The sequence below is a fragment of the Salvia hispanica genome, chromosome 6, assembly GCF_029641045.1.
Source record: "Salvia hispanica isolate PSC_SH4W2 chromosome 6, Shi_PSC_v1, whole genome shotgun sequence".
NCBI classification, from domain to species: domain Eukaryota; kingdom Viridiplantae; phylum Streptophyta; class Magnoliopsida; order Lamiales; family Lamiaceae; genus Salvia; species Salvia hispanica.
Genome location: NC_142697.1, coordinates 26078922 through 26133237, shown reverse-complemented (window position 1 = coordinate 26133237; position 54316 = coordinate 26078922). Strand labels below are relative to the sequence as shown.

Genomic DNA, 54316 nt, shown 5'->3' with positions numbered 1-54316 from the left:
CTTGGAAAGCCTCCCTCTTCCTAATGTAAGCACATAATCATTGTATCTCTTCTAAGGCTTTATGTTTCTTACCAAACATTGTCCTAACTTTTAAATTTTGAACTTTATGATGAAGATAAAATGGATATGCCCCACTGCTCCAACTCGCCCCGTTACTTTACTAGGTGGATTTCCTTGCACAGCATGTAAGGGCAAAAAACAGATCAAATTAATCAATTTTATATCATATTATGCAGCTTAAACTGACAATCTAGCATGGTTTATGGTGTGTCAGGGTTCGATATGGGAGAGCTGTCTGAAGAAAGTTCGGATGACTTGGAAGGCTTAGATGCCTCAGCAGCACACGTAGCTAACTTGCTCTCAACTGAGCCTGCTGGCAGTAAGAGTCTCTACTAATCTAGTTTTCTTCATGTGATTTTGACATCCAAAAACGCGTGTTTTGAGATGATCTTTGCCTTGTTATGTCTGTTTGCAGTCAAGCTTGGTGTTGGAGGCTTTAGCATGGGAGCTGCAACAGCTCTCTACTCTGCAACTTGCTTTGCTCGTGGCACATATGAGAACGGCCGCGCTTACCCTATCACTTTGAGGGCCGTTCTCGGCCTCAGTGGTTGGCTTCCCGGAGCTAGGTTTGGTTTCTATGATCAAGAAAGAAATGACTCAATAAGATTTCTACCTTGTCCAAACTATTTGTATGTGTTACTAAAATGTTGACCATTTTGCCCTTGCAGGAGCATGGCTAGCAAGATTGATAGATCGGGCGAGGCAGCTAGGCGAGCTGCCTCTCTCCCGATCTTCCTATCTCACGGACTTTGTACATAAGTCTACTTTATCTTTTTCTTCCAAAATCATTTTATCAAGAAAAAATTTTATTCACTAATTTGTTCTTTTGAATAGGTGATGAAGTTGTTCCTCACAAACATGGCGACATATCATACCAATCTCTTCGCATGTCCGGTTTTCGAAATCTATCTTACAAGACATATGAAGGGTACTTCTAAATTTATTACTACTATATTTTTCATAAAAATAGAAGTAATGATATCTCTCAAGGGCTTTTGAGTCATTTTGCTCGTCTTGATGTTGTAGGATTGGACACTATACTGTGCCTAGAGAGATGGAAGATGTTAGCAACTGGCTAAATATGGCCATGAGGTTTTAGGATTTAGGGTGCTATTGGTTTGTGAGGGTTACTCGATTCGACTTGACTTCACTCGACTCGACTCAACTCTAACTCATTAAAATTGGGAAAATAAAAGGATAGTGCTGTAGATTTGTAGCAAGAGATGTGGCTTGCAAATGTGCAATGTAATTAGTGGTTTATCTTCTACTATATGCTTTTATTGGCTTTGATATGAGTATTTGGGTACACAATAATATTAAAGATTTTCTCAAAAAATATTCGGTTCTTACTTTATTAGTATTTGAATACAATTATTAAAAGTTAGATATAAATTTCGTTTTGATAAAATTAATAAAGCAACTAAAATTCATAATAGATTCAACCATGTGTACAATGTTTATCAACATAATTATTATGGGAAATTTACAGTTTTTTTCTTACTTCCTTAATTTTTCTCCACTCTCCATTCAACTCACCCCGTCCCAAGTATAAACACCAATAACAAAGCCACAATTTGATCGAGAAAAATCTCCATCTCCACTCCACTCCACTCCCTTCCACGAAATAACTCAAATAATTTAGATTTATATTTGATGTTAGGACTGGACACGACGTCCCGCCAGTTTCTATCTTTTAGGTTGTTCACGAAAGGACGTCGAACATCTAGCCAAATTGTTTTCTTTGCCGATTAAAGGAGTATTGGACGTTTTCTAGATGATCAAGAAAAGGTTCGATTTTACGTTTGGTATTTAGAATAGCAAAATGTTAAAGAATTAACGTTAAATCAACGAAGTACTCCCTTCATCCGCGAATAAGAGTCTCATTTATTTCCGACACGAGTTTTAAGAAATGTTAAGAAAAGTGGGTGAAAGAAAGTTAGTGGAATATGAGTCTCACTTATATATATTAATTTTAAATGATATGTGAGTGAATTGAGTTAGTGGAATGTGAGACTTCTTTGTCACTTAGAGTAATTATGAATCGAAACTCCTATTTGCGGACGACCAAAATAAAAAAAAACATGACTCCTATTTGCAAACGGAGAGAGTATAAAGCAAGATGAATTAAAAATATATTTGAGCTTTATCTATTATTTAAATGGTCACTATACAATTGCATTTGGACTTTTGCAATACCTAGTAAATTTTATTAGCACCAATAGTATCTTGACAACGAGGGTGATCGCATTTTTAGTCCTTTTGGATATTTTTAGGACATTTCTACCCTTTTTAAAAAAATTTAAAATCTAAGGCTATTTATGTCCATTTAATAAACTAGTTTCTTGAAAAAAAATTTATTAATAAAAAACTGAATCGTTTAGAAAATCCTAGGGACCCAAAAAAAACTAAAACAAAACTTATAAAATTAAAATTAAACTCGAATAAACAGTAAGTCTTTTGTCCTGTAAACGATGTCAGATGGTCAGAAACTATTGCACATCATCGCAGTCGTGTCGATTCGCAAGCATCGTGCAAATTTCAAGTCATTCAACACACAATGTTTTTGGCTCGTTTTCGCCAGTCATCGTCAAAAACTAGGGACACACATTGTATCTTCAAGTTGGATATTAGTTAAGTTATGTTTGTAAGAAATGGCTGTCTATGGAGATTTAGTTTCTATTATGTAAATTATTGATCAACTTCAAACACATCCACACCCTCTTATTTCCATCTGCCAAAAACAGCTTGAATATCTCATTAAACTAATTGTTTCCCTTCAAAAATTTCTGGAAAGCTATTCTCCCCACCGTGGCTATACTAAAGCAGATGTTGGGTGAGTCGCATTCCAGAAGCAGCTTACGATGCTGAAGATGTGATTGAGTCCTATATCGTTAATCAAATTCATGTTCGATCAAGAGATGGAGTAGAAACCATACTCCATTCAATTTTATCAAGGTCTTTTACAATTTATAACAAACAATAAAATTGTTTATTACTTGTTAAATACCGGTCTGCATAAGGCTCAGCTTGATTCGCACGCACCGTGCGACTTTCAAGTCATTCTGATATATAACGTTTTGATGATCATTGGAGGAGAACCCCATCTCCAAATTTTCCAGATTGTTGGAATGGGTGGGATAGGCAATACTACTCTCGCTAGAAATAACTATGTAAGTCCACTCGTCCACCATCATTTTGTTGTTTGTGCATATAGTCAGTGACGGATCTACATAGGCACCGAACCCCTATTTCCCCTTATACCGCCGCTCTCCGACCGGCCTCCGCCCCAGAACGAGCCTTGCACACCAACCGTCCATACTCAGGGAGTTCCACTGCAAGCGCCGCTGATTCTGCAAAATTGAATTAGGTTGGAGAACAAAAGACTCGGGCTTATTAATCTTGGGCCATATATTTATTTGTTGGACTGCTTTTACATTCAGATTATAAAAAACTGATCATGTTTTTTACATAATTACCCCAAATCAGTTTTCACTCGATAAGACTTGCAGCCGCGCCGTCACCAATAATTTAGGTAAGAATTTGATGGGTATGAATATATTAATAATTTATCAACTAAAATAATCTTATTTGAATCAATAGTGCAATACGTCCCATGCTTTTTATAAAAATTTTGGCCCCAACACCTCTTGTAGAACTAGAATTTGTGCAAAATTATATGTATTAGTGCGAGTATTAGAATATTAATAACTAAATTTATTAGTATGTGAATATATATTTCATCTTCCTTTTTATGTCACATTAAAAATAAAATATTTTTCTTTTTGAATTATTCCAACAAAAAAGAAATCTTTTTTATGATAGAAACAACACTTTTTCTACTTTTCATCTCTCTTACTTTACTCTTTCTTTGTTAATTCACAAAACAATACTACAAAAATTCATATGTCAAAAACCAAATATTTTAATTTAATGGGCCAGAGGGAGTATTATCTAAGAATTTTACTCTTATTAATTATATTCAACTGCAAGTGCTCCAACTAATAGTATTAATTCAAAACCGAATTCAATTGTGAACCAACAAATAATTAATGTTGCAAGTGTTAAATCTAATGCGAAAAACATAAATAGTGACAAGGACTACGAGAACAGTTATCATCTTATGTGTCGTAAAAGTTATGCAGTCATTACATTTACAATTAAATATTTTAATATTAATAATAGTATAGAGTAATTGTTTTTAATATTTTCAGCCCCGGCTTGTTTGATTTTCTGGATCCGTCACTGCATATAGTCTACAATTTCTCAAGAGTATATTGCACGAGCAATTCTTATATAAGATCTTGTTCAAGTAGGCAAGGGGAAGATATATGATTTGAGTAAAGATGAATTAGGATTACAGTAATATTTGATAGGAATGAGGTATATTATTGTGATGGAAGATGATACGTGGGATATTAAAGTATGGGATGGGGTTAGGAGATTCTTCCCCGATAATAGAGATGGCAGTAGAATAGTGGTGACTATAATACTATTGAACTTAACATCTCTATTTAACTATTTGAGTGGTCTTGATATGTAATTATTGGATGAGTATGCTAGTTGGAATCTATTTTCCAAGACCGTGTTCGGGGAAGAAAGTTGCCGTCTTGAGTTGGAAGCTTGGTAAAGGACTTCAATTGGCAATTGTTGTAATAGGTGGACTCTTATCAAATTCTGAACGAATAAGAGAAAGTTGAGAATTGTATAAAAAAGATTTAAAGTTCAATTGTGAATTTAGATGATAACAAAGATGCTTGCAAATATTATACCTGAGTTATAATAATCTGTCAGTGCACTTCAAATTATGTTTTCTCTGTAAGAGAAATCATGATGAAGACGGTTTGATTCGAATCTCTTACCTTATCAATTAATGGGAAGTGTTTGGAAAAGACTAGCAGAGTATATAGATGTACTTGTTGATAAAAATATGCCTATATATATAGTTGAAGAACGCAGACATTGTGGGAAGCTTAAATCATGCAAAATGCATGAAATGTTGAGTGATGTAGGTTTGAGAGAAGCTCGAAAATCGAAGTTTTTATGTATAGAGGAAAAACAGAGCATTCCAGAAGTCATTAATTCTCAACGTCGTATTGTAAGCTATGGAGTACTAGATGAATATCAAACTCCACTCCTTCAATCCTTGGAATTTGCATTCCTTATCATGTCTTTTATAGGGGCATGTCCAACGAGTTTATCAAATCATTTAATGTTAGTATGTCTTGAATCTGTATAGTTTGCCGCTGAGCACATAACTCTGTAATCTGAATAACATCTATTCTCTGTTTCCTTTATGTGGATGTAGTCAACACAACATCTGTGATTGATCCTATAGGAGAGCATAAGGCCAAAATAGTTTGGCTTCATGGTCTCGACGAAGACGGGTCCATGTAAAGATTAAAAGATTACATTATACATAGAGGGAAAAACAAATTATCATATCATAAATTAAAGATATGATACGAGGGAAAAGAAATATGTGGTCATATAAAATTGCAATATGCATTATCTAAATTTAAGTATTTTTTTTATGTGTATTTTCATAACAATACACAAAACCTCATGCATACATCTCATCTAATCTACACTAGTATTTGGTTGTACAAAAATCTATTTAATTTCCTTCTTAATTTTTCTTAGGTTAACACAACAAATCTTGCATGTGTTCTTCATCCACAAATGCATTCTGAACTCTAGCTCTAACACAAACCTTTGTTTCCTTTTTTTTTTTTTTTTTTATTGGAAAAGAGTGAGCATTAGTAGTTTGACCATTCAATAATGCATTGTTTCTTTCTTGAAAGTAAACATAAGGTAAGTATATCTAATTTTGCAGTTGGAAATCAAACTTGCTACGACTCAATCTTCCTAATGTAAGCACATAACATAATACCGCTATTTGTTCTAAGGCTACATGTTCCCTGCCAAACATTTTCTATAAAAATTTAACTTTATGATGAAGAGAAAATGGATATGCCCAACAGTCTCTTAACTCGTCCGGTTTTCAATATATATTTTACCAGAATACCAGACATATGAAGGGTACTTCTAAATTTATCAAAATATATGTTCCTAAATACAAGTAATGATATCTTAAGGACTTTTGAGTCATTTTGCTCGTCTTCGTGTTGTAGGATCGGACACCTATCTTTCGCCTTACGATGAGAGTGCACATATCATATACTGGCTAAATACGGTTTTTCAGTTTTAGGATTTACGATTAGAGCATCCCCATCTGTGCTCTTAAATAAGAGTATGAAGGTGGACCCGAACCCACTTTTATTCCCTGTCCTTAGGCAAGAGCACAACACACATAGTCGTGCTCTTTCGCAAGGATAAACTTAAGGGTCCCACCATTCTATTATTCAATTTAAATACTTCAATTACTAAAAACATTTCTACATTATAAAAATATATTAAAAAATAAAAATTACATAATTAAAATCCTAAAAAATAAAAATTACATAATTAAAATCCTAAAAAATAAAAATACATAATTAAAATTCTAGAAAATAAAAAAATACATAATTAAAATCCTACAAATTAAAAACTACATAATTAAAGACTTAAAAATACCCCCGTGGAAGACTAGTCCTCTATCCCCAATGTTCTCTTGACACCCCGTATCAATGCCACATGTGTTGCAAGTTGGTTGGGAGTCATGTTAGGCTTATCGGTCGTATTGAGTTGACCCAAGAGGGTCCACAACGAGTTGGTCGGGGGTTGAGGTGGCACAAAGGGAGCGGGAGCGGGGGCTGATGGAGTCGTGACGCGACGGCGGTTGGTCGTCGCCTTCTTCCTTCCTTGCGGCCGGCGGAAACGGCTCAGGCCAGCGTCGGAGCTACCCAAGTTAGTTCCGGCAAGCTAGGTAGCCACATCATCGAGGCGCCGTAGGATAGGGCTACCGACCTTGACCGTTTGCTGGAAAAGGATGCTACTACGCCACCCCTACCTATACTTTTCATGATTGTGCGCCTCCTACCATGAGCTGAGGTACTTGAACGGTTTCAACTCCAAGGTTTGGTAGGTCGCCAAGGCGGCACTAATGATGTCGAGCTCACTCTTGCCGTTCCCCGCCGACCGCTCTTCCTGGAGGTAATATCCCTGGAACTTACCAATTCCGTCGTTGGCTCTGAAGATGGCATTGCGCACCATACAATCATTGCGATAGATGGTTCCCCCTGGCCGGGTTTCATTGTACAGCCGAGTGATGCGAAACCAAAACGTTTCCCGCTTTGGTTCGTGCCAACTTCCGGATCTTCAGAGACTGCCAAGTAGGCTTTGAACATCTGCATCATCTCATCCGGAGTGTACGGGGTGCGGGTACCACGAGTAGGAGGAGTAGGAGTAGAGCTCCCTCCCGATTCGGGTTCGGGTGCCCACCCGCCCATCGTGGGCATCTTGGTCGTCCACCGGGTAAGGCCGGAAGCCACCCAGAACTTGAGAACCTTGGGTTTGAGGAGGGGCCGAAAATTGCGTTTCCGGACTAGGAAATGGCTTGGAGCCTAACCAATCGTGGTTCTAACCGCGGGAGCCGGAGGGGTGATCGCCGGAGTCGGACATTGTGTAGTGTGGTGGGAATTTAGATGAGAGCATAAGAGAAAAAAGATGAGAAAATAGATGAGAATTGATGAGAAAAAAGATGAGAAAATTGATGATAGAATAGATGAGAATTGTGTAGTATGGTGGGATTTTTTTTGTGTTGAAGTGAGGGTATTTATAGATGATCAAAATGTGAATTTTGGGGAAAAAAATTTAAAAATAAATTAAAAGTGTGTAGAAAACGGATATAATTTATTGGGAAGTGGAAAAATATTTTTTTTATTTAAAAACATTTTTTTAATTAATTTTGATTATTTTTTTTTTTAAAAAAAAGAAAAAAATCAATTTGCCAACGGCATCAGGAGCTGCCACGTAAGGCTGCTCAGCGGCACGGACGTGCTCTTGTTTAAGAGCAGCGCCGTGCCGCTGGCACGAACAGACGGGCTGCATTGGCGGACGGCGGGGGTCCGTGCCGCTGGCACGGACGGACAACATCCCGCTGCGGATGCTCTTACGTAGTTCTCGACCCATTAAAATCATCATGTTGCTACATAGTCATTATTAATTTTCTATATAAATATTTATGTTTTAGATTACTACTATTTCTTTAATGTAATCTCCAAGTAGAGAGTAACTTACTAGTTATACCTTTGGAATATTCTAGTTCCCAGTTTGATGATAAATTATTCTAATAGTTTACTATTACTATTCAGTCCATTCCTCATACTCCTCTTTCATAAAATTCTACAAAATATTTCATCGAAATAATATAGGATTATAATTAATTGCTCTCTACTGCTTAAACACTCTGAGATACGTGGAAAAGGCCACGTTGAGGCCTGAGGCGTATGACCTCGGCCCAGCAATTTAATTTCAACATTTCCTCCATAAAATGTCAATAGAATTAATGTAATATTGTAATAGACTATATATTTATTTCTGCATAAATTTATTCGATTTAAGATCATAAATTAAAGATAACTGCAATATAACAATAGATGTATAAATATAATATCATAAAATATCAAAGAATTAATGTAATATTGTAATTTAATTTTTTGTTGTTCACTTGTTTAACTCTAGTTTTTATTTTTATTGCTTTCATGTTTACCACAAATTAACGTAATATTGTAATTTATCACATATTTATGTAATTAAGATCGTAAAATAATGATGATTGCAATCTAACAATAAATTTATTCACATAATATTATATCAATGATTTCCACCAGTATTTTTAGTAGTATGTATAAATAGGGGTGTGGTGCTTCACCTTCATTACATATCACAAGGGAATTCTTCAATTGTTGAGAAGTGAGTTAGATCTCCAAAATGGCAACAGCAGTGCTTGCCCCTACAGGAGAGCACAAGGCCACGATAGTTTGGCTTCACTGTTGCGGCGAAACTGGTGGAAGGTAAAGATTACATAGAAGGAACAGCATATTCTCATTTCTCTGTGTTATGTTCATAAAGGAAATAGTATGTATTCATATATATATAGTATATTTCTTGTCTGAAAATTGGAATATGCATTATCTAAAAGTTGTTTTAATTTACTTGGAAGAGAGTGATCATTCAATACATTGTTTCTTTCTTGAAAGTAAACACAAGGAAAGAAACTTGCTACTCTTTTTGATCATGCAAGTATATCTTATTTTGCAGCTGGCCATCAATTTTGGAACAACTCAATCTTCCTAATGTAAGTACATAATTAATTAACACTGCTAATTATATTAAGGTTTCATATTTCCTGCCAATTAAACTTTTCTAAATATAAATGAAGATAAAATGGATATGCCCAACTGCTCCACGTCGGCCCGTTACTGCGTATGGTGGACGTTCATTCAGATCATGTAAGGACGAAAAATCGATCAATTTTACATCAATCATATTATGCAACTTAAACTGAAAAATCAAGCATATGGTGTGTCAGGGTTTGATGTGGACTGTCTTTCTACTGAAGATACTCCACGCGACGACTTGGATGGCTTAGATGCCTCAGCAGCAGTCGTAGCTAACTTGCTCTCATCCGAGCCTCCTGGCAGTAAGAGTCTCTATTGATTAATGTAGCTACTTTCCAATACTCTTTTTGATTTGATTTGATTTGTTTGCAGTAAAACTTGGTGTTGGGGGCTTAGGCATGGGAGCTGCAGTAGCTCTCTACTCCGCTATTTGCTTAGCTCGCAGGCGATATAATAATGCCGCTGCTTACCCTAATATACGTTTGACAGCCGTTCTCGCCCTCAATGGCTGGCTTCCCCAAGCTAGGTTCGAATTTTAATTATGATCAAGATAGCAAACAATTTGGTTGTGTTAGTGTTACTAAAATAATTGTTGACCATTTTACCCCTGCAGCACCATGAGCAGCATCATTCCCTCATCGCGCAATCCAGCTGCCCATCTCCCGATCTTCCTAGCTCACGGACTTAGTACGTATCTCTATTCTTTCAAAATCATGCAAAACCAATTATTCACTAGTTAGTTTTTGGAACAGGTGATGAAATAGTTTATCCGAGCCATAGCCACACAGCCTGTCACGTTCTTACCTCGTCCGGTTTTCAAAACATAGCGTTCGACACATATGGATGGTACTTCTAAATTTATTACTCCTATGATATCTCTAAGGGCTTTTGAGTCATTTTGATGTTGCAGGGTCGGACACTTTCTTGGGGCTGATGAGAGGGAAGATATCAGAAACTGGCTAAATGCAGTTATGCAGTTCTAAGATTTATGGTTTATGCACTTCCTATTGTCATATCGTGATTATTAATTTCCTATTTAAATACTTAATTATGTTTTGGATTACAAGTATTTCTATTATACTCCTACAGTAGTAATTTCCAAGCAGCTGTACCTTTGGAATATTAATAGTTTCCAGTTTGATGATAAATCATTCTACTAGTCTACTACTACTATTCATCCCATTCCTCATATTTTACAAAATAATATTTTATCGAGATTATGCATGTAATAAGAATCTACAATAAGATGGCATGCATTCCTCATATTGAAATTTAAACAAAACATCGTATGCTCAAGTTGGATATTATGCTATGTTTGTGAGGAACTCTGGAAATATCGATCTTTATGGGAATCGCATCAACAAAAAAAATAAAAACGACCATAAATAAAAATAAATAAATAATTTCCAGAGTTAAAGAAAGCAAAAAATACAAAAATAAGTACATTCTTAATCTCCTCAACCATGACTTTCACTAGGCGTCTGGAAAACTCCTTGTACCAGACCTTACTCGAGGTGGAACTTCCCTCGACCTAGAATAACGCTGTTCGCTTTCCCTACCATAGCTTGATCTCCGACTTGAACTTCCACGATCGATTTCTCTGTGATACCTTGATCCCGATCTTGAAGCGTTTGAATTGCTTGCCCTTGAACTCGCAGGATCATCTGCCCTGCTATGACTCGATCTTGACCGTGAATTCGACAGACCTTCTTGCATTTGATAGCTTGGTCTTGAGCTTGAAACATTTGCATCATCTCCACTATGATTAGTTGGTCCGGACCCTGAACTTGGCGCAGCGTTTCCCAAATGAAGATTCAAGCTTGGACCAGATACAGTGGCCCACTGTGGCCCATCTCCTCCGCTTCTCGAGCTGCCATAATCGGTAATGTCAAGAACTCCGTTTCTTGAGCTGTCAGAATCCACCATGTCATCACCCGGGTAAACAACGAAGGGGCTAAAATATGGCATTGCGAGACCGTTTAACGTTGATAGATCGTCCTCAACATCGGATATACCACTCGGGAGGTCAAACAAGCTTCCTGTACTCCAGAGTTCGTCTTCCAGCAACTCATCCAAGGGAAACAATGTATCCCAGCCAGGCCATGTGTTTGAGTCGTATTCGATATCCGACTGGTATGCATGTGCATCCATGAAGTCCCCTTGTTGCTGCAGCGTGGTCCAGTTCGCCTGCCGATTGGGACTGGCCTCTGATGGGCGTCCACATGGGTGCTCGAGCCTAGCATGCTTCCTCAGCTCTGCATAGTTTCCACTGAAGCTACAAGTTTCTAAAGAACAATTTCTCGTCTTAGAGTTCAAGAATTTTCTCGCAAGGTATACAACATCCCAACCTGTGACTGCCCCTCGACAGAGGGGGCATACGAGATCAGATTGAAGTTCCTCCGATAAAGCATGTAAATTTGCTTTCCCAGATGTTGACTTCCTGAACTGATCGAAACAATTGGAGTGTCGGTAGCTCGTGTCACAGATAAAAGGACGACAACCTTTCTCATGGGAAGAACAGAGTAACAAGACAGCATTGTGGGGCTGCTCCATACAAATTGGGCATTGAACTTCATCCCATTCCTTTTCATCCCCGACAAGAGGCAAAGAGCTGTTGCTATTCTTGCTATCTGAAATCTTCGGGCTGCAAGAATAAGGGGAGACCATAGAATGGTCAAAAGACGAGGAACTCACCCTCCTATCTTTTGGCATTCTGAGAAATCTAAAAAACTACTATACAAATCTGTTCCTCTGCGCGCCGAAACTGCTTCCTATTCAATTCAAAGGTTTTTGCGTTCGTCAATAGTATTTTTTTTATGAACGGAAAGCACGAAAGGTCACTACATAACATATTTCTTCATCAATAGTCCGTGACCAATATGAAACTTATTAGATAACTTTGAATAAACGCATGAAACAATATAACCTCCATTAAACCCTAAACATCGAAGAAAATTCACCAAAATTTTAATTAGTACCATCGAGATCACTCAAAATCTATGACAAATTACCCCTTGATTTATTGAAAGCTCCACGCATTACAAAACAAAATCACAGAAAAAAAGATAATTAATCACCGAGATCCAACAAATTAAATCGGTTTTACCTTCAACAAAAGCAAACACCATATAAACCTCGGATTAAAAGCTGTTATGCTTCGAGCTTAAAAAATTCTCGTACGAACATTAAAGAGTATAAAAATGATGGAAAAAAGGATAGGCAAACCGTAGATAATTCACGGATTCTACTTCCAGAGAGAGAAAAAAAAGGTAAAAAGAATCACCTTTAATATTAAAGCAATCATACAATTTACAGAAAATAATAAAATACAAGCAAATCAAGCATTTAAATCCATAAACCCTCCGTGATTAGCCTCCATCAACAATAACCCCGCCAAAATTCTGGATTTTATTTCCAAATCTCACAAATTTCACGCAATTAAACCAAACAAATTGCAGAAAATTCCATCCGACGCAGAAGCGCAACATATGAAGGAATACAACGTACCAGAGCCCGATCCGGCGCTGATTCAGGTAGGGATTTCGCCTGAGGAAGCGGCGAAGATTTCAGAACTGCAACAGCTGCTGGTTGAATTGGAGAAAATATGTTCAGGTAGAAGAAGAGCCTATTTATAGGAAACGTCTCCTCGAAATTACTGAAATGTCCTTCTTTTCCATTTTGTGGCGCGTCCTCATCGGTAATTCCGGTAACTAAGTCTGGAAAAATAATTATAAATAGCAGAAATCCAAATAAAAAATCACATTTATTTATTTATATTCTGTAATGTCCAATGTATTTGGATAATTGGATCTGTGACATAAGAATTTTACGATGCATCTTGACATGCCCACATCAGAAATTAATTGCATGTTAAATAATTATTTTGATAGTCTACAACATATAAAGCTTATGACTTTTAGGATTATTTGAATACATGATATTATAAGCATTAATTGTCATTGTACCAACTTTTTATTTGAAAGGGTTAATCCATCACATTTGGTAGAAAGTCTCTTCCTAATTTTCCTATCAGTTTAACACTACCAATTATGCCGAATAAAATAAGTAATTAATTGCGGAGCCCAATTAAACCAGTAAAATTAGGAGATAAATAATTTAACGTCCAAAATTTCTTTATACATCATTTTTTGTCAATTATTCTTTGAGACACCTTGTATTTGGGTTACCATAGTATTATTATATAGTATCTACCTACATTAACTGTGACATGAATTAAAGTATATTGTCTTGAGTTGACACAATATAATTTATGGAGTATATAATTCAAGTAGATGGTTTTCTAGAAATATTAAATTCAAAGTCATATTAAGCATGTAAAAAGAACAGGTCTAGAAGATCAATTAGGTATTAATCATGAGAAGTCAAAGATAATTCCTTTAATTTACTTTTGGAGTCTAGTCGTGCTTGGCAAACTATGACATTTATATACCCCATAAATTAACAATTTTAACAACTAAAAAAAATCAAAAATACTTCTTAAATTTTTTGGTCGATTAATTTGATTTCCCAACACATGAAGTCTGGTTCCATTTCAATTCCATACATGCACTCAAAAACAAAACATGTTACTAATGTTCAATTAAAATTAAAAATGGTTCTTAAAAAAATTCAACAAAACAAACATAAAAGAAAGTGGTTTGAGATGTTTGCCCATGCCCTAGTTCTACGCATACCACTCCATGTGTTAAGTGATGCATATATTTAGGCACAAATTAATGAGTAAAGCAAAGGATAAGACATATTTTTAACTAAAAATAAATTCTCCTCTAAATTGTGATTAATTAAGTTTGTAAGACATTCTTAATTTCCCTAGAAAAACCACAGAAATGGCTGGTCAAGCTCCCCACGACTCATTTTCAGGCCAAGCTCAGGTATTTTCTTTGTAATTATACATCAAATTGTTCCACAAACTCAAGTATTTTTTTTGTAATTATATATCAAATGCTACATTTATATCATCTATAATGATTTCATTGTAGATGAGAAGACCTAGCCTGCAAGATCAAGGTGAGAACCAGAATTTCCTTCAAGAGGTAAAAATTCTTACTATTATTAGTATTTCTTTTCCATTACTAAGAAGAATCGACGACCTAAACTTTTTCATATTTTGAATTAAAATAAAAGAGTGGAACACAAGCCAAGAACATGGCGCAAGGCGCGGCTGATGTGGGAAAAGGAGCCGTGCTCGGGGCAGCCAGCCTTGCCCGTGGCGTGGCCGCGGGTGCTGCCAATGCGGCAACGGGGGCAGCTGATGCTATCAGAAACACCTTCGCGGGCGCCCCTGAAAGCCATCACTACAGCAACGCTGCCTCGGATGCCTCAACTCATCCAAATGCAAATCCATCGACTTACTCCAACAGGCCTGGCTATCCACACAACCCTAACTAAACCCATCTACACTTTTTTAGATGCAATATTTGAATTTTGTTTAAAAATAAATTCTTTGGTGTATACCCAAGGTGGCTAGTGATGTATTTATTTGAAAAATAACTTAGGGTTTTATTTGATTTGTAGGATGGCGATGATTTGATATCGTTCCCCTCATTCTATTTCAGTGATCATAATAAATGGAGTACTATTATTAGTAAAATATGCATTTAATCAGACTAAAAAGCTAAAGAGAAATCTTCTCATCAATATAATCACCTTGAGAAAGAGAGGTTGATATAAATGTAGCATTTGGAAACAATGGAGGTTCCAAATTCACCAGTATATCTAAAAAGGGTGATGATGACTTTGATATAAACTTAATCATATGCCATATTCAAAGTTGTTTCTTCCCAAGACAAAATGATAGTAGAAAAGCAGAGATAGAAGATAGAAATGAGGCATAAACACTTGCAATATTTAGGCAAAAGGGGAAGCTCAGCACACACTAGAATAAGTCCTCTCACGACTGGGACCCTCTTCGGCTCCGGCTACCACTGACATTTTTTAGGTGGCTAAAGTCCGTCGGATACAGGTCCCTGTGACCAGAGGAACTACTCCTGTGGCCTTGAGATGGAGAGCGGGGGGATGAATTTGAGGGACTCCCTCTTGCAACCTCTGATTCCAGTTGGTTGGCTTCTTCCGTAAGCAGATTTAACTGTTTCAAGAAAAGTTGCAGGGTCAAGCGAAACTACAGCTTCTTTCAATCGACATAGTTTGAGCATAAAGGGAGAGGGGTCGGAAAGGGGATAAAGTAGGCAAGACGAGTCAGGAAGAGCTCAAAATCATACATACAAGGTTACCAACACGAGGGTGATATAAAAACCACAAATTAACAAACTCCACACCTTTAAGGGTAATGTATGACTCACCTGAATTTCATTTTCTCTCAAGCGATCTTGAAGAACAGTCATGGCAGGACTCAAGCTGCAAAGAGTAGAGCAACATATGAAACATTGGTAATATTGAGCAAAAGTATCAAAGTGGAAAAGGTTTGACGATCCAATACCAGTATTCGATCATTTTACACATGGAAGACTTGTACGTGGAGGTGTGATGAATGAAAGAGAGGGGGTGAACTTTTCCATCCCTGGAGATGCATCAAATAATGGTGGTTATGATAAGAAAAATAAAATGTCAGAAAGAAAATGGGAGTTATGCCAGTCACTTAAAGTCACCTAGTGTTTTGTGCCATTGCTTGATTGTACGCAGTCTTCTCCTCTTCATACAGCACCCGTTGGAGATTTGTAAATGATGACAAAGGAGAATCGAGACTCAGAAGGGATGATGTAGGGAGAACATGAAGAGGAATTTCCTTTCTGTTATATTCTGCGCCACTGCCAGCAAACAAAATATCTTCTAAGAACAATACAAAATCAACAAACATACTGTTGGTAGGTGAAGTTGAATGTTTGTTATTTCATTAACACATTGAAGTCTCGAGTCAAGCAATTAAAGGTAAAAATATTCTAACATCTTATTCTATCTAATTCTTGAAATGACGACATAAAATTTCACTTTCTACAGATAAAGTTCATTTTTCTTAATACCATAGATATATTCTTTTACTGATTTAAATTCATCATTTGACAATGAGTTCGGGAAATGAAATATTGAAGAGATAAGAGTTAGTACTCACATTACCTCATCTCCAAATTTGACAAATGCATCGCTTCTTGCATACCCTCAGACATATCCATGGGATCAAAATCATGAATTGCATCATTCAAACTGTTACCATGACTAGTGTTTCCTGTTTTAGCATTAGCATTAGCAAAAAAACCTCCCAAACGTGGTGATTTCCCCGAGCCCTAGCAAGACAAGTTGAGTTACTATATATGACCAATCAAGTAAACATTCGAACCCACTTGTGGAAAAGAATGCATTTTCAATCTATATCACTATTTCAATAGCCCAAAATATTTTACTCATAAGGAAACTTATGAAAAACCCATGTCCAATATTCAACAGATGAGCTACAATGAATTATGATAGCAAGCAATCATAGACTTCAAAGACAGAACATGCACAAATATCAAGTCTATCTTGATTCAATTCAAGCATACCGTAGAAGCCCTACTGGCTGCCTCCGAATCTCCAGTGTCTTGTTCCATGGTTTCTCCTTTGGAAGAACCAAACAAGGCAATTGCATTGTCTGAAGAACTCATGGAAGAATCTAAATCTATAACAGAACTTTTTTGGACAGGAGTGAGAGAAAGAGGTTTCATCATGTGACCCTGCTTCCCATCCATAGACTGAAATGCAATGACTTGAATCCTTCCGACCTATAATGATCTATATCAGCCGCAAAGAAATCTGATTATGTCACAGAAATCGTATTAGTTAGAACTAACCTTTTGAGCATCTTCACTGAAACAGGAAAATATCAAACCAATAAACCCAGAATCCAATAGCTGATACATTGCTTGAGTTCGCACATCTGCAGAAATCCCAGAAAGATGGAATCATATAGCATAGCAGATGAGGAAGAGGGCGAGCAGAAGAGAAGAACTAAGGCCCTTCTTTGTATGATGGAATGGAATGAAGGTAGGAATGAAATGACAATTTCTTGCATTTTCATTCCATCCCCTCATTCATTCCATTGTACCAATGAACACAATGGAAGTAGGAATCACATTTCATTCCATCATACTAAGAAGGGCATAAGGTCACTCCAATTTTGTAAAATGACTTTTATTACATAATGACAGTTTTGAAGTATACTAGGAGTAATATATACCAACTGCATAAATTTTCTTAGATTTCATCACCTTAACAGTATTCATATTTCATAGGAAAACTATCTCAGAGTGTGAGGTAGCTAGCCTAGACTAAGGCAACAAGTCGATCTGTGAAAGTAAATTTTCAATTCGCTGGAGAACAGAACTCCAAAATCCAGGGTTTTATCAATGGACTTAAAAATGTGATAATACCAATTTAGCCAAACCAAGTCAGGCAAGAAATGGGTTTAGAAAATGGGGTGCAACCAAAATTGTTATATATTTCATGCTTTCCTTATTTAATGTTGCAATTTAACATAAGGTAAATCAAAACTGCCAACACAGCCCAAATTATTTCCCCAGGCACATTTTGAGTCATTAAAAACCTCACCAACATGAGATGGTAGAACTGTGATATGAGGGTGTGAATGATACCAGCCAATCACTCTAGTCGTAGTTCCTGTTTCCATTGTCATTCTGTGTTATAAGGTTAATTGGACAAAGTCATCAACAGTTACCGGGAGAATAACACATAAGCATATTTTATTAACCGAACTCTCCAACAAGTTTTACTGTGTATATGTGGCCATAAAGGGTAATAAGAAAATTAATGTATCAGCTTTAAAGATTTTTATAATTCGAATATTCGATATTCATGCTTGTCTGATTTAGAATTTAAAAAACACTTGTTTAGCAGTATATAAAATATTTTAAAAGTTCAACAAGCCAAAATTTGGGTACTTCAGAATCAAAAGCACACAAAAATTCAAGCAAAAACCCACTTTACAATCTGTTTTTTATATTTTTTATTTTTATTCAGAAATATCCATAGAAGTTCAATAAGATGAAGATGTTGTAAAAGGATATCTCAGCATGAACTGATGCAGCAGTCAGCTGCTCTGGGTTAGTCTCTACTCTATCCTTCTGTCGATCAGAACGTGGTTGTGGAAGTGCTCCCCAAATCAATGCAGTAACATTACCATTCTTAGAACTCTGAAAGAAAGAAAGAAAAAACACGCGCGCACACACACACACGTTATCAGATAAAGTAGGAAATTCTTCAAAAAAATGCCTATATCTATATGGTTCACTAGTAGTGCATTGATTCAGTAGGCCATCATACTTTGAAGATCAGTTAATTGTCTATAAGTAATGGCTTGACCTAACCAACATGCCTATATGCATCAATTATAAATCAAATAATTTAACACCCAAAAAGCAGCTCTCTTCAAATCAGCGATTCCATCATTGCTACAACTAATAGATAATAAATTACCGTTATTTTTCTAAAAGTAGAAGAAAAACAGAAAAGGGATACAAGATAACCATCGTAGATTACTTTCTATTTTTTGAAAACCAACTTGAATACATCAAAATTTAGTAATGTGATTTTCAACGGAATAATTAAATAAAATAGTACTATCATAAGTGTGCAATACCAAATAGCAACCAATTACATATGATTAATTTTAGAGTAAAGGCCAAAATTGGTCCTGAACATATGACCATTTTATGTTTTTGGTCCTAAACATTATCTTTTGGATTTTTTGGTCCTGCACATATGGAAATTTGATCATTTTGGTCCTCCGTCAACATTTCTGTTAAAAACTAACGGTCAACGGATTTAATTTCGATTTTGACCAAAATAAACTTTTAATTCTGATTTTTTTACTCCCTAATTAATTTCCTAATTATTTTTACACTTCAATTTCATCTTCTTCCTTACTCTCATCTTTCATCTTCTTCCTTTTCAGATTCTTCTATGAAAATCAAAGGCTATTCCAAATATTATCCCTGCCCATCCAATTTGCAAAAAATCTCACCGTCTCTGCCTCCAAAATTCCGCCGATTCCACCTCCGTCTTCCCCACTCCCTTGACCGCATCCTCTCCAGCACATCACGCCGCCTGTTTTGATCTTCCTCCCTGAGAAGGCTCGGATCCAGGCCGCGCCGGTGGCGGTGGAGTCGACAGCGAACAGGTGCGAGGAAGAGGTTGGAGTGGTGCTGGCAGCGAGCGGCAGCTGACGATGGCAAGGCCCGACCTTTCCGGGCACCGGCGCTGAGTAGGCTCGAAGCCGCGACTTTTGTAGCAGATCGGATGTGCGAGGTAGAGATGGCAGACCGCGCTGAGAGAGAGAGAGAGGAAGAAGATAGGCGGAGGTGGAGCTGAGCTTGTCGGGCTCACCGCCGATGAATTTGACGGTGGTAGGCAGTGGACGGTGATGAATAGCCGAGAGAGGAGACAGAGACTTCTCTGATTTGAGAATGGGGAACGAGGCTGAGTTGAGAGAGAGGAAAGAGATAAGAAATTTCAATCCCATTCTGGAATCTCTCGTGAGGATCAAGAATCTCAAAATTGGAAAAGATGAGCTTGAAACTGTGGGGCAATTTGAGAGGAAGAGGAAGGAAGAAGATGAAATTGAAGTGTAAAATAATTAAGGAATTAATTAGGGAGTAAAAAATCAGAATTAAAAGTTTAATTTGGTCAAAATCGGGATTAAACCTGTTGACCTAATCACGGAAGCTTTAGAAACATGGAGCTAAAGTCGAAACAATTTGAAAACCCCCATTTTGGAAAGAGGCCATAAATCTAGGACAGGTTTTATAATATTGACTTTTTTCATGTGAAATACTTCACAAGTTCCTGGTCTGTCATTACCTTAATCCACAACACCCTACGACAATCCACTGCCAAATTCGACCATTGCAGAAACTCCTAACAACTTTATTCTTCTTTTGGTTTTCAAATCCTCCAAATCAGTAAGTGTATCATCCTAACTTTGAAAATGCGAAAAAAACAAATTATAGGCAACATATCCTCAGAAACAAGTCCCTTAGAACACAAAATTTCTCCAAGACACGAGACCTTAGTTGTTGCTAAATTAAATCCAAATTTCCTACAAAATTTCACATCTACCTAGCTCAATCCTAATCTAACCAGTTGTGCAACTAGACACTGAATCTTTTTTGTTCCAAGCTATGGGGGCAGCGCCATTGTAGAAACTTAATCGTTGCAATTAGTAGGTCAATAAGGTAAAACTTAGGGAACCAGTGGGTGGAAACATCAATGAATCAGTAAAACCATAATCTCTCTAAGGACAACATCCTCTCGAACTAGGATCAAACCGTGAAATTTACAAAGCCAACTCACAAAATGAAGCCAGTAGGATAATACAAAAAAAATTCAAGTCCATGAATGTCCTCAAAATTTCTCAAGCTAACCAAGTACCAGAAATGTGCAGGTTTGCGACGCGTTAGGTATAAAAAAAAAAAACTAAAAACCTACAAACGCAACACTCCTTCCAAAACCAAATTGGAACAAAACAGAGGCGCAAACTTGAAGGGCAATAATTGAAAGAAAATGGAAGTTAATGAACCTGAATATCACCAAGAAGAAGGCCCATGATCTCCTCAGTCTCAGTGGACAATGCATGGGTGAGGCACGTCAACCACACATCCTCCGACATCTTCACGCTCGTTAGAGACATCCCTTCTCTCTTACTCCCACACTCTCTCTCAGAAGGTTCTCAATCTCTATCTACCAACGTATAGACACTTTTTTCCCCAACAATTTTGCTTATTTTCTTGTGAAAGTGTGATGAAATCTTCGAATTTTAGCTCGTATTGGGTTTGGTCTGGTTTGGGGTTTTGGGGAAATGCATAAATTTGTGGCTTCTTGTACAGTGCGCCGTGTGGTGGGTCATAGCATTCATTCGCTGCACCCGCGTTTCCTGGCCGTTGATTATAATCTTGCAAATATTTACCTGTATACCCTTTTAGCTGCAAAAGCATTTTTGCGCCCAAATTGATGGTTTTAGGGCTCCAAATTATGTCCGATTTGATGATATGGAATTGTCATACCAATTAAAGAAAGCTACGATGATTGGTTGGGTGCCGGAATTCGAATTCCGAGGCTGGGCCTGATTGTGAGTTCTAATTTTGTTAGCATTTTTTTTAGTAAAAGGTGTAGAAAATTGTTTGAGCATGTTTACAAAGATTGGTTTTAGAAGCTAAATTGTGAGTGCTGATTTTGTTAGCATTGGTTTTAGGAGCAAAATCATCATATTTTTCTGGAAGACTTGATACCTTGCTTGATAAGGCAGTGGGATTCCTCAATCACTTTTGTACTCTAATCCTCAACTGAATTTGGTCACCTGGCTTCAATCACCATTGTCTGTTGTTGAGCTAAAATTTATACGATACTATAAATTGCACCTCTCATTTTGATATCAAATAAAGGATATATCCACTGCAGCAGACTATTATCTAAATGGTTTCACGACTTTTTTTCATTCTACCCTTGTATAACTCAAGCACTTTTTATGTAAACTATGCAAATTGGAATTATATATTCGTTCCTTCTTTTTACTTGTTTTTTGCCAGTCCGACATTCTGGAGATGTCGATATGATACTTAAAGAAGATGGTGGTTAGCAGCATGTTTTGTTACTTACAACTTTCTTGTTTTGCATCACTGATACGCTTCGTGTTTGCTGCTACGTGCTCAAATCCCGTTGGATGTGGTGATGCTCTTATTGTCATCCTTCCTTCCTTCCCTGGCACAATGAAGCTTTTATAGATCCTCCTTCGAAACTCATTAATACCTGATGCTCCTAGCTTCAGTTATGTTGTTCTTCTACGGATATTACTGTGCAAACACCAATAGATTGACTAAACAAATGGATTAGCTTTATGAATATTAAAAATCTAGTTATTGTTGTACATTCTATATTTCCATGTGATTTGTCCAATGTTGTGAGTTGTGTGGATCCTTCTGTTGTACTGACTCTATAAACATGAGTACATTTTTATCAAAATGCATTCCTTGATTCAAATTTTGTCATTATATTTGCTTTGTTCCAGTTCTTGGTGAGTGTTCATTCTCATTCAGCTTCCTTGCTATAATTTCTTTATTCTAATTCTCAGGAACTCTACACATATAGTGCAACCTTCCATTTGAAGGACCGATATTGCTTATATAGCCCGTTTGAGCGTAGATTTACAGCTTACATGTACGTATAATTTTAATAAATGTTACATTCAGAAATATATATTGACAGTTTTACATTCACATGAACTTGCTAGCTTTCTCTATTCACTTCTTCTTTCCACAGATTGAGCATACTTGACAGTTGAGCGGGCCAAAGCGTCCATTGGATCTATGCATTTTCTCCACAAGGGATCATCCGAAGGCAAAAGTTCGCGAAACTCATCAGAAGCAAGAACCACTCTGTTCACAGCTCTTACCAGCAGAATATGAAGAGAGATTCTCAGCAAATTCGTTGCTCCTACAAAGTCCTTTTGGCTCAGCGCTTGAACCGCAGGTATCACTATATGTTTCAAGGTGTTTGTATCCGGTATTAAAACCTCAAAGCCCTGCAGATGTAGCAGTCTCAGGTAGTATTGCAAGAATCATCAAGAAACGGAGGGGCAGGCGAGAAATACCTCGTTTTCAAGTTTCTGCTGATACATCCTAGTCACCAACAAGGTGTTGGTGGCTAGAAGACCAATGGTGAGAGCGCTGCCAGCTTCAATCGGCCTCAGCTTCGCCTCCTTCAGCTCCTCAGCTACAGATTCACCCATATGAATAAAAGGTACAGTGCATCCCTCTTCGATTTCATCGTGCCAGCATTGCAGTAAATGACAGGGCATCACAATGCAGCAAACTCCACATTTTTCAAGAATCACTCGTTTACGCCTCAACTTCTCAACTATCAACCAGTGGTCGTCAATGTATACTTCCTCTGGTTCACCAGAAAGGCCACGTAACGAACCTTTTTGAAGCGATAATAGCTGGTTGATCAGCGCTGGTTCCATGCAGAGGACGAATGGCAGCTCCCTTTCGTGATCAATGAGTTTCTTTGCGAAAATCAGACTGGAATCACCTCCAAGTATCCCCACCACGTTGGTCGGATCACTGAGAGCTCTACCATGATGGATTACCGATGCTGTAAGTCTCACTGTTGCTCGATTTCTTTGCCCTTTCCTCTGCATCATGTCTCTAGATATAAAACAACGGTTGCAAGGTGAACAAACGAACGACTGCAAAAACATGTTTGGTTTATATGTTCTATCTGCAGTTTAGCATTGCAGTTCAATTAGAGAAGTTAGGTGTTCTTGAATGTTAGAAATCACCCTTTAAAGTGTTAAAACTTTCTCATGAATTCCCAACATGAAAACAACTCTCTCTCTCACTTTCTCACTAAACATCAATATATAGCAAAGAAACTACCAATAGAGAATCTTAGCCGTGGATGACTCAATCACATTTTGCCATTTGTTGGAAACACGCAATAATTGTGAATGAAGAACTAGGAAACAAAAGTTATGCACTAGGTCTTGTATAGATGTTTCATTGTGATTCGTGATTGAAGGGTAAGGTCTTGGCCAATCATAATATCACAGGAGAAGTGAGAGAAACCTCGTATACATGAAAGGATACACCAAATCAAAAAAATTGTGGTCCTCTTACTCCTTTATTCGATTTGTATCGTGTGCTAGTCTAGTGTGTTTATTTTTGTAGACGAACTGAAATACGAGATTGAAACTAGATTCAATACTCGAAAGCAGAAGTCGTGTCTCCCTCATTTGGCGCGATGATTCAACCATGATTTTGTGAGAATGAAAATAAGTTAATACTCTTATTTTCTTTAACAATTGAAATGAAATATTTAACAATGAAAGAAATTGAATTGAGAATAAGAGGTGAATTATTAGTAGTATAAAATAGTAGACCTACCTACTATTGCGTATTTGCCATGAAATGGAGCCAAACAACACCTGGAGCTGTCCAACTAGCGATGGTAATGGTTTTTTCCAATCATAGATCGACACGCCCACAAAATTCATTGAGACCACTAAAATACTAGATGATCTTGATTTTTTTGTATTATTACACTTCATCATTATAAATTTATATCACATCACAGTAGTATTTTCAGACGATTAAAAGTAACTTAAGAGTATCAAGGAACCTCGACTTCTGTCTCATGTATATTCGAGCTGCCTATCACTATCTAAACATGAATGACTTGGAATCTTTATCTACTTATCTTGATATTAATTTACCATTTTTGTAAAAGTTCCACTATTGTTAGTGTTGTGTTCCTATTCTTGATTTCCTTTAAAAAAGTCTCCATTTTGTTTCTCTTAAATGGAATTTCCATCCTGATATATACTATTTCCTCCGTACCACAAAGATTGTCTCATTTTTCCATTTCCGTGCTTCCCATAAAATTTGTCTAATTCACTTTTTACCATTTCTGGTAGTGGACTGAACCCCGTATTCCATTAACTCATTTCTACTCACATTTTATTATAAAACTAATATATAAAAGTAGGACTCACATTCCATTAACTTTCAACTCACTTTTTATTACATTTCTTAAAACTCGTGCCCGATCAAAATGAGACAATCTTTATGGGTCGGAAGGAGTACTAGATAATAGGATTAATTTTATATAGTGATACCAAATTATAATGTTTGAATCAAATCATTTACCTAATTTTAATATTCCACGTGCATTTATCTTTTTTTTTTAAAGTCTAAAATCATACCAAACGTATAGTATCATCATATACATTCTCAATTATCTTAACTTGATAGTTGATACCCCAAACATACGTTATGGCGTTTAGTCACCAACATTCTCCTTTTCACTGATGATGATGCCAAGCTCGTAGACTTCCAACATCTACCAGCTTGGCAGCCATCTAAGAGTACACGTCTTGACAATGCCGAGGACTCCTTGGGCTACTTACATTGTCATGTTTTTCGACACAATGTGATAATGTCATCCAAGAGCCCATCGTGGGGATGAAGTGCTTTAGGGCTAGTCCACGCTGGCCGAATGGATGGAGGAGTACGGAGAGCATGATGACGTGGAGGTCATGGTCAAAATGTTGATTGAATTTATATACTTATAAATCAGAGTTTAAATGATAATTTTAAGAATATAATGAACAAAAATGTTAATAGTAGTATACTGGTAACTTGTTAAAATATGTACTTAGCATTTTGTTTAATAGTACTTCCTCCGTCTCTGAAAATTTGTCTTTTATTTCCATTTTCGTTTGTCCCTAAAAATTTGTAACTTTTTCGCTTTTTATTATAAAATTAACATATAAAAGTAGGACCATGTCAATAACTTTTTCAACTCACTTTCTATTATACTCCCTCCTTCCCACAATAATTGTCACTCTATTCCACTTCGGTCCGTCCCACAATAATTGCCACACTTTATTTTTACCATAAATGGTAAGTAGGTCTCGCATTTTACTAACTCACTTCACTCACATTATATTATAAAACCAATATAAAAAAGTGAGTCACCCATTTCACTAACTTTTCCAACCAACTTTTGTATACATTTTTTAAAATTCGTGTCTATAATAAGAGTAATAATTATTATAGGACGGAGGGAATATTTCTTAAAATATATGGCGGGTCAAATGGTGCCAAATTAGGGATAGAGAGGGATTAATGGTTAATATGTCAAGATTGAAAACTTTGAAATGTCAGCTTTTTATGACTTTCTCTCCTATATTTTTTGCAGGCAAGAGCATAACGGTCAGGTAACTTGGTCAAAGTGTACAAGCTACAAACGTTACAAAAAGTGGGAGAATATTATTTTGTCATGTGGTAAGCAATAATTCATTCAATTATTCTTGTAACAAATAAGTAGTATGTCAAAAGTATTTAACTATAAACCATAATAGAGGATCTTTTGCAGCGAAACATGTCGATTTGTTTATATTTCAAATTAATTACATTTATGGTTTGATCTAATACATTAATACTACCTAATGGCATAACAGAAGATTATGAACTCAAAATTCACCTGGATTACAACCTAAGCAGATCGTTCACATAAATATGAAAAAAAGAATCGGATAAACAAAAAATTTAAAAGTTCATCACGATGAATTCAAACCTAAAAGTTGACTTTATATATTAATCACTCAACCATTAACAGTTTAACACACATGTAGAAGAGACTAAACCAAACGTTTTTATTGATTACCTAATAATACGGAGTTTAATTTATTTATTGGATTGTGGACTAGTATTAGGCTGAAACTCATTTACTATGTTTTCCATTTTGTATTGTTTTATATTTGTAACATTTGGTAAAGGAATTATGTTTTTGTTTAAACTTAAGATGCAAAGATTAAATCCACATATTCTTTTCTATTTATAATTTCCTTTTCAATAATTTAAGATAATATGTACCCCAATTGTCCCCAAATATATCCTCAGAAATTAATAAAACAAAACAATGGGACAAAAACAATAAAGTTTTGAGAACATTTCAAAATAGAGATAATATTTTTAAGTACTATAAAATGTCAAAATTTTAAATTAACTAAAATATGTTGGATATAATATTCGAAATTCATATGTAACATATCATTTCCTTATAATTTATAAACATACTAACATACATAAATATGTTACATATTTTACATAGAGATTATCTATATTTTGGATTGCGTATATAAGGTCTGTTGTTTGACTTAAAATTGGATTTATGGTTTTCATTTTAGATCTGTAACCGCTTTTTACCAATTAAATCAGAATTAACATAATAGTTTAACTATCAGATTCTGGTTTTAGAAATTTAGAACCTTAATTAGCTATTAACTACCTAGTTTGACCCAAAGCTAAAAACAACACAATAATCGTAAAAATAGTGGAATGATCATTGAAAATTGAAAAAAAAACAATCAGAATGCCAAAAGAATGTTGTGAATTTACTTGTTCAACCGGTTACAGTTTCAACTTCATTAAAATGAGGAATGACTATTCTGAAACGAAAGTAACAATTTTGTAATCAGCCACATGACTGTGTTAAAAATGTTTCGCTTTTCTTTGTGGGTTGTTAAACTAAAAGTGATACATTTCCTAAATGGAAACAATATTTTTTTTTATCTTACTTTATTCTTTCTCCACTTAACTTACAAACAACGTTACCATACCAAAATCAAATTATTAATATTGAATGAGACGAATGACGTACTACTCCTTCCAACCCATAGAAATAGTTTATATTCATTTACATAAACATTTTTCTCTTTCTCAGAGTTTTTCTATAACTTTATCATTTCTGAATTTCATGGTCCATTACATTATTTCATCTATTTTTTCTCATTCTCTCTTAATTTTATCAACTCGTGTGGTCTCCAATTAGTCTATTTAATATGAGATGGAGGGAGTATAACAAATGAAAATGCAAAACAATTCAATATTCGAGAATTTTTGAGAAGTTACCTACAAATATATATATACACCATATGGAGATTGAAGGAGTCTAATAGTGTAGCTGTTTTATACATATATCACCGAATCCACACACAAATACACCACAAGGAAAAGTCCGCGCAGTCGTTCCCACGAATAAAGCATTTCCGATTTGGGAGCCATCATCCAACTAAATCTCCACCTCCACTTTTCACCCCAACACACATCGCTGCTTCTCTTATATGGAGAGCTTGCAGAGATCTGCCATATCGTTCCGGCGACAAGGCTCGTCGGGATTCGTGTGGGACGACAAATTCCTCGCCGGCGAGTTCAATAAGCTCGCCAACGAGCGGAAGGAGAAGGAGGAGAGCAGCAGCGCCAGCAAGGAGGATCCGGCGGTGAAGAAATCGCCGCCGCCGCCCGCCGGATTGGTCATCGATAGGAGCCGATCCAACGGCGGCAGGGGATTCCGTACCGGAAAGGTGTCGCCGGCGGTCGAGCCGCCTTCGCCTAGGGTTTCGGCGTTCGGATGCTGCGGTGCGTTCGGGAAGGGCGAGAAGACGCGCCGCCGGCCGCCGAAGTCCGGTAAGCGCGTGATGTGAGGATTGGAATTGTGAATCCATTAAATTCCGATGATGCTGCTGTTAAATCTGTTTCTCTCTTCTGCTTTTTTTCCCCCTGGATTTGATCCGTTAAATTTTAGGTTTTAGAGATCGATAGTTCTTTTTTTTCTACTTTCAATTTTTCCTTTTTGACTTTTTGTGTAATATATGTGTGTGGATCTTAGATATCAGTGGAAATTGTTGATGCTTAAATCCTCCATCTCTTTCTCTATGTCTATATACACATACACAATAGGATATTGTGCAAAATTGGGAGATGAAGCATCTTTTAATCAAAACAATGAGATTTTGAGCTTTGAACAAAATCGATTATTTAAGATTATCAAATTAAGCGTTATCAAATTCACATTTTTGTTTTCGTTTCTGTAAAGGTAGGTATATGAAATTTGTGGGGGTTTCGAATATTTGGATATTCTAATTGTTTTAAAACTGCATTATCTTTTTGTTTTGCTTATCCTTCAGCAATGGATGTCAATTTTTTTAGTTTTTTAAAAGAACCCAATTATTTTGAAAAAAGCATAAACCGCTTGTGAAAATAGTGTTGGTTTTCATAATAAATAATTAATATATTCTCTAAAATTACAAGATCACAACTATCTCTCTTATTATTGGTGGAGTACACAAATGATGAAAGAGTTAGGTCGGAAAAATGATGATAAATTTGAGCTTTGATATAATCATAAATAAAAAGAATTTTTTTAAAAATTAATGTAAATGGAGCATGTCTAGCCACGCAAACAAAACTTTTGGAACATTTAAAGAGTAACATCGGTTTTAAAATATTGATATGTAATTTAAGGGGCATAATTCAAATTAAATCACTCTGTCTATGATCAGTTATAGGTTGACATATTTATAGTTTTATACCATTAAAAAATGGCAATGAAAGTAAATAATGACAGTATTCATTTAATGTCTCTTTCTTCACAACGCGCGGTAGCCTACGAGCATCCGCAATGGTTAATAGGCCAGCCATAGGTCAGCCATAGGTCAGCCATTCTCTCCTCTGTCACGTCAGCAACACTAAAAAAACCACCTGCCACGTCAGATTTAGGCCAGCCATAGGCCAGTCGCAATAAAAACAATTCAAAATATACTACATTTACGGAATTAAAATTGCGATATACGGAATTAAATATACGACACATATACGGGAAAAATAATCCATTCCATTAAAAAAAAAGTACAAAGATTTAAAAAAAAAAGTACATGATTTTTTTTTTAAAAAAAGGGCTTCAACACCCGAGCCCCGCCACTCTCTACTCCTCATCGCCGTCGCCGTCGCCCTCCTCGTCGCCGCTGCCGCTGCCGCCACCCGTGGTATCTGAGCCCACGTCGGAACCCCCCAGCCGTGACCTCGCGATCTCTAAATCAGCACGCATGCTCTCGAGCATCTCGTAAAGAATCCTCTTCTCCGTGGGGTCAGTGGCGTTCTTCCACTCTCGGAAGACCTGTAACATTTGAGCCCGCGTTTGGTTACGCGAATGGAGAGTGTACTCGAGTGGGGCGGCTGGGAGGGCGGAGGACTGGACCTCGCGGGGCGATAGGGGGGATCCGCCCCTCGCAGCCCGCTGCGCCCGCTTCTGTCCAACCGGGCGGGGGCGACCAGTAAATGAAGGAGGGGATGGAAACTCCTCAGCATCCGGGGGGAGGTCGTGGGATCCGCCGCTGCTGCCGCTGTAGTCGCCGCTATAGTTAAGTCGCTGCTTCTTTGGCCACCCAGCGTCGCACCCCGCCCGGAACTTCTCCGAGTCCTTCAGCAACAAGAAGCACTCCCAGAAGGTGAACTCCTTATACGTCCCCTCCAAGGGGAACTGACTCGCGGCTATCCTCCGGGCGTCGTCCTCAGTCTGCCCACTTCTGAGCTGACGGAGGGCGTTGGCGTACAAATTCGCAAAACGGCCAACCGCGGCCCTGGTGCGCTCCCACCCCTTCCGGACCTCCTCGTTGCTGAAGTCCTTCCCGTGCGGGCAGTGCCTCTTATAGGCAGCACTGATCTTCGCCCACATGTTGACGACCCGCTGGTTGTTCGCAACCAGTGGATCGTCGCACACCTCCAACCACCCCTTGGCCACCACGGCGTACTCATCCTCCGTCCACTTCCTCCGGCCGGTGGCAGTGGGCTGCGATGACTCGCCGACCGCCTTGCCCTTCCCCTCCCCCTCGTCTTCTTCCTCGGCGCGGCCGGCGTCGCTCGAACGGGAGTATCATCGTCCCCGAGATCGATCCCCATATCATGCAATGACAGAAGGTCATCGCCAGAGAACTGCGTCTCCACCGGGGTCGACGTGTGAGACAAAGCCGTCAAAAAATCAAGCGAGGGCCGATATACCGCGTCCCCTCCCGGTGACCCCTGCACCCCCCCCCCCCCCCCCCGGCATCCCGGGATACATACCGTGCAGCATCCCCCCCTGCCACATCATCCCCATCATCTGCTGCTGCATCTGGGGCATACCCCCCCTCCCGGGCGCTGACTGCCCGCCGCTCCCCTGCCCGCCGCCCGGCATACCCCCTGGTTCCCCCCCATCGCCCCCCCCCCCCCCCCCCCCGGCGCACCAGCCATCATCCCCATCATCTGATTCCAAGGGATGTTAAATCCCGGGCCCATCTGCCCCCATCCAGATCCCACGGGTACTGTGGGAGTCTGAGAGCCGCTCGTCGCCGGACTGGACTCGTTGTTGTGATCCATCACTCGATGATGCACTTGAACAGAAAGTTAGAGAGAGAGAAAACTCGTTAAAACAAGTGGTGCAAATGAAAATGAAACGAAAATCGCGTTTATATATGATTTAAAAAAAAAAAAATCGAAAATCGGCGCTGGCCGATCGCTGGCCGATCGGGCCTCCACAATGGCGGCTAGCCGATCGGCTAGCGTTTCGGCCAGCGACGAGCGATCGGCGAGCCCACGCCGATCCGCTCGCCGATTTTGCGCTGGCCGATTGCAATGGTTCGGCTAGCCGATCGGCCAGCGCGACGAATCGGCTAGTCGGTCGCTAGCCGACCATTGCGGATGCTCTAATAATTCTTTTTTATTGAATAGCCAATCCGGTAGTTAGGTATCAGATTTGACTTCAATGAATTGATTTGTTTAAATTATTTTAATACATATAGTGGTATTTTATTCAATGTTTGAGCTCAATAATAGTGTTTCATGTCGCAAGAAAATATTAAGACTCGCTAATTATTAAAGTTGCAATATTTTGAAAATTTTAGCAGTCATGTTTGAGGAATCATCCTCTTTTTCTCTATTTCTTATAATCTTTCCGGAAAATGCCAAAAAAAAAAAAAAAACTCCAAGAAAGTTTGGTTTGATCATTTTGACCAAATTTACTAAACCAAGAATATAATTTTAGTCCTTCATCAAATACTGTAATAATTTTAGTCTTTCATCAAATACTGTAGTATATAATTTTAGTTTTTCATCAAATAAGATTATTAACGATAAAAATATAATTCATGTATAAGCAATGTAAATTAAATTGATACTCTTTCCTGTACGTATGTGTTGGTGAGGGAGTTATGATTTGGATATACATACCAATCCCAACATTCTTGAAATTTATTGACGTAATATTTTTTGGTTGGTCATAAAGAATAACTATTTTAAGAGAGAGTAAATGTAAAACGGGCATAGATTTATTATTGATGAAGTAGAGAAAAACTATATGATTTGTCCCTCTTAAATTCTTAATCCACAAAATATTTTTTTTTCCCCAACAAAATCAACATGTGGAGTTAAGGATGTGACTGAGAATGGAGGTCCACGTATATCTTATTCACAACAAAAAAAATGAATATTTTCATACTAAACCTATTGAAGTTCAATATTTTCCTACGAATTTGAAGCTACGATATTCTAAAAGTAAATAGCAATTAGCAGGTGAGTAGTATTACTTTATGGTATACTAAAAAAATATAATTAAGGCCTATTTGACTTTTACTAAACTATTATTAACAAATGAGATTAACCCGATCAACTAGACCAAAAAAACACATAACAAAATTATAATCACATATCTAATTAAGAAAGTAAGAATTCGAGAAGGGTCCAGAACTAAAAGTCTTTGTCCAAAAACCTACCATAATGGGACTTGATAGTGGAAAATTATTAATCTTATCACAACTTTATGATTTGGAATCGGTGGCTTATTTTTCAATAAAATGTGGTCCATCTTTAATTATTTAATCTCGAGTCAAGCTTCATTTCCATGACAAAAAAAATGTCCAAGTTGGTTATAAGTTTTTCAACTTGTTTGGTGTCACACTCAATTAAAGCCTAGTCACATTCTTGATATTTAAACAACAAAATTGCTTTTGTAGTAAGCAATATTTTTCTTCTGGTGAAACTTTTGGACGAGTCGCTGATTCATAATACAATGAATTATTTCAAGAAAAGGAAAAAGGAATGGGAATGATACATTAATTGCGACAGTAGGATCTTGTGGGGGACTCTAAAATCAATCCACGTAATCATATTTATAAACAGATAAACTCGTTCTAATATATAAATATCTGAGCAGTGCCGACACAATTTTCCTATATATATGTATGTCGAATAAGAAGCCGTTAAATAATTAGACAAGTCATGTGCCATCATCAAAATAAACTAGCCACAAATATAATTAATGAGACAAGATTCAAAAGATGTTAATAAATCTATAATCTTACCATAATTGCCGACCGAGTTGTCACGATTTCTTTGGACTGTGTTTGTTTTGATGGATAAAAATATTGAGTTTTATGAATATTGTTCTTTTAGTGTAAATAGAGTCCATAATTTACAGTATTTAATCTTGGGATGATGACAAATAAGATTATTTACTTTTGAGTCTTGATCATCCCATCTTAACAAAATTAATCACATGTAATCTCAGGAACAAAGTCGAAAAAATTTATTAATAGGACATCTTCCAAGACAATATATTATAAATGGCCGATATCAAGCCAGTGATACGCTAATTGGGCACAGATACAGAAATGTATTAGACCATTGCTTGATTTATCAATTTAATTTTTTTGTTATTACTGCATAGTAATACTTACTGAAAACCTTCACTCTTGCAGCTTGTGAGATTGATGCAGTGAGATTTTAATTGCTACCAAACTTATCTAATCTCGGCAACCCTACGCTTAAACTCTTCTTTCATTCACTATTGTTGTAGCATTGCAATAACCATTGGTTGCGAGGAAAAAGTACGATCTTGATCACGATCATGAATACCAAAAACCACGTTGAGCATAATACAACAAGGTAGAAAAAAAAAAGCAGCCGATAAAGGAAAAATGACCTTTTACGGCACAACAAACACCAACCAACCAAAGCAAAAGGAGAAAACAGAACAAAAGCAACAAACACAGCATGTACTGTAGCAACCCGAAAACAAAGAAGAGAGAGAGAGTGATTTATTACATGGATGCAGCATTAAACAACACATGTATCGGGGCAACAATGAGTTTAAATGTTGAGAGAGAGAGAGAGCTAACTGGGAATTTGAAGTGCATACAACACAAACCGATAAAAGTGCGACGAAGGACCAAAAGATCAGCACTGGATTTAACAAAATAGATATTACAAAAGGCGCTAATAACTATTCTTCAAAAAAATTACATCTGATGTAAATTCTCTCATTGTCGTATTGAAACAGAAGTTCCTGGAAATACCTTTTGTGCAACAGCAGACCTGAAATCAGGAACTAAGAGCAGGCTTCACAAATATTTCCTAGCAAGGGCTCGAACTTTTGTATCAAAATGCGATGACGTGACACGGCTTCCAGGAAGGTAGAGAGGATTAAGAAGAGTCTGAAAACATTAAAACGCAGTTTGTCAACCATATATATGAAACAGGTCAAGACCAACAAAAATCACATGTTTACTGTTCAATTTCTTCTTTTTTGCGTTTAGTATAAAGGATCGGGAAGATGAAAACAGTTTATTCACATGAGGAAATCACTACCAATGAAAAATCAAGGTACACTTCCTCCATACACCATGGAATAAAAGGTGACAATAATATTATAACAGGTGTACGATGTGAAACATATGTAGGACAGCCAGAATCTACATATAAAGTGGAACTAGGCTGCTTTACTTAAGGAAAAACTAGTTGACAAATCTAATAAGCAGAATGCACCAACAAGAGAACAAAAATCCAACATAATTTATCATATCAGATTATAGAACATAACAGAACTTGCCTTAATATATAGCTCATGAACCTCTTGGAAGAAACTCTTGATTCCATCCTCATTACGAGAATCATGAAGCAGCATCAGTCGAGTATGTATAATGATTAAAGGTTAAGGAACCAAATACGTACTGAATTGTTATATAAAGGTCACCAAGATAGGATGTGGTAGTTCCCATCACAAATGATGATATGCAAGATAGGTCATTGGGAACTTGGTCAAAAGAAGCCAGAGATAAAAACTGGAAAACATCAAATGTAAATGAAATAGAAACATGGAATTAAGATATAATCAGGACAAATCATAATTAGCAAAACTCTCCATGTGGCAGCAAGTAACAAATATTGAAGCAGTAACAGAAATATGGATAGATTTGGCACCTAGATGAAGGAATCCAAAATAACAAAGTATGCATAGCTAAAAAAATATTCTAATACCCCAAAAGAAAGCTTACAGACATCTAAGATTGGAGCAAAAAAATCATTTGATCTCAATGTAGGATAAAGAAGTTATACCTAAACGGCTAAACCCAATATGCATAAGAAAATAAGGTTCCAGATGTAGAAACTGGTGTAGGAATAGCTCAGGCTAATCAGTTTAAGATCATAATATCAAGTGAAACACACTGTCACCCCCATCAAATACATCAAACAACACATTTCTGTAATAGGAGCTGATGATTCCAACGTTAGTACCATACAGAATCTCCATTTTCATTAATGAAGCTTATTATTTAAAATTATAAAATTCAATGTAATATTTGGAATCATATTCTATGCAACGAAGGTTTTAAAATCAGTATTCAACGCCCAATCATGTCAGGGAAAACATAGGAAAACACTACGCAAAACAAAAGCAGTTCTATTTATAACACAGGATCGGAACACTATACAATTTAATCTCCTCATTTCACATTTAATGTTACAATCAGGGAGGAGGAATGATTTTGAAGGTATACACAGATACAGAAAAATTAATATTTTCATTAGATCCAAAAAAAGTTACTCTTGGAAATACACATATAATAGTAAGCATTAATCACCATCATCATCATGATCTTATTTCTATCTAAGTATTCCCTGAAAATGAGATGCAAATCAATCAGACATATCAAATGAAAGGATATGACCAGCAGTCACGTAAACGGACACCACCAAGTCATTGAATCTGTCGATTGCTTTAAGAAACCTGATTTGCGAAGCATACAGAAAGTGCTAATCAATGCCAAAAACTACAAAACACACAATTAAATACAAAAATGTGATCACTCACAACCAAACCAAGAATGCATCAAAAAACTCAGCGAGTGGAGTGTAGATCTCACATTGCACTCGTAGTCCACGCCGCGTCCTGAACAATATCTAACGCGGCATGTAAAATGAACTGATGCTGATGAGCAGCATCCTCTTTCTACAATAATTCATCGCAGATTGGTGATCAGTACCCTAATTACACTCAATTTAGGTAAAACAGATGAGGAACGATCAAATCTAGGGACATAAACAGACATATAGAAGAACACATACTTTGGGTACGGTACCAACTTCAGCTTCGTAAATCGGAATGTCATTTTTGCTGACAATCATAAAGCACGCAGTACTCGCCATCGATCCCCCACTCCTCCTATTCGGTATAATTCCTCAGTGCTTCGAGATCGATCGTATAATTTGAAAGCGTTGCTAGAAAATTTTGAAACTTTTGCTGGCATTTAGATCGATTAAACCCTAATTTGAATTGGGTCCATTTCTGAATTTCGTAATGGGAAGGGTGCTTTTGTCATTATTGAATTGAATAGAGGAAGAAAAAAAGGAAAAAGAAAAAAAATAAAGGAAAACAAAAAAAGGGTGTTTTTGTCATTATTGAATTGAATAGAGGAAGAAAAAAAGGAAAAAAGAAAAAAAATAAAGGAAAACAAAAAAAAGCGCCGTTGCCGGGGATCGAACCCGGGTCACCCGCGTGACAGGCGGGAATACTTACCACTATACTACAACGACTTCGTTGATTACGATCCAATCGTTTTAAATAAAAAAAAAACTGAATTTGTAATTTAGTAAATCTGGTTTATTCTCTTTATTTCTTACTTGTTTGCTTAAAATTGTAATATAACAAATCTTAATTTTGAGAAAATTCATGTTCATGTTATAATGCACCTGCTTCTCGCTCAACCAATTTAAAAATACTAAAATTAACCAAGTAAATGTAATTGTGATACATACTCCCACCGTCCCACAAGAATACAGGGTACATTCCCTTTTTTAGTTTGTCCCACAAGAATATGCACTTTCTAAATTTGGAAATTTTTTCTCTCTAATGAGGTGCGACTCATTCTCCGCTACTTTTTCTTTATACATTTCTTTTACTTTACCAAATTGTACATTAAAATTTGTGCTCAATCAAAAGTGCATATTATGTGGGATGGAGGGAGTAGTTCCTAATATTATAATTTTAATTATATTTACCTATTATATTGATTTTAAGTATGATTTATAATTTTAAATTATTTTAAAAAATTAATTAATATTTAATAAAATTATATAGTACTATGTTCCATTAAATACCTGAATATGTAAAAATCTTAAAATTGGGAAGAATCTTGTTTTCAGAATTTTTCGCAGATTGATTAAAAATCAAAACATAATGCAATGTCCAAATATGAATTAGTATTATATAATTATGCATTATTATTAGATACTACTCCACTAAATAAAGATTTACGAGTAGGGGTGTACATAAAAAATAATTCAAATTAGAATCCTAACATCCTTCCAACTATATGTCGCCACGTGACATATATAAGCGCAACAAAACAACGTTATCAAGCAACAAACTTAGTGGATGACTTAAATGAGCGGATTGCGTAAAAGACTGTTTATATTGCATTAAATGCAATTTTTTTTTGCATTTTAGGTCATGATGCAAAAATAAATTGCATTTAATGCAACATAAACAGTCTTTTATGCAATCCGAGGTAATTCTTATGTGTCATCATTTCTTGCTTAATATCATTATTATGTTGCTTATACATGCCACGTGGCAGCATGTGATTTGAAGGATGTCGTGACTTTAAAGGTGAAAAGACACTAGTGCTTCCCTTATATACTCCACAATTAGTTGTGCACATTATATATATAGTAATTATTGTTATATTATTTTTTAACAATTTTCACGAAAATGAATAGACAAGTAGACGAAAATTCAGCTGAAATAATTTTTGAAAAGCAGAAAATTTTTAGATATACGCTCCATACTAAATAAGCATTGAGTTCATTCAAATCATAAGTCAAAACAACATATCAAAAGAAAATAGATTAACAATTCCTATAATATCTAATTTGGCACTAAACGCACGCAAACAAGATCTTCTTTTCCAGGAACAAGTGGTACATTCTCCTCCGTGTTTTGCATATCCCGATTTAACACAATGATCATTGCAATCTGGATAGTTTGAGCATGGTCCTTGAAGAACCTTTGTTACTTCGTCACGTGTCTCTGAAAATTATAACAAAAAGAAAGTCAGTTTAATAGTTCAAACATTTACATATAAAAATGATTAGTTAAAATAAATAAAGAAAAGATATATAAACACACTTGCCTGCAGATACAAGCTTGAGAGCAAAGACATGCAAATGAGTCCAACAAAAACAGCCATCATGATGCTAGAACCTCTTTCCGATTCCATTTTCTAGAAATTTAATTTTGAAATTGGCAGAGAAAATTTGTTTGAAATTGATGGAGAAAATTTGCTACTAGTTTTGCCTTTTATAACATTTTTTTTGGGTATAAATTATGCCATGATATTTCACACTTAAATGCAATTTCTTGTTATAATGGACATTTATTACTTTGATATTTAAGATTATTTGTCATGCCTAAACTGCATGCGTGTCTCATTTATTGTCCAATGGCTTTTAATATTAGTATATATATAAAAAAAAAGAGTAATTGACATAATCCTTTTATGCCATAATACTTTTTACTTTTAATTTCTGTAATAATACTTATTTTCTATTTATTCACTAATGCTAATAGATAAATAAAAAACTAGCAATCAATTTCTTAACAATAGATAAAACAATTAACAATATGTCTAATTCATCACTTCTCAGTTCTCACTCGTCACAGAGCAGCGACAAGATTAGTTGTTTTGATCATAAAATTACTTGACTCAAAATACATAAACTTGATCTTCCACACCCCCCCAATATGTTTATTATATTTTTTGAAATTGTGCCTAAAAAATATTACAAAGTCGAATTCAGAACAATAAACCACCACACTATTAGGAATGAATTTTGGAAAAATATTTTACCAATTTTTACTGATAAATACGTACAAACACTTTATTATTCAAACTATTTATTGTCCATTAAAACAATAACAAGTAAAATCAACATTCACAATATTCTGAATTAATTTAAAAATAAAATCATATTGAGCTTATGAATAATTTCATAGGCCGAGAATAAGAAATCATATAAAAAACAGTTGAATACGTTTATTTGAAAAAAAGTAGTACTTGTTAAAAATAAAAGTCATAAGAACTAATGTCAAGAACCATAGAAAACCACAAACTTGACACCAGATCTTCACATATACTATTAATAATGTTGCAATAAAATTTGGCATTAGTTATTATAGTCTACAGACAAGCAAAAGGACAATCTCAATCCTATCCTTCTTCACAACCAATCAAAATATAAGTTTATGCAGCATTACATTCTTCACCAGTTGAAGCTGATGGACTCCAAATTAGATCACTCTTGCACACTTATCTCCACACCAGGTGCATCTTCATGATGTTGTAGTGCTGATACATATTCACTTGAAAATGTAGTTCCAGTTTCCTCCGCATTTACTACAATCTGCGTAGGTTCGGATGGATATTCCGGAATCTTCAAATGCTCAACATCAGCTTCCAACATTTCCAAAACTTTATTCATGGATGGACGGGCATCTGGACTCATCTGTATACACCACAACGCAACTATTGTGATTTTACGAACAAGTTTGGTAATGGCGGGATTATCTTCATTTCCATCAACTTGAATATCTTTGCCCTCCTTAAAGCAATCATATATCCAATACGGAAAATACTGGCTGGAACTACCATTGTTCCTTGTCAAATCTCTCTTTAAGCTCACCATTTCCATAAGCAACATCCCATAACTATACACATCAGCTTTATAAGAGACTACACCAATACTTCTGTTGATCAATTCAGGAGCAACATACCCAATGGTTCCTCTAGGAGCAGTCATTGTCACCGCATTTTTATCCCTGGAGCATAACTTTGCTAGCCCGAAATCGGATATTTTGGGAATGAAGTTATCATCGAGGAGTATGTTATGAGGCTTGATGTCAAAATGAAGAATCTGGATGTCGCACCCTCGATGCAAATACTCAACTCCTCGAGCTATTCCAACTGCAATATCAAACTTGGTATCCCAATTTAAGGTATTCATTTTATCTCGATTCAAAAGGTATTTATCAAGAGAACCATTGGACATGAAATCAAAGATGAGAGCACGCTTGGAGCCTTGTGCACAATATCCGATTAGTTTTACTACATTCACATGGTGTATCCTTCCAATAGTAGCTATTTCATTCATGAAGTCTTTCCCATTTTTACTGGATTTTCCCAGCAATTTAACCGCTGCGTCATGCCCACTTCGAAGTTTTCCTTTGTAGACACATCCATAGCCTCCTTCACCTAGTTTTTCTCGAAAACCTCTTGTCATCCTTTTTATATCAGAATATGAATATCTGATTGGCGAGAGTTTGTTATCACTTTGGAGGTAGGATTCTATTGTGTTGTATGCGGATTGATGCCTTTTTCGAAATTTGCATATTAAAAGCCACAATGCCAAAGGAAAAATCGTAACCCTTGATGACACGATGATGAAGTCTGTCGTGTCATAAGATGATCAGATAATTAACAAAATATATCATTAAATACATACTCATTCTTCCACAATATTGGCAAAAGCAACAGCTATTCGTATGACTTAAAAATGAATTTATTTACTGAGATTTGTATTTCCTTCATCTTATATGGCGTATTCCTTTCCTATATGTTCAATTTAAGCAAGATGTTTTCTTTTTTTTTACTAATAATTAACTTAATTATTTCTCCGACTATATCATCTTATTTCTTATTTTAGTCTTTATTTAGTGGAGTAGTACTTTTTTCTTTTTCTTATTCTCTTTTCAACTTCCTTCTTCATCTTACTTTGCTATTTATAATTTAATTTATTAAACACCACTATCTAAATTGATATGCCAAAATAGTGAGTATAAGGTAAATATGTCTTTCAATCTTAAATTATACTCCTACTAAATACTCTTTCCATTTTGTTAACTGAATCATTTTTTTTCAGCACGAAGATTAAGAAGAAATATGTAATGTGTTAAGTGGAGGAAGAATGAAGTATGAATATAATAAAATACTACATAAGAGATAAAGAGAGGTATGAGACTTGTCAAAAATAGAAATGACTCAATTATTTTGAAACGTTACAAAATAGAAAAACAACTTAATTATGAAGGAATGGAAAAAGTACTTGGTTCCAATTCTTGTGCTTAATGAAACATCTTAGGGCTTCTTTGTATGACGGAATAGAATAAGGAGGAAACAGAATGGAGATGAAAATGGAATGGGGATTTCATTCTATTCTTATGCTTGGTGAATATACGGATTACAAATGGAATGGAATTGTGTAGTGTGAGCAAATTATGTGTAGTGTGTGCAATGTGTGTCGTGTATAGTGTGCATAGTGTGTGTAGTGTGGATTTTTATTAATAATTAAAAATTCTAAAAAATAACTTATTAGAAAATTATTAAATTGAATGATATTGAATTTAAATATAACATGGTGGGAATACAATCCTAATATAATTATGTTTTATAATTTTGTTAAATCTAAAATAGAAAGAAAAGAATGAAATGTAATGGAATGATCATTTCTTAGCTAAATGAAAGGAATGACTATTCTCACGTGGAATGGAATGATGATTATTAAGGAATAAAAATATCAATCAAATGAATGAAGGAATGAACACATTCTTATTCCATTTGGAATCACCATTCTACCACATGGAATAGTCATTCCATCCATTTTGCTAAGTAATGGTCATTCCATTCCATTTCATTCTCTTTCCTTGTTATTTTAGATTTTAACAAAATTATAAAATATATTTAAATTCAATATAACTCAATTGAATAATTTTTTAAATTTTTATGATAAAATTAAAATTTTAGAATTTTTAATTATTAAAATTATTTTCACTACACACACTTTACACACTATGCACCTTGTACATACACACTGCACAGATTACACATAATTTATCTACACTATACAATCTCATTTCATTTGTATTTTTTAGTGGCCTCTTGGTATGATGGAATAGAATGAGGAAGGAATGGAATGGAGATGGAAATTGAATGGACGTGGGAATGGAATTGTTAATTATGGAGCCTAAAATATCTCCTACCATATTTAGGATTTGTTTCCTTGAAGTATATTTCCTTGTGATAGATTTATTCCATAGAATATATTTCCTTATGGAATATGTTTCCTAGTTTGACTAGAATTAGAGCTCTCTATTTTGTTTATAACTAGAGGTGCCCCCTCATTGTAAAATCATCCTGAAATTATATAGTGAAATCCTTGGCTTGGCATCGCCCCCAAACGTAGATACACTTTCGTTGTGTTCATTCTCCTTTATATTCGTGATTGTCTGTGTTTATTTCCCAACAACTGGTGTCTAGAGCCTAAGGTTTAAGAGGCAGAAATCATGATGGGGATCGACGGGAAGATTGCTGTAGAGAAGTTCGACGGATCTGATTTCGGATTTTGGAAGATGTAGATTGAGGATTACCTGTACGGTAAAGATTTGTGGAAACCTTTAAAAACCAAACCCGAAAAGATGGAACAGGAGGAGTGGGAGATACTGGACAGGAAAACGATGAGCGCGATTAGGCTATCGCTGTCCAAGGATGTAGCGTATCACACGACTGCAGCAAAGTCGACGAAGGAGATGATGAAGATCTTGGAGGATATATATCAGAAACCATCAATGGCAAACAAGGTACATCTGATTAGACGATTGTTTAATTTTAGAATGCAAGAGGGAAAGCAGGTGCAACAACATCTCAACGAGTTCAACATGATTACTTCGCAACTGAACTTGGTTGATTTAAAATTCGCTGATGAAATTCGTGCCCTAATTTTGCTATTGTCCCTGTCTGAGAGTTGGGCTGGCACAGTGACAGCAGTTACTGCTGCAGAGACAAACCTGACAGTTGACAGAGTAAGAGATCTGATGATTGGTGAGGAAGTTTGCTGGAAAGAATCAAGATCTTCTACTTCTAGTTCAGTATTGAGTACAGAACAGAGAGGTAGATCGTAGGGAAGGCAAAATCGTGGAAGATCAAAATCCAGAGGAAGGAGCCAATCCAAGAAGGATCTGGATCAAGTTAAATGCTGGAATTGTGATGAGTTTGGGCATTTTAGAAATCAATGTGAAGCACGGAAGAAGTATAAGAATAAGTATCAGAAGGACAAGAAGACAGCAAACGCTACCATGTCTGATGACGAAGGCGAGTGATAAGGCTAATTTCATGAATTGGTTATAGGGGTAAAATCTGTAGTTTCTTGAGTCTAACAAGGTTTTGTAAGCCAGGTGTAGAGAAAAATGTCAGATCCAGGAAGAAAGAAGAAGATTGCCTGGAGAAGGAGTCTGGTAGAGAAAGTGAGCAGAAAGAAGAAAATTCACCAGACAGAGGAGAATTCTAGACGAAGGGCAGAATGGAGAATTCAAGGAAGGATCTAGAAGCTCAACTCCATCCTTATAAATAAGAGCACGCGACACGCATAAGATATACACTTATTAGCTCTGAGCTCATTTTCTCACACTCTACCCACACATCAAGGGGTACCAAATTTGGGGGGTCGGTTCGCAGTTTGATAATCGGAGTGCACCACCGTCTCTACGCGAGGCGAAGATACAATTTTAAGTTTTCTATCTTTAATTTCCGCTTCTGAATTTCCCAAGTCTTCGCTGTTCGAAGCTCGGCCTTATTTTGTTGAATCTCTGTTGAATTTGCACCTATTTAGCTATGGAAATCTATGTTATGTTTTCGTTTCATGTCTACGTTGCTTGCTGTTTTACTTTGGACGCTTTTCACACTTGATCTGAGTTGTTTGAGTTGAATGGTGTTGAATTGTGGTTGATCGGGTGAAACTTGGTTGGATCGTTGTAATCGGAGATGGGAATGGTTGTTGTCTGTTGTGGATGGCTTGGATCCGGAGCGGATGAAGCGTCCGATGCCTAGATCTGTTATATCCTTGCATGGTTTTGATGTTTAGTTCTGTTTTCTCATTTACCTCGTCTAAGTAGTAGTAGATCTGTTCAATTTCCTTAGTTAATCATAATCTGATAGTTTAATTCGGCTTGCTCTGTTTCGATTTGTTGTTTACCCTGTTTTCTGCAATTTGTGATTGAGAATCGTTGGAGAAGATGAAGCTAGTTGTTAGCTGAACCTTTAGTTAATTATTTTGCAGCTTTTCATTCGTACTTTGCTATTTTAGGAAATGGTCCCCACGATCTGTTCTTCATTTGTCTAGGCACTTTAGGAAAAATTATTCACTAGGTCAGGTAAAGTTTAATTGCTGGAGTCTTGTTCTGTTTGCATCTCTATGTTTGTCATGCATGCTTCCGTTTTGTTTTCCTAGGTCTAGCTTGTAGAATAGATCATTTACTTTCCCAAGTCTAGTAGTTAAATCTCAACCCAAAAAAAAAATGCGCGGCAGCAGCCAAAACAAGTGTCCAAAATCTCTTGCATGTTTTCTTACGCTTCCATCTCTGTGGGATTCGATCCCTACCTCCTTATACTAGTTTTTAGTACTGTGGGTTGAGGGTTTTGAAAAGCAGGGAAAGATTGTGTGCCCAACGATCGATGGTTTCAAAGGTTCTCTGAGTTCCTAAACCCCGTGATCTAGTGGATTCTCTGGATCTAAGAAGTCTGACTATTATGTACACAGACACACAGTAGACCCTCTTCCAGCGAGGCGCTGATCTTGAGTGTGAGTAGTTCGATGGAATCGTGGGTATTGGATTCTGGAGAGTCGTTCCATTCCTGCAGCAATGTGGAGATAATGGAAGACTACGTTTTTGGCGATTTTGAGAAAGTACATGTGCTGATGATGAGCCCATAGATATCGTGGGAAAGGGAAACGTGAAGGTAGCGACATCCAATGGATCCGTGATAAAACTGAATGGAGTTAGACACATTCCTGGATTAAAGAGAAATTTGATTTCGATTGGGCAGCTTGATGTAGAAGGGTACATGGTGACATTTGGCTGCAGCAATTGGAAGATTACCAAGGGAGCTATGATAGTAGCTCGAGGTAAGAAGGAGGGTACCTTGTATACCACAACTAACTCCAAAGATTGCATTAATCTTGCAAGTGAAACAAAAAATGCAGATTTGTGGCATTGTCGTCTTGGCCACATGAGCGAGAAAGGGATGAAGATAATATGCTCAAAAGTTTACTGTCTGGCATGAAAACTGTTGAAGTTGGCCTATGCGAGGATAGCGTGTTTGGGAAACAGAAAAGGGTGAGTTTCTCAAGGGGAGGCAGAAAATTGGTCCATAGTGATCTATGGGGATCAGCACCCGTGAAGTCCCTAGGAGGCTCTGAATATTATATGACATTCATTGACGACTTCACTCGAAAGGTATGGGTTTATTTTGTGAAGAGTAAATCCGATGCGTTTGATGCTTTCAGGAAGTGGAAAGCCCTTGTTGAAACTGAAACTGGGCTAAAGGTGAAGTGTCTAAGATCCGACAATGGAAGAGAATATGAACTTGCAAAGTTCAAGGAGTTTTGCGCCGAGAATGGAATTCGCATGGAGAAGACTTTGAAAGGAACTCCACAGCATAATGGAATTGCAGAGCGCATGAACAGAACGTTGAATGAACGAACAAGATGCATGAGGTTGAAAAGTGGATTGCCAAAGAATTTTTGGGCAGACGCAGTCAACACAGCTGCATTCCTAATCAATACAGGTCCATCAGTTCCGTTGGAGTTTCGGATACGTTTAGACAGGAAAAGAGGTGAATCTATTTTACCTACGTATCTTTGGTTGTGTTGCTTATGCTCATGTTAGTTCTGTTGAGAGAAGTAAGTTGGATGCCAAATCTGTTAAGTGTACGTTCATTGGTTATGGAGGCGATGAGATCGGTTATAGACTCTGGGATGATCAGAACCGTAAGGTTATTCATAGTAGAGATGTCGTTTCCAATGAACATGTATTATACAAGGATAGATTGGAGGCATCGAGTTTTAGCAGTTCTGAGCCCCAAGTAGTCGAGCTAGACATCTCAAACTCGAGTGGGAACAAGGAGAGTCAAAATGCTGAAGAGGTGCTTGAAGAATAATCAAGCACTCCATCACCTATTATTCCGCTGCCTAAACAGACTAGAGAGCGACGTGCACCTGATAGGTACTCGCCCTCTAATTTCTATTTGTTGCTTACTGATGGTGGTGAACCTGAGTGTTATGCAGAGGCAGGAAAAGGCCATGATAAACGAAGGTAGAAAATTGCCATGGATGATGAGTTTGCCTCTCTTCTCCTGAATGGCACATGGGAGCTTATGGAACTTCCTAAAGGGAAAAAGGCATTGCATTGCAAGTGGGTCTATTGAATCAAAGGTGAAGCTGATGGTAGCAAGCGCTACAAGGCTAGGCTGGTTGTCAAGGGATTTGATCAATGATATGGTATTGATTATACAGATGTGTTCACTCCTGTTGTGAAACTAACTACTATTCGTTTAATGTTGAGTATGGTAGTTGCAGAAAATCTATTGTTACATCAGATGGATGTAAAGATGGCATTCCTTCATGGTGATTTGGAGGATGAGTTCATGACACAGCCTGAGGGATTTGTAGTAAAAGGAAAGGAAAATCTTGTGTGCAAGTTGAAGAAGAGCTTGTATGGTTTAAAGCAAGCTCCAAAGCAGTGGTACAAGAAGTTTGATGGATTCATGATGGAGATTGACTATAAAAGATGCTACGCTAACCATTGTTGTTACTACAAGAGGTTTGACAAGAACTATCTTATCCTGTTATTATATGTTGATGATATGTTGATCGCATGAAGTGATCCAAAGGAGATGGATAAGTTGAAAAGGCAATTGTCTGAACGATTCTCCATGAAAGATCTTGGAGAGGCTAATCAATTTTTGGGCATGAGAATCGAGCGTGACGAGGTGGCAGGAAAATTGTATCTTTCGCAAGCTGCTTACATTGGTAAGGTTTGGAAAGATTCAACATGGATAATTCGAAGCCAGTAAGTGTGCCTTTGGGCAGTCACTTCAAGCTGTCGAAGAAGGAGTCGTCGAGTACAAAAGAAGAACGTGTTGAAATGAAGAAAGTTCTCTATGCTTAGCAATTGGCAGTATTATATATGCAATAGTGTGTACGAGGCCTGATATTGCACAAGCAGTGGGAGTAGTGAGTCGGTTCATGGATGATCCGAGTAAGCAACATTGGGAAGCAGTTAAATGGATCCTTAGATACTTGAAAGGTACTACATAAAGGGTCTTATGTTTCAATGGCAAGAATGTCGAGCTGGCAGATTTGGCGTCCAATGATCTTGATGGGAGAAGAAGCACAACCGGGTATGTATTTACTTATGGTGGTACTACTATTTCATGGACTTCTAAGTTGCAGAAGACCGTTGCTTTGTCTACAACGAAGGCTGAGTATGTAGCTGCGACGGAGGCAAGCAAAGAGATGGTCTGGTTGCAGAGTTTCTTAGATGAACTTGGGAAAGAGAACAAGAGTAACATACTCTACAGTGACAGCCAGGGTGTTATTTTCTTGGCAAGAATTTAGCGTTTCATTCTAGGACAAAGCATGTTGAGTTGAAGTATCATTACATTCGACACTTATTGGAGGTGAAAATCCTGCAACTTGAGAAGATACTTGGAAGTGAGAATCCAACAGACATGTTTACTAAGGTGGTGACCTTAGAGAAATTGAAGCTATGCATAGCTTCAATTGGCCTTGAAACTTGAAGAGAAGGTTAGGCGATGCTAAGCGGATGCAGGGATGAGATCACGAGGATATGGTTGTTTAGGAGTTGTTAGTCTCCAAGTGGGAGATTGTTAATTATGAAGCCTAAAATATCTCCTACCATATTTAGGATTTGTTTCATTGAAGTATATTTCCTTGTGATAGATTTATTCCATAGAAGATATTTCCTTATGGAATATGTTTCCTAGTTTGACTAGAATTATGGCTCTCTATTTTGCTTATAAATAGATGTGCCCCTCATTGTAAAATCACCCTGAAATTATATAGTGAAATCTCTGGCTTGGCATCGCTCCCAGACGTAGATACACTTTGTATCGAACTGGGTAAACAATTCGTTGTTTTCATTCTCCTTTATATTCGTGATTGCTTGTGTTTATTTCCCAACACCATTCCATTCTTATACTCCTACTTGGTAACCACAAGGAATACAAAAGGAATGGAATTGTTATTCCTTGATTGATTCCATTCCTATGTTTGATAACTACAAATTAGTATAGAAATGGAATGGAATGGAATAAAATATGAATAATTAATATGTTGATTCTACCAAAAAAAGCACTACACACACTGCACACATTTCACGCACTACACACACTGCACACATTTCACACACTACACGCACTACACATTTAACACACTACACATTTAATACACTACACATTTTACACACTACACACTTCACACACTACACACAATTCACACACTACAAACACTACTCACATTTCACACACTACACACTTCACACACACAATTTACACACTACAAACACTTCTCACATTTCACACATTTCAAGCATCCTATTTTTTTATTTTTTTTCAGCTTTTAGATTTTTTTTATTCAAACCGAACCGAATCGAAAAACTGAAAATTTTCAAAAGTTTAAACTGATTCAAACCGAAAAACTGAACTAAATTTGAAATTTTAGTTTGTGTGAAGTGTGTGTGTAGTACTCCATTCGTTTCATAGTAGTAGAGTCATTTCATTTTGCGCACTCATTTTGAAAAAATAATTATAAATAGTTAAAGTGGAGAAAAAGTAAAATAAGAGAGAGAATAATGTAGAGAAAACTCTTCTCTACATTATTCCATGTCTTACTTTACTCTCTCTCCACTTTAACTATTTATTACTCCCTCCGTCCCACTTAAGATGACACGTTTTCCTTTTTAGTTTGTCCCAACTAAGATGACACATTTCCTTTTTTGGTAACTTTCTCTCTCCAATTAATACACTCAACCACTTTTTCTCATTCTTATTAAAAATCGAAAAAACACACACAAAAACACACAGCAACACACAAAAACACACACACAGCCAAAAAACACACACCAAAACACACACAACAACACACACAGCAAACGCACACACACACACAAACACATACACACACAGCAACACAAACTCACACACACTGAAATGAACTCACACACACTGAAATTGAAATGCAGCAACACACACACACAACAACACAAACTCACACACACTGACATGCAGCAACACACACACACACATCAACACATACATATGGCAACACATTCACATATATGTACACACACACAAGCACGTGTGCACATATATATATACACACATCAACAATACATACACCACATATGCACACACTCATTTACGTGTATAGTTCAACTTAATATGATCCAAAATATTTGACAAAAATATTTTTAAATAATTTTTTTTTTATAGAATCAACATATTAATTATTCATATTTCATTTCATTCCATTCTTATATTATTCGTAGTTACCAAGCTTAGGAATGAAATCAATCAAGGAATAACAATTCCATTCCATTTGTAAAGCTTACATTCACCAAGCACAAGAATGGAATGGAATTGTCATTCCATTCCCACCTTCATTCCATTCCCTCCTCATTCCATTCCATCATACCAAGCATGGCCTTAGTCCTTACATTCTCCAAGCACAAGAATGGAATGAAATCTCCATTCCATTCCCATCCTCATTACATTTTCATCTCCGTTCTATTCCATCCTTATTCAGTTCCATCATACCAAGAAAAGTGGGAACAATTTAACTAAGAATTGATCAAGAGTATTCAATATATAAAACATAAATTAAGAGCATACCGATGATGATTAGCGGGTTAGATAGCAAGGCCGCTGAAAGCACACCGAGTACACATGTAAGCAAACAAATGAAACAATAAATATAGTAGAAATATAGTACTGTATAAAATATACATGCTGGATTTACATTCCCTCATTCTACGTTCAATTGATCAAAAAAGTGTCAACCGATCTTGTCGCCATGGAACAATTAAGAAAAAATGTTATTATGATGATTTTTCCGATAATTTGTCCAATGATAACTTGAAATAGTAACTAGTTAGTAAATACGAAATTAAGAGCGCACCAACGTATAGAGGTTTAGCTGGTAGAAGGCCGGCGGCCAACGTAAGAAACACTGACGCTATAACAAAAACCAGTATTAATACAGCACAGAATCCACAGATGGTGAATAGAGGTGGGCTCACAGCTGAACACAGCAAACCTGCAAATTATGTTTTTCAAAAGCCTGAGTTTTTTTTTTTTTTGTCTTGGTTGCTATCATAATTAAAATTGAAACACACATATGTAATGAAGAGCTTACACAGAAAGACCACAAGCCATGCGATAAGCCCTCCAGATCCTAGAGTAGTTGTGAGGAGAGTCAGGACCATTTTCCAGCATTAGTACTAATATACATACCGTATATATATGATCAGTTACAATGGCATTTTTTCATACTTACCCAGAATCATAATAAATCTTTTGGAGATTACATAAACAGGGTTGACGGTGAATTCAAATCCATACAAGAGGGCCTCATGGATTTCCGAAAGCGAAACGTTGCTCAAATTCTTGAAATCCCCGAATGTCATCACCATTACACCTGCTTTACATGTGTGTGGCATTTCTGAGACCTTCATGCGCCCGACCTTGACATAAGCATATGTATGATGATGGGATGAATTAGAGCCACAGTGAGCAGTGATATCAGTGAAAATAAGGGAAGAATTGCTCAAGCGGTTCGGACAGCTTATGAAGTTAATAGGGAAAGGTTTATCATTATTATACGGATCGGTAGGATAAACCGGGATTAGGTCAGGATTGGCATAAGGATAAGGATAGGTGAAGTTGTGTGTGTATGGGGAATAGGTGGGGAACGAGCACATGTTGTCTTTGTTTATGCTAGCATCGACCAGCCTGATGGTGGAGTTGTTGAACAAAAAGTGTTTGCTGTAGTTGATTGCTTTGACATAGTATTTGTGAGAGTTAAGGGAAAGGGAGGTCACATTATTTTCACATGCTAATTCGAATCTTGGATTACCGCACTTCTTGGGGTCGCCCTTGAGACGGAAAGGGTAGCCGATATTGTGAAGGTTGCCGCAAGAAGAAGGGGTGCATTTGGCATCACTAGATTCAAACAAACTATGGAGAGGGAGGATCATCATGAAGAGGGTGAGGAGGATGAGGTTTTGAGAATGAGTTGTGATCATGGATATACTGAATTAATGAATTGTTGGTGATGAAATAAACCATGTGCAATCCAATATATATACTTGGATGAGATAAGCTGGAGCATGTTTTGGGTGGACATGATTTAGTCTTAAAAGTTAAAACCAAACGCCAAGCAAGTCATTATACAACCTTCATTACCACACACGTCAATGTTTTACTCTTATGAATTTTGATAATGCCTATAAACTCATTTTGAATGTATTTAAATTCGGCTATAACCGAACCGACAGAATAAATAATGTGTATGTCGCGTCGCGCATACTTTCCAATATTCATGTAGCTAGGCTGCCAATTTTTGGCACCCGACACGAATTCGCACGAAATTAATGGGTTTGGGTCAAAGTTTATTGGGTGTGTATCCTTTCGGGTCGACCCGTTAAGAACACGAAAATTTCGTGTCAGATTCGTGTCATCCGTTAAAAAATAATATTATAATAGTATTATTAATTTTTAGTATTTTAAAAATGATATTTTTTTATTGGATTTTGTTGCTATGAATCTATTGTGTTATTTTTTATCATATTAAATTGTGTAATCAAATTTTGGGTTTTTAATTAGACTAGTCAAGAACAGTTGTTATCAGGTCCTGTTATTATCGTATCATATCGTGTACGTGTTGTTCTCGTGTCGTGTTGACCTAAGGTGGTTCGTGTCGGGTTTATGCCGTGTGCGGATTTGAGGTTAGCAGGTCGGGTTCGTGTTCGGATTTGAGGTTTTCTTAATAGGTCGTGTTAATGTTTGTCCTTATATATTGGTTCGTGTCGTTAAAAAGTTGACCCGATAACGATTCAACACACACAATTTACCACCCTTACATGTAGGCATGTAGCTAGTCTATTAAAATATCAACGACCATTGGTATTGGCTTCTTTTGATGCACTCATAAATTCCCTCTCAATATATGCATATAGCTACAGTCTTGATTCCTTTCCCCACAGATATAATCTTAATCTAAACAAATTCACTGTATTTCATCCTTATAAAAAGTTTTTCCTTTTGTGAAAAAAGAAATAGTTTAGCTGCCTAATATTCTACATTTCCAGTATATTATAGAAGATAGGTAGTGACATAGTATATCTCAAAGCACCTAAAAACTCTAGAAACTCGATGGAACTAAGAATTTATTCCTTTTGTAAAGTGAAATGATTAGAATGATAATCTCCCCTCAATAAATTAAGTTCCATGCATCCCGAATAATTAAAAGGTTTGTGTTAAAATGACAATTCATCTTAACATCGTGACACCACTTATACAACAATATTATAAACACTAAATAGCAATATTCAATACGCTAGACAACAATCTATCAAATTGCTGTCTAGCGTGTTGAATATTGCTGTCCAAGAAAAATTGATGTATAGTGTACAACATATTACTGACCGTCTTTTTTAACATTTTTTTTTGTCACATGGCAGCTTATTGTTCATCCACGTGTACAATTATTTTACAAGGTGGGGGCACCCTAACATGCTCCATGATTAAGAATACCACCCTCGTGTTTTACACGTCAATCCTGGAAATCAGTGGAACAAGGAAAATTATGGTTTACGGATGATTTCAATTAGAATTAGTTAAAGTATTAATAAGAATTTGGTAATTTTTGAATAAATTTAATAATTGATTATATAAATATTCGGTTAAAAAATTATTAATCACAAGTAATTTTTTATAACTAATTAATTAATTTTTTATATAGCTCCTTTTGTTTTATTTGTTGGTGTTTGGGAAAGTAATTACTCTTGATAATAAACTAAAAATTTGGCCAACAACATATGGTCAAGGTTGTGTACCTAACATGCTATGGTCTATATAACTATATTTAGGTAATTTTCCACTTTAATTAGGGTTACACATATAACTTTATTTAGTTTATTAATTAACTTTATCGGTGCATGCATATTATATCAAGTACTAATAGTTTGCTGAAATCTACAAGCTAGAAAGTTCTAGACTAAATTATATTTTCAAACTTTGGTAATTTTCTTGAAACCTAAAGTTTTCTTAGCGAGGAACTTAATCATAATTCATAACTACCGCCATACTCTAATTAATTAATAATATATCTCATCTATAAATATATATATGATCTATCCTACTAAATGCAAACAAGTAATACAAAGTCACAAAATCATACCCCCGAAGAAAGGAACAATGGTTTACAACACAGAAGCACAAAACATATACTCAAATACAAGCCTGCGGCAGAGGGCCACCGGCAACGAGCCATGGAGACAAAGTCGACCGGAGATATTAATGCAAGTGCAGAAGCTTTCATAAAGAGATTTAGGAGGCAGCTGTTTCAACAGTGGATGGAGTCGTCGATGGAGAAGAACTAAGACCAAATTATCAGAAGGGGTGTGTGTGCTAATTACTTTGGATTAATTTGTTGTAATTAATATAGTTTGTGTATTAGTTTTATTAAACTATATAGGATGTATATAACTATTTGACTATTTCTATTTGTAACTGGAAACAGTGTTCATCGATCTTAGTTTGTTTATCAATATTGAAATAATTCATAAGTTAATTCCCTTTACGTATATATACTTAATGTTTAGAGAGGTCTTATCTAAATGTTTTGAGAGGAGTGCTTTAAAAGAACAACACCTCTTAAAGTGACACTATGACACCACGTATCCTGTAATATTATAAACGTTACACATAGTAATAGTATAAACGCTACACTGCAATCGCAAGCGTTTATACTATTGCAGTGTAACGTTTATAACATTGCAGACGGACAAAAATTGCAGTCTAGCGTATTGGATATTGCTGATCGAGAATTTATCCTTAAGTATTTTTTATGATTGTCACATGACAGCTGATTATTCATTCACGTGTACAAATTATTGGCTAGGAATGGTAATATGGTATTACTTTAAGAGATATGTCATTTTAGCATAAACCTAGTTTGAGATCCTTATTTAAATGAGCCTATGATGTGTTATAATGTGGGAACACGAAAAATACTTTAATTGCCAACCAATTTGCGTACATATATTTAAGTTTAGAGTGGTCTTATCTAAATGTTTTGAGATACTTATTTAAATGAGCCTATGATGTGTTATAATGCGGGAACACGAAAAATACTTTAATTGCCAACCAAGGGGGAAACCTATTTTTTTGT

General features: G+C 36.4%; 9 protein-coding genes, 1 long non-coding RNA gene and 1 other non-coding gene across 19 annotated transcripts in view; 5 read left to right on the top strand and 6 right to left on the bottom strand.

Moving 5' to 3' along the window:
* Positions 1-1355, top strand: part of LOC125207451 (uncharacterized) — a 2840-nt gene extending 1485 nt beyond the window's left edge. The window contains exons 3-9 of the mRNA XM_048106802.2: positions 1-25; positions 116-185; positions 275-379; positions 476-626; positions 729-811; positions 895-988; positions 1087-1355. The exon at positions 1-25 is cut by the window's left edge and continues 12 nt beyond it. Of these exons, the coding sequence (XP_047962759.1) occupies positions 1-25; positions 116-185; positions 275-379; positions 476-626; positions 729-811; positions 895-988; positions 1087-1159 (601 nt within the window). The 3' untranslated portion in view covers positions 1160-1355. The remainder of the gene's footprint in view (positions 26-115; positions 186-274; positions 380-475; positions 627-728; positions 812-894; positions 989-1086) is intronic.
* Positions 1356-8931: 7576 nt separating this feature from the next.
* Positions 8932-10324, top strand: LOC125206453 (uncharacterized). Its single transcript, XM_089061491.1, has 6 exons — positions 8932-9014; positions 9262-9298; positions 9383-9452; positions 9533-9643; positions 9714-9867; positions 10252-10324. The coding sequence occupies exons 1-6, from the start codon at positions 8932-8934 to the stop codon at positions 10322-10324; spliced, it is 528 nt and encodes a 175-aa protein (XP_088917617.1).
* Positions 10325-10700: 376 nt separating this feature from the next.
* Positions 10701-12985, bottom strand: LOC125203166 (uncharacterized). 3 transcript variants are annotated; one of them, XM_089060123.1, is made up of 3 exons: positions 12849-12985; positions 11690-12112; positions 10701-11626 (listed from the first exon to the last, which is right to left on the bottom strand). In XM_089060123.1, the coding sequence occupies exons 2-3, from the start codon at positions 12051-12053 to the stop codon at positions 10815-10817; spliced, it is 1176 nt and encodes a 391-aa protein (XP_088916249.1). In that variant the 5' UTR covers positions 12054-12112; positions 12849-12985; the 3' UTR covers positions 10701-10814. The 3 variants fall into 3 exon arrangements, with proteins under 3 accessions (XP_088916249.1, XP_047957423.2, XP_047957425.2); XM_048101466.2 differs by having other exon boundaries at positions 10701-12112; XM_048101468.2 differs by having other exon boundaries at positions 10701-11985; positions 12849-12946.
* A 1126-nt stretch (positions 12986-14111) lies between these two features.
* LOC125208436 (uncharacterized) lies at positions 14112-14952 on the top strand. The gene is made up of 3 exons (XM_048108046.2): positions 14112-14233; positions 14342-14395; positions 14487-14952. Exons 1-3 carry the CDS (start codon positions 14189-14191, stop codon positions 14748-14750), a joined length of 363 nt encoding a protein of 120 aa, XP_047964003.2. The 5' UTR covers positions 14112-14188; the 3' UTR covers positions 14751-14952.
* Positions 14953-14977: 25 nt separating this feature from the next.
* Positions 14978-21173, bottom strand: LOC125208435 (uncharacterized). Of its 2 annotated transcripts, XM_089060769.1 has the most exons (11): positions 20887-21173; positions 19333-19787; positions 18377-18502; positions 17901-17988; positions 17144-17229; positions 16856-17074; positions 16434-16600; positions 15968-16126; positions 15799-15879; positions 15662-15716; positions 14978-15447 (listed from the first exon to the last, which is right to left on the bottom strand). In XM_089060769.1, the coding sequence occupies exons 2-11, from the start codon at positions 19405-19407 to the stop codon at positions 15253-15255; spliced, it is 1251 nt and encodes a 416-aa protein (XP_088916895.1). In that variant the 5' UTR covers positions 19408-19787; positions 20887-21173; the 3' UTR covers positions 14978-15252. The 2 variants fall into 2 exon arrangements, with proteins under 2 accessions (XP_088916895.1, XP_047964001.2); XM_048108044.2 differs by lacking the exon at positions 19333-19787 and having other exon boundaries at positions 20887-21172.
* Positions 21174-21289: 116 nt separating this feature from the next.
* LOC125204628 (uncharacterized) lies at positions 21290-26245 on the top strand. 4 transcript variants are annotated; one of them, XR_016132692.1, is made up of 5 exons: positions 21290-21435; positions 22435-22520; positions 22623-23102; positions 23171-23458; positions 26064-26245. It is a non-coding gene; the product is annotated as an uncharacterized LOC125204628 (long non-coding RNA). The 4 variants fall into 4 exon arrangements; XR_016132693.1 differs by lacking the exon at positions 26064-26245 and having other exon boundaries at positions 22623-22828; positions 22891-23102; positions 23171-23572; XR_007173600.2 differs by lacking the exon at positions 26064-26245 and having other exon boundaries at positions 22623-22832; positions 22891-23102; positions 23171-23572.
* Positions 22449-23562, bottom strand: LOC125204627 (uncharacterized). The gene is made up of 2 exons (XM_048103334.2): positions 22954-23562; positions 22449-22884 (listed from the first exon to the last, which is right to left on the bottom strand). Exons 1-2 carry the CDS (start codon positions 23560-23562, stop codon positions 22600-22602), a joined length of 894 nt encoding a protein of 297 aa, XP_047959291.2. The 3' UTR covers positions 22449-22599.
* A 1533-nt stretch (positions 26246-27778) lies between the features above and the next one.
* On the top strand, positions 27779-28563 carry LOC125203912 (uncharacterized protein At1g15400-like). The gene has a single exon (XM_048102423.2). The coding sequence runs from the start codon at positions 27991-27993 to the stop codon at positions 28348-28350; it is 360 nt and encodes a 119-aa protein (XP_047958380.1). The 5' UTR covers positions 27779-27990; the 3' UTR covers positions 28351-28563.
* A 5191-nt stretch (positions 28564-33754) lies between these two features.
* LOC125203880 (uncharacterized) lies at positions 33755-36326 on the bottom strand. Of its 2 annotated transcripts, XM_089060291.1 has the most exons (6): positions 36083-36326; positions 35881-35966; positions 35684-35744; positions 34566-34652; positions 34033-34170; positions 33755-33919 (listed from the first exon to the last, which is right to left on the bottom strand). In XM_089060291.1, exons 1-5 carry the CDS (start codon positions 36161-36163, stop codon positions 34078-34080), a joined length of 408 nt encoding a protein of 135 aa, XP_088916417.1. In that variant the 5' UTR covers positions 36164-36326; the 3' UTR covers positions 33755-33919; positions 34033-34077. The 2 variants fall into 2 exon arrangements, with proteins under 2 accessions (XP_088916417.1, XP_088916416.1); XM_089060290.1 differs by having other exon boundaries at positions 33755-34170; positions 36083-36325.
* A 152-nt stretch (positions 36327-36478) lies between these two features.
* Positions 36479-36550, bottom strand: TRNAD-GUC (transfer RNA aspartic acid (anticodon GUC)). The gene has a single exon. It is a non-coding gene; the product is annotated as a tRNA-Asp (tRNA).
* Positions 36551-39115: 2565 nt separating this feature from the next.
* On the bottom strand, positions 39116-51174 carry LOC125208183 (LEAF RUST 10 DISEASE-RESISTANCE LOCUS RECEPTOR-LIKE PROTEIN KINASE-like 2.4). 2 transcript variants are annotated; one of them, XM_048107764.2, is made up of 5 exons: positions 50420-51174; positions 50279-50317; positions 50042-50179; positions 49756-49788; positions 39116-40461 (listed from the first exon to the last, which is right to left on the bottom strand). In XM_048107764.2, the coding sequence occupies exons 1-5, from the start codon at positions 51165-51167 to the stop codon at positions 39311-39313; spliced, it is 2109 nt and encodes a 702-aa protein (XP_047963721.2). In that variant the 5' UTR covers positions 51168-51174; the 3' UTR covers positions 39116-39310. The 2 variants fall into 2 exon arrangements, with proteins under 2 accessions (XP_047963721.2, XP_088918146.1); XM_089062020.1 differs by having other exon boundaries at positions 39116-39978.
* Between the last annotated feature and the right edge of the window lie 3142 nt (positions 51175-54316).

What these genes read in the sequence shown, in the direction of transcription:
- LOC125206453 (XM_089061491.1), top strand. Translation starts at nt 8,932, where the DNA reads ATGGCAACAGCAGTGCTTGCCCCTACAGGAGAGCACAAGGCCACGATA. An exon ending in TGCGGCGAAACTGGTGGAAG is followed by an intron (nt 9,015 to 9,261) that starts GTAAAGATTACA and finishes CTTATTTTGCAG; the next exon opens with CTGGCCATCAATTTTGGAAC. An exon ending in TGGACGTTCATTCAGATCAT is followed by an intron (nt 9,453 to 9,532) that starts GTAAGGACGAAA and finishes ATGGTGTGTCAG; the next exon opens with GGTTTGATGTGGACTGTCTT.
- LOC125203166 (XM_048101466.2), bottom strand. Translation starts at nt 12,053, where the DNA reads ATGCCAAAAGATAGGAGGGTGAGTTCCTCGTCTTTTGACCATTCTATG.
- LOC125208436 (XM_048108046.2), top strand. Translation starts at nt 14,189, where the DNA reads ATGGCTGGTCAAGCTCCCCACGACTCATTTTCAGGCCAAGCTCAG. An exon ending in CATTTTCAGGCCAAGCTCAG is followed by an intron (nt 14,234 to 14,341) that starts GTATTTTCTTTG and finishes ATTTCATTGTAG; the next exon opens with ATGAGAAGACCTAGCCTGCA. An exon ending in ACCAGAATTTCCTTCAAGAG is followed by an intron (nt 14,396 to 14,486) that starts GTAAAAATTCTT and finishes TTAAAATAAAAG; the next exon opens with AGTGGAACACAAGCCAAGAA.
- LOC125208435 (XM_048108044.2), bottom strand. Translation starts at nt 20,997, where the DNA reads ATGTCTCTAACGAGCGTGAAGATGTCGGAGGATGTGTGGTTGACGTGC. An exon ending in TTGTCAAATTTGGAGATGAG is followed by an intron (nt 16,127 to 16,433) that starts GTAATGTGAGTA and finishes GTTTGCTGGCAG; the next exon opens with TGGCGCAGAATATAACAGAA. An exon ending in GCAATGGCACAAAACACTAG is followed by an intron (nt 15,880 to 15,967) that starts GTGACTTTAAGT and finishes ATGCATCTCCAG; the next exon opens with GGATGGAAAAGTTCACCCCC.
- LOC125204627 (XM_048103334.2), bottom strand. Translation starts at nt 23,562, where the DNA reads ATGTTTTTGCAGTCGTTCGTTTGTTCACCTTGCAACCGTTGTTTTATA. An exon ending in AGCAGAAACTTGAAAACGAG is followed by an intron (nt 22,885 to 22,953) that starts GTATTTCTCGCC and finishes CTACATCTGCAG; the next exon opens with GGCTTTGAGGTTTTAATACC.
- LOC125203912 (XM_048102423.2), top strand. Translation starts at nt 27,991, where the DNA reads ATGGAGAGCTTGCAGAGATCTGCCATATCGTTCCGGCGACAAGGCTCG.
- LOC125203880 (XM_089060291.1), bottom strand. Translation starts at nt 36,163, where the DNA reads ATGGCGAGTACTGCGTGCTTTATGATTGTCAGCAAAAATGACATTCCG. An exon ending in AAGTTGGTACCGTACCCAAA is followed by an intron (nt 35,967 to 36,082) that starts GTATGTGTTCTT and finishes GAATTATTGTAG; the next exon opens with AAAGAGGATGCTGCTCATCA. An exon ending in GCGTGGACTACGAGTGCAAT is followed by an intron (nt 35,745 to 35,880) that starts GTGAGATCTACA and finishes TTCGCAAATCAG; the next exon opens with GTTTCTTAAAGCAATCGACA.
- LOC125208183 (XM_048107764.2), bottom strand. Translation starts at nt 51,167, where the DNA reads ATGATCACAACTCATTCTCAAAACCTCATCCTCCTCACCCTCTTCATG. An exon ending in ATGGCTTGTGGTCTTTCTGT is followed by an intron (nt 50,180 to 50,278) that starts GTAAGCTCTTCA and finishes CATAATTTGCAG; the next exon opens with GTTTGCTGTGTTCAGCTGTG. An exon ending in AGCTAAACCTCTATACGTTG is followed by an intron (nt 49,789 to 50,041) that starts GTGCGCTCTTAA and finishes GTGTGCTTTCAG; the next exon opens with CGGCCTTGCTATCTAACCCG.